This window comes from Elaeis guineensis, chromosome 14 (assembly GCF_000442705.2).
Source record: "Elaeis guineensis isolate ETL-2024a chromosome 14, EG11, whole genome shotgun sequence".
Classification (NCBI taxonomy): domain Eukaryota; kingdom Viridiplantae; phylum Streptophyta; class Magnoliopsida; order Arecales; family Arecaceae; genus Elaeis; species Elaeis guineensis.
The window spans coordinates 33,579,805-33,640,752 of NC_026006.2; the positions used below are offsets into that span (position 1 = coordinate 33,579,805).

At 37.1% G+C, this 60,948-nt stretch overlaps 1 pseudogene; it reads left to right on the top strand.

Moving 5' to 3' along the window:
- The first annotated feature begins 42,336 nt into the window (after nt 1–42,336).
- On the top strand, nt 42,337–57,997 carry LOC114912759 (uncharacterized; annotated as a pseudogene).
- Nucleotides 57,998–60,948: the final 2,951 nt, after the last annotated feature.

The following is a 60,948-nucleotide window of genomic DNA, read 5'->3' on the forward strand; positions in this document are numbered from 1 at the left end:
TTCAATTTGATCGAATGCAATTAGGGTATGGGATGACCTAATCGCTAAGGGAGCATTAGGCCTAATTTGATCAGGACTTGGATTCAATCTTTTTCTAATTAGATTAAAATTTTAGGTACCTAATTAGATTAGGTTAACTCATATTTATTTGGATCTAAACTAATTGGGTTTGGATGAAACCTAACTAAGAAGCAAATAACCAAAACCCTAAAGTCCAAATTGGTTGGACTTCCTCCCTTGTGCCACATCTCTTCTCCTTGCCACTTCTCATCGCACAAAATGAGTTTGTGCATGAGAAAAACTCTAGCAAAGCCTCTGGTTATCACCCTCCATGGATAAGAAAGAGTTGTTTTTAATTTGAATTCAAAAAGTTTTTGAATTCAAAACCCAAATCCCTATCCAATTCAAACCACATGCCGGCCACCTTGTGAAGGACTCTTTTGTGCAACAAAAGGAGAGTGCTTCAAGTGATGTTTCCATGCCTCACACCTCTTTTCTGGCCCTTCTTTGAATGGGTTTGGATGAGGATCAAATCTGATAGAGTTTGAATTCAAAATGGTTTTGAATTCTAACTCAATTTGATCCCTACCCAACCTCTTTCCTTTGTGTTCGGCAACCTTAAAATGATATGATTTTTGTGCACCACTTCTTGAGGGATTTTCAATGTGTGAGAGGCCTAAGAAAGAGAGGAGTCAAACCTCTCTTAGGGGCATGAGGATCTTGGGTGGGCACCATTCATTTTGGCAAGAGCATTGGAGGAGATCCAACTCCTCTTCGGGTGAGAGATCTAGAATTATTCTAGTATTTTTGGGTGAGAGAAAATACTAATGAGAAGAGAGTTCCCCTCTAATTTTTTTCTCTACCATCTAGTACCTCCTATGATCCATCTTCAACATCGGAAGCATCTTAGGTGATCGAAGAAGAGGATCAAATCAGATCTGTCATTAGAAGTCATCTACACGAGCTAGCATTCCTGTGGAAGGCTGATCGGGTCGAGGACTTCGTGTGAATGATCCATAGAGGCCGGACACTTTGTGCAGCTGCAAGCAACTAGAAGAGCCTTTAATCCATGAGTCTCAGTTGTGGTGTTCATCCATCCGTGCTCAAGTATAAGGTTTAGAACCCTAGTTGCTGTAGATATGATCTACTCCTTGTGCTAATTTTTTTTTTTACATGCTCGCTTATTTTAATTTTAGATTTTTTATGCATTGTATATCATGTCATAGACCCTTCAATAGGTATTTTAAAATTTGATCTTATACATATATTTTTAGGTTAAAAAATTTAATCTAATTTTATTTCACTATAAATATTTTGGAATGCATGCATGAAACCCTACACTTATCCAACAGTGGTATCAGAGCACTAGATTCTTTATGACATATATCTATGCATATAGTTTAAAATATGATTTTAAATTGAAACATGTGATGTTTATTTTGATGTTTATTATCTAATTTTGATGTGATCAAAAAGTAATAATTAGATCTGAAATAATTTAGATTGAATCTAAATTAATTTGATTAAATGATTTGAGTAGTGTAGTAGTCAGATTGGATAGATTATTGTGGCCGTCCGATTATAAGAGAAAGTAAGATTTCATGATCCTCTCTTCCCATTTGATGGAGATCTCCTATGGCATATAGGGGTGCCCTTTTACCTATGAAGATGAATGGCAAAAAGATGTGACATCTAATCTTATGATTAAAATTATTTTAATCATTGACGTGCAAAATAATTCTGAAAATTGAGCAATCTGTTGCTGTTTTGTTGAACTGAGCCAACTCAAACCTGATTGAGTCGACTCAATTTGAAATTTGTCGACCCAATCTTTGTTTGAGTCAATGCAGTGCCTTGGTGAGTTGGCTTGGTTTCTTGCTGAGCTGACCCAGTTCCTGTATTAGAAATCCTAATCACCACAATGAGCCGACTAAGTTTCAAAACTTGATCTACCCATTTTGGTGAGTTGGCTCAATCTAGGGATGAGCTGACTCAATCATTCAGAACTATTATTTTGTGTATAAATTTATTTATAAAAATATTTTATAAAATTTGAAACTATTTTCAAATACTGAACCCCAACCCATGTTAGCCCCGAACTTAATTAAGAATTAAGTTGAACCTATTAGATCTAGAATTATGAATTAAAGATCTAATATCATTCAATAAAATATGGGGATAGGTTTATGGGTTATTTTGATCAGATCCTCTTAAATGGGTTAGACCTAGGGTTAGAATCAAAGAACTACATGGACTAAAAAGAGAAATTGATTAAGTCTGACTAAAAGTTGAATTAGATTAAATCAGGATATCTCTAGAGTCAATAAAATAGTTATAGTTAGTCAAGTCCATATCTTTGATTAGATCCAAATGGACTTTGATCTCTAGCTCAGTGGTCGAATCCGAATCTATAAGTTGATCGAGTTGAAACTGATTAACCAGTTGGTGTCTAAGATAAGTTTAGTAGTCTTGATCGATGGTCATTAATTAGGAGCTACTCGCATAGATCGAGTCTATAATGAATTAATGGCATATCCCTCCCATCGATCTCACTTACCTGGCCAACATGGTGAATCATGTTTTGATCAAATCATTTAATGATTAGGATTGATCCATGCTTACTAGAAAATCAATTCGACTGATTTAGGTGCCTCTAGTTTTACTTATCTTAGTTCTCATCATGACTTGGTGAAGTCAGTGGGAGAATTGATGACTTGTCATTTGGATCAATTTTTATTCTAATTCACCTTGATCTGCCTTGGTGAAGTCAGTGAGAGAATTATGATTAGCTGATCTCTATCTTTAATTCTATTAAATTATATTAATCAATTTTTTTAAATTATTAGATCCATAAAATGAGCTGATTATGGAGATAACTAGATCATAGCCTCCCATTAAGATGAATGATAATGGATCCATTATTTCAGATTGACATTGTAGCTGCCTTACATCTGATGTTTCTCTGAATGATAGAATTTTCATTCATTATATGATAACTCTGATATACTATCTAATGAATGGTTGGGTTGGCCGAGCCATACTCGGATCTGATCATTCATTAGTTAGAATCACTGAGTAGGTTCATATTAATGGATGGACCTAACTGAGACTTTCAATGAAGGCCCATAGCTTACTGAAATGAAACCTGAGGCAAAATAAATTATTAAAAATTATTTGAAGAAATAATTAATTAAGAACCTATCCATAGATGTACATGGGTTAGTCGAGCCATACTCGAGCCCGTATGCAGTCTATGTGAATTTTAGTACCTACTAAAGAATTAAGGTAATTCCTCAAATTAGAGGCAGAGGCTATCAATTCATATAAAATAGTGAGAGAACCTTTAGACTAAAGTCTATATCTTTAGGCTTAATTAATTTATATACTAATTAGATTTGTATTTTTATTTTCTTTTCAGAAATGATCAATATCGTGTCACTCTACTCACTGTTTGACAATGATAAGCTTATTGGACCCAACTTCGATAGCCAGTATCAAAAGTTGAACATAGGTCTTGAGCCCAATCTAGCTTAGAAGTCTAAGGCTGAATCGAGTCAAGCAGACTATGACCAAAATAGGCTAAAAAGAAACGAGCAATTAGTTGCAAATCAAGATGCTTATATGATAACATCTTATAATTTTTCTATATGTGATACTACTACCTAGGTATTGGATATCGAAAGTGTAGTTCACATTTGTAATTCATTGTAAGGACTTCAAGTTAGTAGAAAATTTGAGAACGGTGAGAGATTCTTGAATGTGGGAGATGGAAGCCAAGTTTCAATACTAACTTTAGGAGTCATCGAGCTTGTTTTCAAATCCTATAGTATCATTTTGAGTGATTATCACTATTATCCATCCTTCTTGATGAATATAATCTCTGTTGGTCTTTTGACCAAAGATGGTTATAGTTTATCAATAAGAATGATTATTGTGATATCATTATGAATGATATTACAATAATGCAAAGATAATTAAGAAATGATATTTATATTTTATCATAGTCTGTGAGTGTAATGTACACTCCAAACAAACATCCAAAGTTAAATAATATCATAGATACCTATCTTTGACATTGCAGGTTCGGTCATATTAACAAAAGTAGGATAAACAGGTTAGCACAAGAGGATATCCTCAATATCAATGATTATGAATCATTGCCAACCTGTGAGTCTTGTCTTCTTAGGAAGATGATCAAGTCATCTTTTACTGAAAAAGATGAACGAGCTAGTAAAGTTCTAAATCTAATACATAGTGACGTATGTGGACCTATGCACATTAGTGCCAGAAGAGGGTATAGCTATTTCATTACATTCATAGACAACCTATCTTGGTATGGGTATGTCTACTTGATGAAACACAAGTCTGAATCATTTGAAATGTTCAAATGATTCCATAATGAAGTACAAAAGTAAACTAAAAAAAAATATTAAAATTCTTAAATCTGATCGAGGGGGTGAATATCTTTTCAATAAATTTTTGACATATCTAGAAGAGAATGAGATTCTCTCACGATAGATCCCTCTAGGGATACCACAGTATAATAATATCTCAAAAAGAAAAATCGAACCTTATTGGACATGGTTCGGTCCATGATGGGGTTTGTAAGTCTGTCAATCTTTTTTCAGGGATATGCACTTGAAACAGCCTGTTTTGTGCTCAACAATGTTCTGAGCAAATCAGTTAGTAAAATACCATAGAGATATGGTCAGGGCCCAGATAGAATGGAACCTATGAGGTCACACATTAAGAGATTTAATCTTGAATTTGTCAATTGAGCTTATGAAGTTCTAATTAGATTAAGATTTATTAAAATTTTATTAGATTTAAGAGAATCATGCTAGTACATGGTTAAACCTAATTCTTCTTGGAACTTCGATTTGATCAAGTCCATAGCCTTAAACCTAATCTAAATCTATTTAGATTTAATTGGGCTCCTAATTGTGAGTCTAAGAGGATTGGATTAAGTCAATTAGTTGTTTAAATTATCTCATCATTATCTCTTCATTATCTCCTCGTTATCTCTTAGGGTGTGTGTGGAATAGTAGGAAAGAAGGGTGGCACCTACCTCCTTTTTTGGTAGCACCAGTAGGCACCAATCTCCTGGATAATGCAAGAAGGGCCTGCCCCCTCTTGTAGTATCGCATGGAGGAGAGAGAGAGAGAGGCCATGCCCCCTCTCTTGAATAAAAACCTTAGAATGGGTGCCAACCCACCTGCCCTGTATTCCATGGGCACCCCATATTCTTGTCAAAGGAGGATGACAACATACCAATTAAGTATGATTTTATTGAAAAGAAATTAGATTAAAAAGATAGAATTTCTTATGAGATAAGGATATACTTTTTAAGTTAATTAGATTCTTCTTTTGAATCAAGGAAGGGCCTATATAAAGAGAAGGTCTCCTAGGGTTTTAGAAGTTAATTTGATTGACTAAAAGTTAGATCTCTCTCCCTTTCTCCCTTCTCCATGCCTCACCCTCTCCCTCTTCTCTTTCCCATGCCCAAAAGTTGGGTGTCCCACTTTTCACACACCAAGAGTTGAGGAGTCTCCTTCTATGGTGAGAAATGAGGAGAAAAGGCTGTAGACCAAAGAGTTGATTCCACAGTCTAGATCAAAAAGTTGATCGAGGTTCTAAAGGATGAGATCCTACATAGAGAAGAAAGATATACAATGAGAAAAAGATTCAAGGTTGATCCCAGTGGATACTCGTAGAGGCTGGACACATGTGTAGCTCGAGGAACTTCGAACCAATGATGATAGCGGTGAATTTCTACCTGTGCTAAGGTATTGAGATTTGATCTCATTCTAATTTTAATTTTCAAATTATATGTATGTTCTTTTCTCCTAGGCTTAGGTAGGATTAGATAAGATTTAATGCATATGGAGTTAAAAGGTTTAACCTGATTGTTTTTTCGCTGCGATCAAAAAGATTTTTGAAATCTACACATGCACCCTACCCGACTTTCTAACACTCTCCATGCCTTTCTAACACTCTCCACACCTCATCCTCTCTCACCTTCTCTTTTCAATGCCCAAGGGTTGGGTGTCCATCATCCCACATGTTTGAGTTGAGAGGTGTCTCTTCTATAGCAAGGAACGAGGAGAAAAATACTGCAATTCAAGGGTTGAGGTTGTAGTCAAGATCAACTGTTGATCAAAGTTCAAAGAGGCTAAGATCTTACTTGGAGAAGAAGGGCCTACTACGAGAAGAAGGATTCAAGATTGATCCCGGTGGATACCTGTAGAGGGCGGATATGTGTGCGGCTCAAGAACCTTCAGATCTAAGATCATCAGTAGTGGTGTATTTCAATCTGTGCAAAGGTATTGAGATTTGATCTCTTCTTTATTTCAATTTTTAGGTTATATGCATATCTTTATTCCTAGACTCAGATAGAATTAGATGAGATTTAATGCATGTGGGGTTAAAGAGTTTAACCTGATTCATTTTTGCTGCTCTTCAAAAAGATTTTTGAAATCTATGCATGCATCCTAACCGATTTTCTAATACTATCTACCTATATCAATAAAGAATCTACTTTGTATGGATATAAGTGCAAAATATCGATGTATGCAAAAACATCCCGATATCCAAAAAAAGAAAGAAAAAAAAAGAAAAAGTAAGACTTAAGTATATCTCATCGAGTAATCAGGCCTCTTTGTCAAAATAAGCATTGATATTTGCATCAAAAGGCAAGAATATAAAAAGACTTCTAGGTATAGTTAGTCTTGACCCATAGTCTTTTTGACTCGAGCCAGTAAGTCTAAGAGGTGTTCTATACCTAATACCATAAAACCAACTAATTTATGAGTCATTGGTCCAAAGCTCGCTACAAGGGTCAAATAGAAAGCTTAAAGGGTTAGGACATTATACTGACTACACATATTTTATTTATAAAATTAAAATAAAAAGATCCAATTGCAAGAAGATAAAATACCAATTCACAATAAAGCTAGAAAATTTAAAGAGTAAAGTAGGGAGTCAGTCAAGAAAAAGCTTTAGAATTTTATGGTTCTCCACTTAACCACTATTTGGGATAGAATTAATAATCCAAAGATGTATCTCTTAATTCTCTGACTAGGTATCAACTGACTTTAGAACAGCCTGAAGAAATTTTCACATCTAAATGAGTCAACATATACTTCTATTTTCTCTTTTACTCGAGGATGAGTAAAAATCAAATTTGGGAGTATGAAAAGTACATTATTATAACCTAAAAGCATTAAATTCTTGATTAATTAATACATATTATGTATAATTTGATACTTCTTGTTCTCTTTTGTAGTAAATCACACAAGCTACAAGCCCAAAGCCAAAAAGCCAAAAAGCCAAAAAGAAAAGAAAAAGAAAAAAAAAACAAAACAAAGCTCACCAAAAGAAAAACCCAACGGCTCACATGCGGTGCATGGGAATGTTGGATGTATGTCCTAGAAGCCAATCTTAACTGACGCATATCATACTACTAAGACATGATTTTGTACTTAATGAGTATTTATATTATCATTTATATTTTATGTATCCATGAATCATTCAAAGGATTAATAAGATGATGACACATATTCTCAAAGAGTTAAAAATTTGAGACATATGTCATTGATAGTTAATTCTTAAATTGCTTCTGATCATAGGATCATCATGAAAATGATGATTGATCTAGATAAACTAATGTATAGATTGCTTCCTTCGGACAGATGAGTCTCGAGTCTGTGGTGTAGTCACACTGGAGTGAGAGTGTAAGTGGTTGTTAGAGAACAACTAGCACTGAGCATGACCAACACGAGAAAGCATATAGATGTCTGCTCACTCGTTAGTGACTTTCTCGATGCTACAGTTGTATGACTAATCTTTTGACCTAAGATAGCACTACTACTCGCAGTGAGGCTACTGGAGTTTGATTGACACATAAATATTAGTCTCAATGAGACATTGTAGTGGATGTTGACGATAATTGGTCCATTGTAGAAACAGGGTGCGCATCAAGATGGGATCTATCAACCCTACCAGAAGAGAGTAATCCTATGAGATTTAAGATGCTAAGTCATTAAGTCTATGGCCATAGTAGTGTGATTGTTGAAAAAAAAAATTTATAAGAATCACATATGGACTCGAGCTAATTGAATCTATCATATGACCAATGATGAGGTTTGATGATTCATCCATGATCTGTCATCAAGTCGAAACTCACGATAGAGGGATTGTATCATATGTTAATTGCACCTAGAGGTTCATCACCTTTTTATTTTGTTGGGTTGTCGTTACATACTACTAGGTATCATTGATGGATTATGAGACCCATGAGCATCATCTTGATGATCGACGATCCTTGATGGGCAGAGTTGAAATAGTTCCAACCCATTAAAAGGAGTTTTGATGATATTGTGATAGAGATCATAATATATCTTACTTCTAGACAGAATAGAACCTATGGGATCACACACAAAGAGACTTTTGACTGATCAGATGGTTGAATTACGATTATGAATCGTGAAAAGATTTAATTATCAATTTGATTAATGATTAATCTAATACAAAAGTTGCAATTAAGTAACTCGCTAAAGAGTTAGTGAGTTATAAGAGGACTAATTAGCAATTAGATTGCTAATTAACTTAATTTGATAGAGCTATAAGATTTGCATCAAGTCTAATTGAATTAGATTTAATTTGACTTGATATAGGTTTGATTTGATCAAGCCTAATTAGGTTATGGGATAACCAAATTGCATGGGAGTATAATTTCTAACTGAATTAGGATTTAGATTTGACTTAATTCTTAATTAGAATAGGATCTAAATAAGAGTATTTGAGTTCTTATTTGGATTAGGAATTCTCCTCTTCATGGGTGCACTAAATCCTAATTGGATTAGAATTAAATTGAGTTTGACTCAAGCACCAAGAGAGAGTCCAAAAGGACTAGGACTCCTTCTCTAATTAGGTGACATCTAATCTAAATAGTTTAGGCTCCTAATCAGATTTAAATTTTTATCTATTTGGGTCTAATCAATTCTTAATATGATTAGAATTGGTTACAGTTTAAATTAGTTTAAATCAGCCACCTAAAGAAAAGTCTTAAGTGGATTAAACTCTCCTCTCTATGCACCACATAACAACCCCATGCCCAACCAGATTTGATGCCACACCTTCTTCTCTTTCTAGCATGTAATAAGTTCATGCCATCCCCTTATTCCCATGAGATATGAGGGTGCACAAATAAAGGAAGGTGGGCGGCATAAAAAAGCTAGAGTCCTATGATCTTTGGACTCTTATCTCCTACCCAAAACCAAACTCCTTTCTTATTTAAATGTGGGATCTATATAAGGAGTGAAACCAACCTAATGTGATCAGCTTTGGATGCCAAAAGAAAGGGAAGATGTGCGTGACAAATCGCAAGGGAGAGGTCATGGGATGATGGTCCAAGGTGTGAGGTAAGTTGGATGTTCTTATCCCTTCTTTCTTACCAACAACCAAGGATTGGTTGTTAGGACCATATCTCTCTCTCTTTTATCTTTGTTTAGACGTAGCTTTTTCTTCTCCTCTTTGTCTAAAAATTGGATAAAAATTTTTACATCTCTGTCGTAAAGTTTTGGTGTATGAATTTTAGGAAAAAAAGAGAAGAAAGGATTCTTCTCATAATCTCTAGCGTAGAGATCAACATCCTCTTGTTTTATTCTTCTTCTCTAAGAGTGTCTTGAGAGAAAAGAAGATTATTTAACCATCAAGATGTGATCTCTGTAAGGAAGCTAGCATCTTGATGAGATCAAGAAGCTTCTGATTAGATCGAAGCCTCGTGTGGATACCTATAGAGGTCGAACACTTGTGCGACTTCAAGAGACCTTCAGAAGATATCCACGATCATCAGTTCATGGTGAAGATCGACTTATGCCAAGGTATGAAGTCTATTTAGTTTTCTCTATTTAATTTCTGTATCTAAATCCTATCTCACATATGTCGATCCTATTTATAGTTTTAAGATTTGATCTTATACATGCTTAGATTAAATTAGATTTAATATAAATTTTTTAAATTTTTGCTGTATATTCATTTTGAAATATTTTGTATACATAAAATCATAAAATCTCAATAGTAGTATCAGAGCCATGTCATATGCATGAGATTAGGATTTAGATCTGAAATTTGTAGAGAAAAATTTTATATCTAAAAGTTTTTTATGTCGTTCTGACATAAAGTTACCTTGGTATAACTTGTTATGCTATATGGTTGTCCTAGAATGATGTTAAAATTTTTTATTAAATAAATTTTTAGATCTAATTTTTCAGCATATATGTGATATATGCTTTATTATTTAGATTTAAAAAGAGTTTCAAGATCTATTTTGATTCGTATATATGATATATGAAAGTATGTTTAGGACTGAAATTCATTTCTATGACCTGAACTTGTTCATATATATAATATATGAATGTATGCATGATCTGAAAATTATTTCAAGATCAAACTTACTTTTCATGTAAAGAATTTAGATTTAAGATCTAAAATTAATGTTTATGCATGGGGGATTGGTCATAGGTAGATCAAATTGTCATGTAATTGGATTACATTTAGGATTTTCGATTTGATCATATTGGGTCTACATCGATTTAGCAATTGATCAAATAGAGTCAAGTGTTAATTAAGGTGAGATCAATAAAGCTTAAGATCATACAATTATTATTGATTGAATTGATTAACACCCATATGTAGAATCGATTAACCTACGGATCTAATTCGGCTCTATGGCTCGAATCTGATTCACCTAAGCTAACCTATTTAGACCAATTAACCAATTGATGTCTAAGGTAAGTAATTAAAAGATGGTTACTTAATTAGTATTGTTCGCTTACTAGATAATTTATTGATGTCTAAGAAAAGCAATGGGGGGATCCCTACCAATCTCTACTTATCTTGCCAATTTGGAAGATTGAGTCTCAAATATGGTTACTTGACGGTTTGATTTAGCCCATGCCAATTAGATCAGTCATATGATAACTGATTAGATGAGACTCAAATCCAAATCTCTCCATAAATATTAAGTTCAATGGTCTTCCACTATTGTAGATGTGCGGACGTGCTACCGGCATTGATTACTCTCGACTGATCACAGTGATTCAGTTTCATCGAAGACACACAACCACTCTACTAGCAAAGAGTTGCTCCAAGATAAAGATGGGGTTGGACCCAATAACTGTTAGGTGAGAGACCTAATGATAGCTTTACACCTGCTTGTGAATGGTGGGTCTGACTTAACTAAGAAGTATGGGCAATAACTATTAGGTGAGCCTACATGACTTGAAGACCAAGTAGCTATAACATTTTTAGAGAAGTATCTGGGCAAAGAATTGTCCATGCATCGATGTTCGTATTATCAATAACTATTAGGTGAGGTGTACGATATCGGTAGGACCATAGCACCCACTAGAAATCCAGTTGTCGTGTTAGGATTTGTGTTTCTCCATCTAGAGAGTGTGGGAGATCTGATAACGTAGTGAGAGTCTTTTTGCATCTAAAAATTTTTAGAGCAAATTATAAATAAGTACAAACATCTAATTAGAATCTTTACTATCTGATGTTCATTGTATCATCTTCCAACCCTCTAGCTCAAATCTTAGATATCAACCGATTAATCGAAACCAATTACATAAACTGGCTCATATACCTAAGAATTATTTTTAATTTAAAAAATTAAGCAATGTTCTCTATCAAGTTATTCTAATGTTAACAGTCTGTCCAATCCAAAGTCAATGAGCTATACTTAATGAGTGGATGAACAATGACAATAAAGATAGATGCTATATATTGAAGTCCATGTTAGATGAACTCCAACATATGCATGAGCACATGTTTACTGCCAATGACACATTGATCATCTACAAGTGTTGTAAGGTAATCAGAGTCGCACAGTGTATGAGATGCATGATGGGCAGTCAGTCTATGATCATTATTTAATAATGATGAATGATATTAAGAAGCTTAAAAGGCTCGATATAACCATGCATGAGGAATTACTTATGAATTTGATCCTACAATCCTTGTTTAGTTTGTATGGGTAGTTTATGGTAAGCTACCATATGAATGACCATCTTGACATCTTATCTGAATTGGTCAAAATTATTGCTAACAAAAGAATCTTGAAAGAGTATAGAGGTACATACCTAGAGAGTCTAAAGAAACAAAGACCGCCTAGAGTAGGCATGTCAAAATTGCTCAATACTATCTTGACGATTTTTTCTTTTTCCAATTGAGTTATAGACTCTAGTGATTTTTATAGAGTCTATAGGAAGATAGAGGGCTGAGGAAGTAATCCTTAAATTGATAATAGGACAAGAGTTGCCACTGTGGCCATGGTTGTCTGTCCTTTATGATTATCATTTGGATTTAGTTCTTAGAGATGGTCTCTATCATTTGTATGGCGATACATCTGTGAACTTAATTGAGCAAACAGCGAATGCTATTGGATCTGAGAGATCTAAAGTTAAGATAAACCTAAAGTATATATGAAACCTTAGGCTAAGTCATAGAGGAGAAATAATGATTAACAAACTAAAAAAATATGAGCTTTTGAGCTTATTGACTGCTGAGTCATATCTAATTTGTGCATCATTCTTTTGATAAAATATGACCAAGCTATCCTCGGGGGACAAGAAGAAAAGGACCACTGAGATACTTATCCTAGTATACATTTGAGGTGTGTAGCTGTTGCTCCTAGATTGATTTTGATGATTACAAAGCAGATTGAAGGGATACAAATATTTTTATTTGAAAAAGTCTTTATGCTCTTCAGGGGCAAAATCATAATTTTACTAAAATCCTGATTTGATAGTATCATTTGGTAGAACAAGTGATTTGTAATCTATTGGTAAAAATTTTATTATTTTTGGACTTATATTTTTGAAGTTATGAATGTTTGAAGTGCATGAGTCGACTCATGAGTCAACTCATGGCACAATGAGCTGCTTGGCATGCTAAAATTTCCCTTGGCACGCTGGTTTTTTGGCTTGGCACGACCTGTGAGTCGACTCATGAGTCGACCCACAAGGCATGAGTCGACTCATGAGTCGACTTCTGCTGTTTTGGGCCAAAATATCCAGAAACCCAAATCTCTGGTTTTTGCAATAGAGGTCGACTCATGAGTCGACCCCTGAAGCATGAGTCGACTCATGAGTCGACCCCTGCAACGGGAATTATCCGCAACGGCTATATTTTGCCCATTTTAGTTGCCTTTAATGCTCACTTTAAATGCTCTAACGGCTCTTTTTCTGCCTAAAATGTTTTCCCTTGTTTCTTAAAGCTATAAAAAGTTTCAAAAGGTGAAAAACAAAAAGAGGGGATCTACAATATACACGAGAGATACAAGAGATCTACAATATACACAAGAGACATACAAGAGATTTTGAAAGAGAAAAGCAAGAGCATTCAAAAGGGCATTCAAGAGCATTCAAAGAGAGGGTTTTTCAAGCCAACTTTTCAACCTTGATCAAGAGCTCTTTCAAAGCCTTCAAGAAGCCTTCAATCAAAGCTCACCTATTCCTCAAGCGTTCATTCAACTCTTCATCCATCTTGAGAAAATCCAAAAGGGGATTCTTCATTTGAGTAAAGTGTATTTAATGTTATATTCGCTCATTTAAGGAGCTATGCTTGTACTTATTTATGCTCTAAACTGTCTTACTCTTTGTGAGTAATTGTTCTTATTTTTGGAGGGTTTCCAAAATAAGGGAAGGTTGATCCGAACCTGAAATCGGAGTGTTTTGGGTTGGTTTGTACCCGAAAAATAAGTGGACTAGCTTGGGATAGCTAGTGTCGGAGGTTCCGACGTTTGTATTCGGGTTGAATACAAGTATAGTGGATTGGAATTCCCAAGTAGGAGCTTGGAGAGTGGATGTAGGTGCAAGGTTGGTACCGAACCACTATAAATCCTTGTGTTTGTGGTGTGCTTTATTGTTTCTCTTTATTTCTTTATTATATCCTTACATTCTTGCTTTAGGTAATTAATCTTGAACTAAAGTCTTTCTCTTCATTCATCAAGCTTCTAACAAATACTTTTCATAAGTAATTAGTTAAGCTTAAATTTTTTAAAACCCAATTCACCCCCCCTCTTGGGTTGCATAGCTGGGCAACAAGTGGTATCAGAGCCCGGTGCTCTAGCCCTTCTTTGATCTAACAATCAGAGAGCCAAAGATCTATGGCAACCCATGTCGGTACTTCTCTAGCCGAGGGGCAATCTACCAACCGACCTCCACTTTTCAATGGGTCTAATTACACCTATTGGAAAGCTCGGATGAAGATATTTATACAAGCACTCGACTATGATATGTGGAGTATCATAGTGAACGGTCCTCACACACCCATCAAGATTATAGATGGTGAGGAGTCAACCAAATCCGAGAAAGAATGGGATGAGATTGATAAGAAATTGGCACAATTAAATGCTAAAGCTATGAATGTTCTTTATTGTGCACTTGATGCAAATGAATTTAATCGCATTTTTACTTGTGCATCTGCTAAAGAAATATGGGATAGGTTAGAAGTAACCCATGAGGGAACAAATCAAGTAAAAGAGTCTAAAATAAACATGCTTGTGCATAAATATGAATTATTTAAAATGGAGCATGATGAGTCCATAACTGCTATGTTTACTCGTTTTACTGATATAATTAATGGTTTGAAGAGTCTTGGCAAATCTTATACTAACAGTGAGCTTGTAAGGAAGATTCTCAGGTCATTGCCAAGAACTTGGGAAGCCAAGGTGACTGCCATCCAAGAAGCAAAGGACTTGAACACTCTACCTCTAGAAGAGCTTCTTGGATCCTTGATGACTCATGAACTTAGCATGAAGCAACATCAAGAGGATGAAGTCAAAAAGAAAAGAACCATTGCCCTCAAATCCACAGCTTCGCCTGATGATGAAACGGATGACACTGAAGATGAAGAACAGGATGAAGAGATGGCTCTCATCACCCGGAGATTTAAGAAGTTTCTAAGAAAAAGGAAACAGGAGATGAGAAAGAAGTCATTCACAAAAGGGGAACAAAGCAAAGAGAAAGAGAAAGATCAACCCCGTATATGCTACGAGTGCAAGAAGCCGTGACATTTCAAATCCGAATGTCCACAACTGAAGAAAGGTCCCAAAAAGTTCAAAAAGAAAGCAATGATGGCGACTTGGAGTGCGAGTGATGACTCAAGCTCCGATGAGGAAACCTCAACAGAACAAGCCAACCTGTGCCTTATGGCACATGAAAATAAGGTAACTTCTGAATCTCCTAGTGAATTTACTTTTGAAGAATTGCATGAAGCATTCTATGATTTAATTGATGAATTAAAGAAACTAGAGATGAAAAATAAAGAACTGAAATTGGAAAATCAGTCCTTAGTGAAACAAGCTGAAAACCTTTCAATTGAAAAATCCACCTTGATTCAAGAAAATCAAAGCTTAAATAATAAAATTAACAAGGTGAAACCTATAGTAGATAAGTTCACCTTAAGTTCAAACAAACTAAATATGATTCTTGATAATCAAAAAGCTGTATATGATAAGGCTGGACTTGGCTATAACCCCTTGAAGAAACAAAAATTTTTGAAGAATATTTATGTAAATTATTCAAGTAACAAGTCTACAAATATTACTTGTTTCAAATGTGGTAGAATAGGACATAAATCATACACATGCCTTATTAACAAATCTGCAAACACAACTATAAAGAAAATATGGGTTCCAAAAGGAACCATTTTGACTAACCTAAAAGGACCCAAGAAAGCTTGGGTACCTAAGACAGAAACTTGACTTTTGCTTGCAGGTGTGTCTAGCATCCCAAGGAGGAAACAGGAAATGGTATCTTGACAGTGGATGCTCGAGACACATGACTGGTGATGAATCATAATTCATCACACTTGATGCTAAGGATGGAGGGATGGTCACCTTTGGAGATAATGGCAAAGGAAAGATCATCGGGATGGGTAACATTGGTATCACTCCCTCTAAATCATTAAAAATATTTTGTTAGTTAAAGGTTTAAAGCATAACTTACTTAGCATTAGTCAATTTTGTGATAAAGGGTATAAAGTTATTTTTGAATCATCTGTTTGCATTGTGACTAGTCCTATTAACGATGGCATTAAATTTATAGAACAAAGGCATGGCAATGTTTATATGGTAGATTTGAATGATTTAGCCAAATTAGACATGCAATGCCTAGTTTCTTTGAATGCTAAAGTTAATGAGACTAGTTGGCTTTGGCATCGTAGACTTGCACATATTAGCATGCATTCTCTTTCAAAATTAATTAAGAAAGAATTAGTTCTTGATTTGCCAAAATTGAATTTTGAAAAGGATAGAATTTGTGATGCATGCCAATTAGGTAAACAAACTAGAGTTTCATTTAAATCCAAAAATATTGTTTCAACTTCTAGACCTTTAGAGCTCTTGCATATGGACTCATTTGGACCAACTAGAACCACTAGTCTAGGAGGAAAATGATATGATTTTATAATTATAGATGATTACTCTCGTTTTACTTGGATTTTCTTTTTGGCACACAAAGATAAAACTTTTCATATTTTCACTAAATTTCATCGAAAAGTCACTAATGAAAAAGGGTTTTCAATTCAAAATATTAGAAGTGATCATGGAACTGAATTTGAAAATCAAGACTTTGAAAATTTTTGTGATGAAAATGGAATTGGCCATAACTTCTCTGCTCCTAGGACACCCCAACAGAATGGGATAGTTGAAAGGAAAAACAGAACCTTAGAAGAAATGGCCCGTACCATGCTTTGTGAAAGCAACCTTCCAAGATATTTTTGGACGGAAGCAATTAACACAGCATGTTACATCGTGCTTTGATTAGACAATTTTTAAAGAAAACCCCCTATGAACTTTGGAAAGGAAGAAAACCAAATATTGCATATTTTGATATTTTTGGTTGCCGATGTTTTGTATTAAATAATGGCAAAGAAAGACTTGGTAAATTTGATGCAAAATCAGATGAAGCAATCTTTCTAGGTTACTCCTCCACTAGTAAAGCATTTAGAGTTTTCAACAAAAGAACTTTAGTAGTTGAGGAGTCCATACATGTTGTTTTTGATGAATCTAACGATCTTCCTTCAAGGAAAAATGAGGGTGTTGATGATGCAGATCCACTAATAGAAGGTATGAAGGAGATCTCTCTAAAAGATTCAGCAACTCCAGAAGACAAGGATCAAGAAGACAAACAAGATGAGAGAGGTGAAGAAATTCAAGAACAACCTCAAGGTACAAATGACCTACCCAAGGAATGGAGGTATGTTCACAACCACCCTAAGGAGTTAATTATTGGTGATCCTATTCATGGGGTAAAAATCCGTTCTTCACTTAGAGATGTAGTTAATCATTGTGCTTTTGTATCTCATCTTGAACCTAAAACTTTTGAAGAAGCTGAAAATGATCATAATTGGATTAATGCAATGCAAGAGGAACTTAATCAATTTGAAAGAAATAATATTTAGACCTTAGTATCAAGACCTAAAAATTATTCAATAATTGGCACAAAATGGGTCTTTAGAAACAAATTAGATGAGCATAAAAATGTAATTAGAAATAAAGCAAGACTGGTTGCTAAGGGATATAATCAAGAAGAAGGAATTGATTTTGATGAAACCTTTGCACCTGTTGCTAGATTAGAAGCTATTAGACTTCTACTTGCATATGCTTGCTTTATGAAATTCAAATTATTTCAAATGGATGTTAAAAGTATATTTTTAAATGGATATATTGCTGAAGAAGTATATGTAGAACAACCCCCTGGATTTGAAAATCATGCTTTTCCTAATCATGTCTTTAGATTAAATAAAACTTTATATGGATTAAAACAAGCACCTAGAGCATGGTATGATAGGCTAAGCAAATTTCTACTAAATAATGGTTTTTCAAGAGGTAATGTAGATACAACCCTCTTTATTAAAAGAAATCAAAATGATATGCTAGTTATACAAATTTATGTTGATGACATAATTTTTGGGTCTACTAATGAATCCCTTTGTCAAGACTTTGCTAAGCTTATGCAGGGGGAGTTCGAGATGAGCATGATGGGAGAACTCACCTTCTTCCTCGGACTCCAAATCAAACAATCAAAAGAGGGAATCTCCATCACCCAAAGCAAGTACACCAAGGAACTACTCAAAAGATTTGGAATGGAAAACTGCAAACCAATTGGCACACCAATGAGTCCCTCATGTAAGCTTGACAAGGATGATGAAGGTAAATGTGTAGACTTAAAATACTATAGAGGTATGTTGGCTCATTATTATATTTAACTGCAAGTAGGCCTGATATCATGTTTAGTGTTTGTTTATGTGCTAGATATCAATCTAATCCTAAAGAATCTCATTTGAATGCTGTTAAAAGAATCCTTAGATACTTAAATGGTACTCAAACTCTAGGGTTATGGTACTCTAAGGACTCACAAATTGATTTATTAGGATATTCAGATGCTGATTTTGCTGGATGTAAATTAGATAGAAAAAGCACAAGTGAAACTTGCCAATTTCTTGGAGTTAACCTAATCTCATGGTTTAGCAAGAAACAAAATTTGGTGGCACTGTCTACGGCTGAGGCCGAATACATTGCAGCCGGAAGTTGTTGTGCTCAAATCTTGTGGATTAAGCAACAACTCGAAGACTTTGGAATCAAACTTAATGAAACACCAATAAGATGTGACAACACAAGTGCCATAAATCTATCTAAAAATCCAATTCAACACTCAAGATCCAAACATATTGAAATAAGACATCATTTTATAAGAGAACATGTTCAAAACAAAAATATAATTCTTGAATATGTTTGCACTGAAAATCAATTAGCTGATATCTTTACAAAGACCCTTAGTGAGGATAGATTCTGTGAAATTAGGAGAAATCTAGGAATTCTAGATCCATATGCCTAAATTTTTCTCAATTTCCAAGAATTGATGTCAAAAATTCTTAGAGCTCAATTTCCAACATCTATCCTGGTTCCAAAAGCTCAAGTTTATCATTCTAAAAACTTATCTTTGAGCAAAACTCCTTCTCCCAAAATTTTAATTTTTTTGGAATTTATTCATATTTTTTTCTGAATTTCTGAACTTCATGAGTCGACCTCCATGAGTCGACTCAATGGCAAACTTGTTATTTCCTCAAACTTCCCACGGGCTCATTGTTTTTATATGGGATCCTGTTCGTGAGCCGACTCATCCTTTCATCTTCCTCCTTCCAAAAGCCGACTTCCCCATTTCCTTTTGCTCCAAATCCAAGGATCTAGCTCGAGGCACTTCTCCCTCCTCCTCTCCACCAAAAATCGCCACCTTGGAAAGGGATTTTTGTGCTTTCTCCCATTGTTTGGCACGGTTGGAGCATGCCCTAGCACTCCACCGTTCTTCCCAAATCCACCTCTTTTCTCCACCAAAATCCCTCTTCACTCTCTTGTGATCCCTCCTCCACTCATTCACCTGTTCCTCCAAGTCTCCTTGCTTGCTACTGTAGTGAATATGGCTCCGAAGATGAAGCTTCCCCAAAGAAAAAGTCAGTCCGTGAGCTTGAAGAAAATGTCCGAAAGAAAAGGCAAGCTGCTCAGTCTTCCACTGCTCCCACTCCAGCTTCAGTATCTGCTCAAGGTCTCCCTCAATCCTCCCTAAGCCTCAGTAAGAATCCTCTATCTGATAGAAAAGTTGAAACCGGGAAGAATATAGATTTTCGGTTCTTTGAAAAAGAGGGTTTTACATTTGCAACCAAGATTAAAAACCAAGGATGGGGTTTCTACTGCTCCCTTAAGGAAGTCACCTATGTTGACCTAGTTAGAGAATTCTACCAGAATCTACATTATGAAAATGGGTCAGTGACTTCAACAGTCAAGGGTATTGATATTTGCTTGGATTCTAGTATATTGGGAGAAATACTTCATTTGCCTAGTGAGAGTTACTCTTATATGGAACTCCCAGTAAAAGAAGAGGGGATCAGTGTTATACTAGGGGGAACTTATTCAGGGAGTTTAAAGAAATTGGAAGCAAAGATTTTGTCCATTGAGATGAGGATCCTGCATCAGATGGTAACGAAGCTCTTCTTTCCTAGGAGTAGTAGGCATGATTTACTTTCCAGCAAAGATGTTTGTATCATGTTTATGTCATCACTCAGACCCCCCTGAACCTCCCTGCACTTATGATAGAGGCCATGAGAGAGACTTTGAACAGATCCAAGGCACACTTGCCTTTTGGTATGGCCCTTACTCGAGTATTTAGGAGGTTTGGAGTTAGCTGTGAGGGGGAGGCTTCTACTAAGCTCTCTCATGTGGACACCTTCAACCAACACACCCTGCACCAAATGGGATTTACAAAGACTGATGGTGGTTGGATCAAGGGATCTGAGGAGAGAGCTGAGGAGAGACTGGGGAGAGAACTGAAGATAGAGCTGAAGACAGAGTTGAAGACAGAGCTGAAGAAGAAGGTCCATCATCTCCTATTCATGACTTCAGGGCAGCATCACCAGATATCCAGTTCATTCCTGATACAGAGGCTGGCCCTTCAGAGTTTACTAGGATGCCCACATCAGTGTATCAGCCAGAGAGCAGAGCACCTCAATCAGAGTTCAGACTGGCTGACGATCAGATCGAGCAGATATCACAGCGTGTGGCCTCTTTGCTATCTAGTCAGTGGAGCAGTACTACTTTTGCACCAGGAGCCACTTCTTCTGATCAGACCATGACTCCCCACATATCCACTGTGTTTCAGATGATATCAGATCAGTCCATCCGGATTCAGCAGCTTGAGGACACCGTCTGGAGACTGACTGGCAGAGTTCTTGACTTGCAGGGGCAAGTCCTTACTTTGGCCCATCCTCAGCCACAGGAGTCCACTATTGAGGTCACAGACCTCACTGCAGAGGCTGGCAGGCTCAAAGGAGCACTGGAGGGTGGATATGAGTTACTGAGGAAAGAGATCCGAGGATCGAGTGAGCATGCATCCACTCAGTTCACTGCTCTACTTCAGTCTGTTTCCAGAGCACTGAACGTACTTGATTCCATCAGACTCACCCTTTCTGTTCAGTCCTTAGCCTCTCAGCGTTCTCAGCCACCCAGTTCATCTCGCTCTCCTGCTCATGCCAGAGGCAGACGGGGTAGAGGACGCACTTCTGATCGAGATCCATCAGCTTCTCATCCCATATCTGATGACTCTGATCCATGACTTGTCATGATCATTACTAAATCCTAGGTGTTAGTGTCTTGTTCTAGGATCTGTATTTTGGGGCCATGTATTGACAATTAGCTGGTTGACTTTTATATTATGAACTATGTATTGAAACAATTATGGTTTTATAGTATCATCTTTTACTTATATTTCTACCTTTTGTAATGATGTCGATCATATTTTGGTTATATATATTCTCCTTGTTGAAATATTGTCTTCTCTTTGTTGTTGTTTGCTGTTAATAATTGCTGTATTAAGGGGGAGCAAACATCTGTGATAAACTCTAAAGGGGGAAAAATTAAAGAATGTTTCAGAAAAAGGAGGAGTTAACCATGTTTGATGATGTCAAAAAGGGGGAGAAATTAAAAAAAAAAAAAAATCCATCAAAAGCAAAACCATAAATTATGAGCAATTAAAGAAAAAGCAATCCATCAAAAGCAAAACCATAAATTATGAGCAATTAAAGAAAAAGCAACCCATCAAAAGCAAAACTACAAATTATGAGAAATTAATGAATGAATTGGAGAATTTAAAGAACAATATCAAAAGTACAATGCTAAGTACAATGCAAATAAGTAACTTTTAAATTACTTCTTTACATATGCTCTGATTTGCTTTAAAAATTTAAATATGCTCTGATATACTTCAAAATTCCAACTTGCTCTGATACATCTTTTGAAATTTTATTTACCTTGATACATCTTAAGAAATTTAACTTACTCTGATACATCTTAAAATTTTTAACTTGCTCTGATACATTGTAAAAATTTTTTTCTGATAACATTATAAAATTATTTTTCTTGCTCCGATACATTACAAAATTTATTTTTCTCTTGCTCTGATACATCTTAAACTCAAAATGATCTAATACACTTTCCAAATCAACTCTTAAACATGCTTTGGCACACATAATTATTTTTTGTATCAAAAGCAATTAAAGCACATAATTATTTTTTGCTCTGATGCTAAAACTAAAATCAAATGAGAATGAGCAAATTTTCAAAATACAGCTTGATCTGATAACAAAAATAAGTTTTCTGTTCTAACACCAAAATCACATAATCCAATGAGCATATCTTCAAATCTTTAAGCAAATGGGCAAACTATTCTTGCATATGACCATTTATATCACATGCCAAAAGAATCATACTCTTTTCAAGCATATAAATCTATAATGCATTCACATAAATGCTTTTGTTCAAGTGTTTTGTCATCATCAAAAAGGGGGAGATTGTTGCTCCTAGATTGATTTTGATGATTACAAAGCAGATTGAAGGGATACAAATATTTTTATTTGAAAAAGTCTTTATGCTCTTCAGAGGCAAAATCATAATTTTACTAAAATCCTGATTTGATAGTATCATTTGGTAGAACAAGTGATTTATAATCTATTGGTGAAAATTTCATTATTTTTGGACTTATATTTTTGAAGTTATGAATGTTTGAAGTGCATGAGTCGACTCATGAGTCAACTCATGGCACAATGAGCTACTTGGCACGCTAAAATTTCCCTTGGCACGCTGGTTTTTTGGCTTGGCACGACCTGTGAGTCGACTCATGAGTCGACCCACAAGGCATGAGTCGACTCATGAGTCGACTTCTGCTGTTTTGGGCCAAAATATCCAGAAACCCAAATCTCTGGTTTTTGCAACAGAGGTCGACTCATGAGTCGACCCCTGAAGCATGAGTCGACTCATGAGTCGACCCCTGCGACGGGAATTATCTGCAATAGCTATTTTTTGCCCGTTTTAGTTGCCTTTAATGCTCACTTTAAATGCTCTAACGGCTCTTTTTCTGCCTAAAATATTTTTCCTTATTTCTTAAAGCTATAAAAGGTTTCAAAAGGTGAAAAACAAAAAGAGAGGATCTACAATATACACGAGAGATACAAGAGATCTACAATATACACAAGAGACATACAAGAGATTTTGAAAGAGAAAAGCAAGAGCGTTCAAAAGGGCATTCAAGAGCATTCAAAGAGAGGGTTTTTCAAGCCAACTTTTCAACCTTGATCAAGAGCTCTTTCAAAGCCTTCAAGAAGCCTTCAATCAAAGCTCACCTATTCCTCAAGCGTTCATTCAACTCTTTATCCATCTTGAGGAAATCCAAAAGGGGATTCTTCATTTGAGTAAAGTGTATTTAATGTTATATTCGCTCATTTAAGGAGCTATTCTTGTACTTATTTATGCTCTAAACTGTCTTACTCTTTGTGAGTAATTGTTCTTATTTTTGGAGGATTTTCAAAACAAGGGAAGGTTGATCCGAACCTGAAATCGGAGTGTTTTGGGTTGGCTTGTACCCGGAAAACAAGTGGACTAGCTTGGGATAGCTAGTGTCGGAGGTTCCGACGTTTGTATTCGGGTTGAATACAAGTATAGTGGATTGGAATTCCCAAGTAGGAGCTTGGGGAGTGGATGTAGGTGCAAGGTTGGCACCAAACCACTATAAATCCTTGTGTTTGTGGTGTGCTTTATTGTTTCTCTTTATTTTTTTATTATATCCTTGCATTCTTGCTTTAGGTAATTAATCTTGAACTAAAGTCTTTCTCCTCATTCATCAAGCTTCTAACAAATACTTTTCATAAGTAATTAGTTAAGCTTAAATTTTTTAAAACCCAATTCACCCCTCCCCTCTTGGGTTGCATAGCTGGGCAACAGTAGCCCATTTGATGTGCTAACAAAAAGAGTTATTTCTACTTCGTTACCTTTATCAATGATCGATCTATTGGATTTTAGGGTTTGATGTATGCATATGTATTTTCAAAACTTAATTTTTTAAACACCGCAGTAGAGAATAAGATTAAAATAATTTTAATTTAAATTTTATATGTATAAAAATATAAAATCACATGGATCTATTTCATATGCTGAAATTGATATATGCAGAAATTTAGATTATGATCAAATCATATACCTGTTTCGCAATTTCTTTCTTCAAAATTAGATCTGAAAGAGAAGAGGCTCTCTCTTAGCCATACAAGTATTTGACCTCTACGAGTATCTACTCAAAATCAGCCTGGAATAGTCCTCTTTAAAATAAATTTTGATTCTCCAAAATTTACCCTGCTGAATCTGAACGAAGCCTGGATCGCGATCAACACTTGATCTTTCTCCTTGATCTTCTTCTTCTCCTCTTCTCTAGAGTTTTTTCTTACTATGTGCTGCTACCAGATACTAAAAACCAACAAGAAAGAGGCACCAAAACTTCTTTGGGCATGGAACACCTTGGGACACGCATCCGAAGGGAAGGGCATGTAGAATGCCCAGGAGAAGAGAAAAGGAGAGGAAGAGAGGGCATGGGGAGAGCCTTTGGATGTGAGGAGTTGCTGGTTTTGATGCTCTAGAAACTTTAGGAGAGGTCTCTTTAAATAGACATAAGGATTGAATCCTATTCAATCTCATAATACAAGTCCTACTAGCATTAGGATTCCGATTAACTTAAGTTATCCAACTTACATTAGGAAGCCCATTAGGTGCCAACAATTGGAGCCCTTACACCCATAATTAGACATCCCAAAATACACCCAAAAGATGCCCTATATGAAAATAAAAGGCCCTCTAATCAATGGATATGTCCAAATTGATCAAATCAAGGTGGCACCCCCATAATAACTATTAAGGAGATTCATAAGGGACTTGCATCCTTAATTTATATGATCCATAACTTTAGGCACCCAATAATTGAAGTCTCATGAATCTTATTCATGTAAATTATTAGTAGGTAAATAAGTTAAAATAAACTTATCAAATAAGTAATCCCAACGGAAAGGAGAATTGGATCCATGTGCTAGCAAGGTTACCATGAACCCAATGGATTTTTCTAAATCCAATTGACACTTCATAAGCTCAATTACTAATTCCAGGCCTAATCCCTTTGTTGTGTGATCTCATAGATTCAATTCTATCTGATAGTGAGATATACAATGATCTCTATCATCATATCATTGAAACTCTTTTCAATGGGTTGGAATAATTCTACTCTAACTCAATAAAGATTGTCAATCCAAAATAACCCTAGTGAGCTCTCACAATCCACTACTAACACCTAGCAGTATGTAGTGGTAATCTAGTAGAACTGAAATAAATCTCTAGGTATAGTTAACGTGTGATTCAGTCTCTCTATCATGACTCCTGACTAGATGACAGATCATGGATAAATCGTCAAACCTCAACATCGGTCATATGATAGATTCAATCAGCTTAAGTCCATATATGATTCTATGGAAACTCTTTTCCATCAATCATACTGCTATGGCTATAGACTTAAGGATTCGATCTCTTAAAACTCATAGGACTACTTCCTTCTACTAGAATCGATAGATCTCATCTTGATGCACACTCCACTCCTACAGTGGATCAACTGTCGCCAACATCCACTACAAGGGCTCCTTGAGATCCATATTGATGTGTCAGTCAAACTCTAGCAGCCTCACTACAAGTAGTAGTGTCATCTTAGGTCAAAAGATCAGTCATACAACTGCAGCATCGAGAAAATCACTAACGAGTGAGCAGATATCCATGTGACTTCTCGTGTTGGTCACGCTCAATGCTAGTTGTTCTTTAACAACCACCTGTACTCTCGCTCTAGTATCTCTACACTGCAGACTCGAGATCCATCTATTCGAAGGAAGTAATCTGTGCACTGGTCTATCTAGATCAATCACCATCCCCATGATGATCCTATGATCAGAAATAATTTAGGAATCAACCATCAATGACATATGCCTCAAATTCTCAACTCTTTGAGATATGTATCATCATCTTGTTAATCTCTTGGATGATTCATGGACACATAGACATGAATGGTAATATAACTGCTCAATAAGTACAAAATCATATCCTAGAGATATGAAATATGTCAGCCAAAATTGGCTTCTAGGGCATACATTCAACAATCTTCCATTTACACTAAAGCCAATTTGCCATGTACCAAGCCCTATCTTCATAAGACAAGCTATAGTCTTAGGCTAGCCAAGTGACTTGCCAGTGGGTCATCCATATCACATGTGGAGTTTTATCTCTGCACCTCTATATATTTCTACTCGAGATAGTCGCATGTTCTGTTGTTCTATGTGCTTGGATATCTGGTGAGACCTAGACTCCTTAGCAAGAGCTATGGTGCCATTGTCTTTGCAGTATAGTGTCATGGCATCTGATGGTATGACAACTAATTCTGCAACTAACATTACAACCAGAATGCATCCTACACATCTACAGTGTACTCAGCTTTCATTAATCAATTATTTAGAATCCTTCTAAGATATCAACATAGGAATCCATCCATGATGTGGACATTCTACCATCAACATCAGACATAAAGTCTGAATTGGTGTATCCTCCCACTCCTAGCCTTTATCCTTCTCCGAACATATCCTCAGTTCTTCTTAAGAGCTTAAGGATATTTTCACAGCAATCCAGCACTCACAGCTTAGATACAACTGATATCTACTTGTGATAATCACAGTATAATCAGTTCAAATACTTTATGGCATATGACTATGCCCGAGAGAGTAGCAGATCCCTCTCCGAGATTTATATGCTGAATGCTTTCAGCATTCGATCTCTGTACTTTATCTATGAAAACACAAGCATCTAATTGCATCTATCTCTATAGATCTTTAGGATGCTCACTTTATGTCTTTCATGAAAAAATATATATTCAACTATATTTTAACCGAAGTCAGTATTGGACACTCCCACTGACCCTTTTGAAATCCATAATTTCTCATATCTAATCAAATAATTTGATCATATCATTGAAATGAATATTCCAACTCCAAGGATATTATGGTCTTTATGATCACCTATCACAAGAAGTGAAATCCATAGGCTATTCCATATAGAAATCTTCAAAAGATCTCTACTCAGGAAAGCTATTTCATATCTTTTCTTAGAGTCGATGTCTCACATCGCCTCATTGTAGGTTCTGGGATCATCTCTATATTTTCTATCTCCCATGAAAAATGATTTTCTTTACATCCTTTGTTAAGCATACTCAAGTACCTTTTGAGAGGATTGGAGATCCTACTATGTGTACGAGGTGGAGGAAGAATACACGTCTACTGGCTCGTGATTAATATATTTTTAAGGTCTCAAGGCTCCCTGCTCTTCAGAGATACTCTATTAGAGCTTAACTTTTCTCCCACCGCTTTATTTTGGTTAAACAATTTTTCAAGAAGATAGCATTGAGTCACAGTCACATTGTAATCTCATCGAAAAGTAATATCCCAAACTCTTTTAGAAAGAGCTTTATAGACCTATCCTCTAATATATCCACCTGCTATCCTAGATATAGGCTGGACATCCTTGAATCTCAAAATAATCAAGATTTAGTTCTCACCATATCATATCTTATATAGTATGGTAAGACCAGGTTTAGAGAGAACCCAATTTCTTTCAATGGTATTGCATCCTCGATCCGATCGAAGTACCTTCAAAAATTTTTTGATTTGTTTCTCAACTTACATCTGAATTCTTTGAACCTTTCAAAAATTTCAGATTTATATCTCACATACAAAGTAGAGATAGCTCTTTGGTTAGCACATTACATGGGCTACACACATCAAGTGTGTACCAGGATAAGTATCTCAGTGGTCCTTTTCTTTTTATCCCACAAGAGTAGCTTGATCATATTTTCTCAAAGTGATGATGCACAAACTAGATTTGACTCAACAGTCAATGAGCTCAAGCCCATATTTTTTCAGTTTGTTAATCATTTCTTCTCCAATATAACTTAGCTATAAGTTCCACATATACTTTAAATTTTATCTTAATTTTGGATCTCTTAGATCCAATGGCATTCATTGATTGCTCAATTAAGTTTACATATGCATCAATATACAAATAATAAAGACTGTCTCTAAGAACTAAATCCAAACGATGATAGTAAAGGATAGATACCCATGGCTGTAGCAGTAACTGTTGCCCTATAGCTAATTCAAGGGTTACTTCCTATAGCCTTCTACCTTTCCATCGACTCTACACTAGAGTCTGTAGCTCAACTAGGAGAAGAAAAAATCGTAAGGACAGTATTGAGCAATTTCGACATACCTACTCTAGGTGTGTCTTTATTTTTTTAGGCTCTCCAGGTATTTATCTCTGAACTCTTTCAAGGTTCCTTTATTATCAACACTTTGACCAATTTAGATAAAGTACCATAATGGTCTTTCATATGGTAGTTTATCATAGACTATCTATATAAACTAATCAGGGATCACAGGATCAAATCCATAAGCAATTCCTTATGCATGGTCATGTCGAGCCTTTTAAGCTCTTTAATATCCTCGATCATTATCAAATAACGATCATAGACTGATTACCCATCATGCATCACATGCACTGTGCGACTCTGATCACCTCACAATACTTGTGGATGAATCAACATGTCATTGGCAGTATATATGTACTCATGCATAGCACCATTCTTTATTGTCATTGTCCATCCACTCGTCAAGTATAACTCGTTGACTATGGATTGGACAGGTTGTTAACATTAGAATAACTTGATAGAGAATATTACTTAATTTTTTAAAATTAAGAATAATTCTTAAGTTTATAAGCCAGTCTATGTACTCGATTTGGGTTAATCGATTGATATCTAGGATTCAAGCTAAAGGGTTGGAAGCTAACACAATGAACAGCAGAGAGCAAAGATTCTAATTGGATGTTTATATTTATTTTATAATTTTATTCTAAAAATTTTTAAATGCAAAAAGAGACTCTCACTATTTTATCAGAACTCCCCCACTCTTTGGGTGGAGAAATAAAAATCCTAACATGATAATTGGACTTTTAGTGGGTGCTACGGTCCCACTGATGCCGTACACCTCACCTAACAGTTATTAGTAACACGAATAAACACTGATACATGGATAACTCTTTGTCCAGATACTTCTTTAAGCATATTACAGTCACTTGGTCTCTAAGTCATGTGGGCTCACCTAACAGTTATAGCCCATACTTCTTAGTTAAGTTAGACCCACCATTCACAAGCAGATATAAAGCCATCATTGGGTCCTACACCTAACAGTTATTGGACCCAACCACATCTTTACCCCGCAATAACTCTTTGCTAATAAAGTGGTTGCGTGTTCCTGATGCAACTAAACCACTGTAATCAGTCGAGAACAATCAACACCGATAGCACGTCCGCACATCTACAATGGTGGAAAACCTTGGACTTAACATTTTGTAGAGAAATTTAGGTTTAGATCTCATCTAATCAGTCATCACATAATTAATGTAATTGGCATGGGCTAAATCAAACCATCAAGCAACCATATTTGTGACTCAATCTTTCAAATTGGCCAAGTAAGTGGAGATTAGTGGGGGGTCCTCCCGTTGCTTTCTTTAGACACTAATAAATTTATCAAATAAGTGAATGAAATTAATTCAATAATCATCTTTCAACTACTTGCCTTAGATACCAATTGGATAATTGATCAGAATTGGTTAGCTCAAGTGAATCAGGCTCAAATCAACAAGCCAAATTAGATCCTTAGGTTAATCAATTCTCATATGGGACTCAATCGATTTGATCAACAATAATTGTATAATCATTAACTTAATTGATCTAACTCAATTCAATACTGGACTCGATTTAATCAATTACTTAATCAAATTAGACCCATATGTCCCAAATCAAAAATTTTAGATATAATCCTATTACATGATCAAATTATTGATTTTTTCATAACCAAAATCCTAATACACAAACATAAATTTTAGATTCTAAAATTATATTTTAGATCTAAATATTTTGTATAAAAATAAATATTAAAATATGAAAATAATTTTTAAGTTCTAACATACAAACATATATCACATATATGCATGTAAAATCAGACCTTAAACAAAATTTCAGATCTAAACATGATATCATATATCTCATATATAAATCATAGATCAGATTAAAATCAAATTTATGATCTAAATATATAATCATATATCATACATATGAATCAAAATTCAGATCATAAAAAAATTTAGGTTTCATGTATGTATCTATTTCACATGAATTAGAACTCTTTCTGGATCAATTTTTAGATATATGCATGCATCAACATATCAACTATATATTCTAGAATTAAATCTAAAATTAAATTTTAAATTTAAAAATCCATCCATACATCTCATGTATCAAAAAAAAATTAATTTTGAAACCTTTTCAAAAATGTGTATATTAAAATTCAACATATGAAAAAATCTGTGGCTCTGATACCACTATTGGATTTTGGAGTTTGATGCATACATCTGTGTTTTCAAAATTTAATTTTTTAAACACCGCAGTAGAGAATAAGATTAAAATAATTTTAATCTAAATTTTACATGCATAAAAATATAAAATCATATGGATCTATTTCATATGCTGAAATTGATATATGCTGAAATTTAGATTGTGATCAAATCACATACCAGTTTCGTAATCTCTTTCTTCAAAACTAGATCTGAAAGAGAAGAGGCTCTTTTTTAGACATACAAGTATTCAGCCTCTATGAATATCCACTCAGGATCAGTCTGAAACAGTCCTCTTTAATCTAAATTTTGATTCTTCAAAATTCAGCCTACTAAATCTGAACGAAGCTTGGATCGCGATCAACACTTGATCTTTCTCCTTGATCTTCTTCTTCTCCTCTTCTCTAGAGTTTTTTCTTACTATGTGCTGCTACCAGATGCTAGAAACAGCAAGAAAGAGGCACCCAAACTCCTTTGGGCATGGAACACTTTGGGACGCGCGTCCCAAGGGAAGGGCATATAGAATGCCCAAGAGAAGAGAAAAGGAAAGGAAGAGAGGGCATAGGGAGAGCCTTTAGGTGTGAGGGGCTGCTGGTTTTGATGCTCTAGGGAGCTTAGGGGAGGTCTCTTTAAATAGACAAAAGGATTGAATCCTATTCAATCTCATAATACAAGTCCTACTTGCATTAAGATTCCTATTGTTGGGTATAAAATACCCACAGCCGAAGTCCTCAGCGGAATCGACTACATGACAACTCCACCCGGACTCCTACGGGAGCCGGGCTCCGCCGACAACTCCGACCTCAAGACAACTCCGCCCGGACTCCTACGGGAGCCGGGCTCTGCCGACAACTCCGACCTCAAGACAACTCCGCCCGGACTCCTACAGGAGCCGGGCTCCGCCGACAACTCCGACCTCAAGTGGACTCCGCCCGGACTCCTACGGGAGCCAGGATCCACCGCCAACATCGACTACAGGTAGACTCCGCCCGAACTCCTACGGGAGCCAGGCTCCGTCCTCAACTTCAACCGCTGGTAAGTCTTGTCCGGACTCCTACGGGAGCCGGACTCCGCCTTTAACATTAAATTGCAGGAAGACTCCGCCCGGACTCCTACGGGAGCCGGGCTTCATCCTCGACTCCAACGGCTGCAGACAGACTTTGTCCGAGCTCTTACGGGAGCCGGATTCCGCCAACGACATCGACTACAGGTAGACTCCGCCCGGACTCCTACGGGAGCCGGACTCTGCCTTTAACTTTAAATTGTAGGAAGACTCCGCTCGGACTCCTACGAGAGCCGGGCTTCATCCTCGACCCCTACGGCTGCAAGACAGACTTCGTCCGGACTCCTACGGGAGCCGAACTCCGTCACCAGCCCCGGCCACTGCCGAGCTTCGGCCGATGGATCTACAATCCCAGGCTGTATCAACGGCCATGATTCTGCTCCACTCATTGCGGCAGACCCTACGCGACTCCATTATTCTCTGACAGGCTGTATCAACGGCCATGATTCTGCACCACTCATTGCGGCAAACCCTACGTGACTCCATTATTCTCTGACAGGCTGTATCAACGGCCATGATTCTGCTCCACTCCCTGCGGCGGGCACCGCGTGACTCCACTGCCTGTAACAGATTCCACATGGCGAGCTACGGTGATAGCCACGACTCCGCTCCACTACTCTTCGCAGTAAATTCCTCTTGACTGTGGGCGGTCCATTACCTGGCAGTTACAAACGTCGCCATCGATCCATTACCTCCCCCACCTATAAAAAGGGGGACCCAGATACGTTATTCTATAAGCTCATTTCTTATCTCAAAACTCTGCTAAATTCTCTGTTCGAGCACTCCATTCTTGTTGAGGCAGAGAACTGACTTGAGTGTCGGAGGGTCTTGCCGGAGCAACCCCACCTCCGGTTTAGACTTCCTTTGCAGGTCCCGACGGCGACCGCGGCTTCCCCAACTCCAGCTTCTCCGGCGCAAGCAGATTTTTGCAGTTTAGACTTCCTTTGCAGGTCCCGACGGCGACCGCGGCTTCCCCAACTCCAGCTTCTCCGGCGCAAGCAGATTTTTGCACCAACAGGATTGGCGCTAGAGGAAGGGCTGAACCCTCGCAGTACCCTTGTTCTTAAAGGAGTGTTCAATGGAGCCGCCTCCGATCGTCTCTCCGACACCCACTCCTAATTTTCCCCCGCGAGATCCACGCTCGATGCCTCCACGCAAGGCATCCACACGACGGTCCACGACCTCTGCGGTCAGATCTCAGGCTCCGGCCTCCCCTCCTGTTTCCCAGCCTCCTCCTCCTCCTCCGGCGGCGGCGGTCGGCGCGGAGCAATTTGACTTGCTGGCACAGCATGTCAGAGGCCTCATCGAAGCTGTGCAAGCAATGCAGCAGCAGCAACCGCAGGCATCGGCGCACCCGGAAAGGGCATCTCCGGAATGTCAGAACCCGACGGCGGGGCGGGCCACCTGGGCCAGCCGCCCCATCCTTCTCGGGAAAATAAATCCGAGAGTAAAGAGCCCTCAATCGGACCACGACTCCACCCCTGGAAGATCCCTGCCCCCGCTCTGCCAGAGGACCCTCGAGACTCGAAGTCGAGAGGATTTCCTGGATCGGAGGCTCCAGAAGATGAACCGACGGACTGAAGAACTCCGCCACGCGCCCCCCGCTCATGGTGAGGATATTTGTACTGACCCTCCCTTCTCTCAAATGATCATGCAGGAACCGATCCCGCCAAACTTCAAGCTTCCCCAGTTCGAAAGCTACGACGGGACTTCAGACCCGGTTGATCATCTGGAGGCCTTCCGGATGATGATGCTGCTTCACGGCGCTCCTGACGCCATCTTATGCCGGGCTTTCCCGTCTACTTTGAAGGGAGCAGCGAGGAACTGGTACTCGGCTTTGAAGCCGGATACCATCTTTTCCTTCGATCAAATGAGCCACCAATTTGTGGCCCATTTTGTCAGCAGCCGGCGCCCCCGGAAGGGTTCGAAGTCCCTCATCAACATCAAGCAGAGGGAAGGGGAGTCCATACGGGCCTACGTCAACCGCTTTAACATCACGGCATTGGAGGTCTGGAACTTGGACCAATCAGTTGCCATGGCCGCCCTGAAAGGTGGCCTTCAGAAGAATGATCTTTTGTTCTCTCTGGAGAAGAAGTACCCCAGGGATTTTGCCGATTTACTGGCTCGGGCTGAAGGATACGCCCGAGCGGAAGAAGCCTTCAAAATGAAGGACGAAGAGACAGCAAGGGAGTGGCAAGCGGGAGATTCGAGTAAGCCCGCAGTTGAGAAAAGGCCAAAGGAAGTCCGGCCGCATTCCCGATCCCCTCCTGGACATAAGCGCGCCCATACTCCACCCCGGGCACGCAGGCAGAGAAGCCCGGACCGCGAGGTTCGGCGGGGCTCCCCACTAGGGAGATTTCGCAACTACGCCTCCCTCAACGCCTCGAAGGCCCAGGTATTAATGGAGGTCAGGGAGCAGCTCCCTAGGCCGGAGAGGATGCGCACATACCCCGGGAAGCGCAACCCCAACAAGTTCTGCCTCTACCACCGCGACCACGGCCACGACACAGAGGAATGCATCCAGCTCCAGGATGAGATTGAGGAGCTCATTCGGCGAGGTCGACTCGACAGATTCATCCGCCGCAGGCCTGAGGGTAGAGAAGACCGGTCAAGAGCCCTCCCACAGCCCTGTTAGGGACAGGAGGAGAACCTCGCCCTAACTTGAGCAAAGTCGAAGGCCCGGTTCTTTTAGACTGGATGGGGGGAGAAGCCTTACAACGCCCATATGTGCCCCCACAGCCCTGTTAGGGACAGGAGGAGAACCTCGCCCTAACTTGAGCAAAGTCGAAGGCCCGATTCTTTTAGACCGGATGGGGGGAGAGGCCTTACAACGTCCATATGTGCCCCCACAGCCCTGTTAGGGACAGGAGGAGAACCTCGCCCTAACTTGAGCAAAGTCGAAGGCCCGATTCTTTTAGACCGGATGGGGGGAGAGGCCTTACAACGCCCATATGTGCCCCCACAGCCCTGTTAGGGACAGGAGGAGAACCTCGCCCTAACTTGAGCAAAGTCGAAGGCCCGGTTCTTTTAGACCGGATGGGGGGAGAGGCCTTACAACGCCCACATGCGCCCCCACAGCCCTGTTAGGGACAAGAGGAGAACCTCGCCCTAACTTGAGCAAAGTCAAAGGCCCGGTTCCATTTAGACCGGATGGGGGCAGAGGCCTTACAATGCCCATATGCGCCCCCACAGCCATGTCAAGAACAGGAGGAGAACCTCGTCCTGACATGAGCAAAGTCAAAAGCCCGGTTCTTTTAGATCGGATGGGGGAAGAGGCCTTACAGCGCCCTAACGCGCCCTCGCAGTCCAGCCAGGAACAGAAGGAGAACCTCGCCCTGGCTCAAATAAAGGGGAAGGCCCGGACTCCTACGGGAGCCGGGTTCCGTCCACGACGCCAAAAAAAAAAAAAAAAAAAAACTTCGCCCGAGCTCCTACGGGAGCCGGGTTCCGTCCACGACGCCAAAAAAAAAACTTCGCCTGGGCTCCTACGGGAGCCGGGTTCCATCCACGATGCCCAGGAAAACTTCACCCGGACTCCTACGGGAGCCAGGCTCCATCGCCGACATCAGCTACAGGACAACCCCGCCCGAACTCCTACGGGAGCCGGGCTCCGTCGACAACTCCGACCTCAAGACAACTCCGCCCGGACTCCTACGGGAGCCGGGCTCCGCCGACAACTCCGACCTCAAGACAACTCCGCCCGGACTCCTACGGGAGCCGGGCTCCACCGACAACTCCGACCTCAAGACAACTCCGCCCGGACTCCTACGGGAGCCGGGCTCCACCGACAACTCCGACCTCAAGTGGACTCCACCCGAACTCCTATGGGAGCCGGGCTCCGCCGCCGACATCGACTACAGGTAGACTCTGCCCGAACTCCTACAGGAGTCGGGCTCCGTCCTCAACTTCAACCGCTGGTAAGCCTTGTCCGGACTCCTACGGGAGCCGGACTCCGTCTTTAACTTTAAATTGCAGGAAGACTCCGCCCGGACTCCTACGGGAGCCGGGCTTCATCCTCGACTCCAACGGCTGCAGACAGACTTTGTCCGGACTCCTATGGGAGCCGGATTCTGCCAACGACATCGACTACAGGTAGACTCTGCCCGGACTCCTACGGGAGTCGGACTCCACCTTTAACTTTAAATTGCAGGAAGACTCCGCCCGGACTCCTACGAGAGCCGGGCTTCATCCTCGACCCCTACGGCTGCAAGACAGACTTCATCCGGACTCCTATGGGAGCCGAACTCCATCACCAGCCCCGGCCACTGCCGAGCTTCGGCCGATGGATCTACATTCCCAGGCTGTATCAACGGCCATGATTCTGCTCCACTCATTGCGGCAGACCCTACGCGACTCCATTATTCTCTGACAGGCTGTATCAACGGCCATGATTCTGCTCCACTCATTGCGGCAGACCCTACGCGACTTCATTATTCTCTGACAGGCTGTATCAACGGCCATGATTCTGCTCCACTCCCTGCGGCGGGCGTCGCGTGACTCCACTGCCTGTAACAGATTCCACGTGGCAAGCTACGGCGATAGCCATGACTCCGCTCCACTACTCTTCGTAGTAAATTCCTCTTGACTGTGGGCGGCCCACTACCTGGCGGTTACAAACATCGCCATCGATCCATTACCTCCCCCATCTATAAAAAGGGAGACCCAGATACGTTATTCTATAAGCTCATTTCTTATCTCAAAACTCTGCTAAATTCTCCGTTCGAGCACTCCATTCTTGTTGAGGCAGAGAACTGACTTGAGCGTCGGAGGGTCTTGTCGGAGCAACCCCACCTCTGGTTTAGACTTCCTTTGCAGGTCCCGACGACGACCGCGGCTTCCCCAACTCCAGCTTCTCCGGCGCAAGCAGATTTTTGCGGTTTAGACTTCCTTTGCAGGTCCCGACGGCGACCGCGGCTTCCCCAACTCCAGCTTCTCCGACGCAAGCAGATTTTTGCACCAACACCTATTAACTTAAGTTATCCAACTTACATTAGGAAGCCCATTAGGCACCAACAATTGGAGTCTTTGTACCCATAATTAGACATCCTAAAATACACCCAAGAGATGCCCCATATAAAAACAAAAGGCCCTCTAATCAATGGACACGCCCAAATTGATCAAATCAAGGTGGCGCCCCATAATAACTATCAAGGAGATTCATAAGGGACTTGCACCCTTAATTTATGTAATCCATAACCTTAAGTACCCAATAATTGAAGTCTCATGAATCTTATTCATGTAGATTATTAGCAGATAATTAAGTTAGAATAAACTTATCAAATAAGTAATCCCAACAGAAAGAGGAATTAGATCCAACCATATGCTAGCAAGGTTACCATGAGCCCAATGGATTTCTCTAAACCCAATTGATACTTCATAAGCTCAATTACTAATTTTAGGCCTAATCCCTTTATTGTGTGAGCTCATAGGTTCAATTCTATCTGGTAGTGAGACATACAATGATCTCTATCATTGTATCATTGAAACTCTTTTCAATGGATCAAAATAGTTTCACTCTAACTCAACAAGGATTGTCGATCCAGAACAACCCTAGTGAGCTCTCACAATCCACTAATGATATTTAGCAGTATTTAGTGGCAATCCAGTAGAATTGAAATGAACCTCTAGGTGTAGTTAACATGTAATTTAGTCTCTCTATTGTGAGTTCTGACTAGATGGTAGGTCATAGATAAATCATCAAATCTCAACATCGATCATATGATAGATTCAATCAGCTTAAGTCCATATGTGATTCTATGAAAATTTCTTTCCATCAATCATACTGCTATGACCATAGACTTAAGGACTCAGCCTTTTAAATTTTATAGGACTACTCCTTTCTGCTAGAGTCGATAGATCCCATCTTGATGCACACTTCACTCCTACAGTGGACCAACTATCGTCAACATCCACTACAAGGGCTCTTTGAGACCCATGTTGATGTGTCAGTCAAACTCCAGCAACCCACTGCGAGTAGTAGTGTCATCTCAAGTCAAAAGATTAGTCATACAACTGCAGCATCAAGAAAGTCACTAACGAGTGAGCAGACATCCATGTGACTTCTTGTATTGGTCACACTCAGTACTAATTGTTCTCTAACAACCACCTGCACTCTCACTCCAGTATCTCTACACTGTAGATTTGAGATCTATCTGTTTGAAGGAAGTGATCCATGTACTGGTCTATCCAGATCAATCACCATCCCCATGATGATCCTATGATCAGGAGCAATTTAGGAATCAACCATCAATGATATATGCCTTAAATTCTTAACTCTTTGAGAATATGTGTCATCATCTTATTAATTTTTTGGATGATTCATGGACACATAGACATGAATGGTAATATAATTGTCCAATAACTATAAAATCATGTCTTAGAGATATGAAATATGTCAGCCAAGATTGGTTTTTAGGACATACATCCAACACGATCATGGTATGGGTAAGTATATGAGATACAAATCTAAAATTTTTAAAAGATTCAAAGAATTTAGATGTAAAGTAGAGAAACAAATCAAAAAATTTTTAAAGATACTTTGATCGGATTGAGGATGCAATACTAAAGAAAAAAAAAATTTGATTATCTTATAAAGTGACATAGTTTCATATTGGACCCCTCTTAGTACATCTCAGCTCAACGAGATAATTAAGAAGAGTTATGGGACTGTATGAGATATGATCCGATCCATGATGAGTTTTACTGATTTATTTTATTTTTCTAAGGACATGCTTTATTTCTATGAAATTGGATTCTCTCTGAATCTATTCCTACCACATCATATAAGATATGGCATGGTGAGAACTAATCTTGATTATTTTAAGATCCAAAGATATCCAGTTTGTGTCAAAGACAGCAGGTGGATATATTGGAGGATAGGTCTATAAAGCTCATCTTAAAAGAGTTTGGGATACTACTTTTCTTCTGAAATGAATATAATATGATTGTGACCCCACATACTATCTTCTTGGAAAATTATTTAATCAGGATGAAGTAGTGGGAGGAATGTTAGGCTCGAAAAGAGTCTCTAAAGAATAATGAGCCATAGGACCTAAAGAATCTATTCATGATGAGCCAATATACATAAATTTCTCCTCCATCTCGTACATATAGTAGGATCTCTCATCCTCTCAAAAGATACTTGAGTATGCTTAACAGAGAATGTAGAGAAAATCATTTCTCATGGGGGATTGAGAATATAAAGATGATCCCAAAATCTACAACAAGGCGATGTTAGACATTGACTCCAAGAAAGGGATGTGAATTAGCTTTTCTGATTGAATATCTTTCGAAAATTTTTGTATGGAATAGCTTATGGATTTCACTTCTCATAATATGAGATCACAAAGTCTGTAATAATTTTAGAGTTAGAACATTCATCTTGATGATATGATCAAATTATTTGATCAGAAATGAGGAGTTATATATTTCCTAAAGGGTCAGTGGGAGCATCCAATACTGACATCGAGATAGAATGCTCCATAAAAGACATAAAGCAAGTATCCTATATTCTGTAAATCTATAGAGATAGATGCAATTGGATGCTTGATTTTCATAGATAAAGTATAGAGAGTAGATGTTGAAAGGGTTCGGTATAGAAATCTCAAAGAGGGATCTGCTACCCTCTGAGACATAGATGTATGCCATGTAATGTACTTGAACTGATATAGTTGATACTATGAATGTCACGAGTAGATATCAGTAGTATCCAAGCTGAGAGCACTAGATTGCTGTGAAAACATCCTTAAGTACTTGAGAAGAACTAAGAATTTGTTCTTAATTTTTGAAGAAGAATCAAATCTAGAAGTGGGAGGATACATCAATCTAGATTTTATGTCTATCGTTGATCATAAAATATCTATATCGTAGGTGTAATCATGTCAATATCTTGGAAGGGTTCCAAGCAATCAATCAATGGAAGCTGAGTACACTGTAGATGTGTAGGATGCATTCTGGTTCTAATGTTAGTTGCAGAATTGAATGTTATGCCATCAAATACCATGACACTATACTGTAAAGATAATAGTACCATAGCCCTTGCTAAGGAGCCTTGGTCTCACCAGATATCCAAGCACATAGAGCAACAGAATACGTGACTACCTCAAGTAGAAATACAGAGAGTAAACTTTACATGAGATGTGGATAGCTCACTGGTAAGTCACTTAGCTAGCCAAAGACTAAAGCTTGTCTTATGAAGATGGAGCTTGATATATAGCAGATTGATTTTAGTGCAAGTGAGAGATTATTGAATGTATTGCTTAAAAGCCAATCTTGGCTGACGCATATCATACTACTAGGATATGATTTTATACTTAATGGGTATTTATGTTACCATTCATATTTTATGTATCCATGAATCATCATCCAAAGGATTAATAAGATGATGACATATATTCTCAAAGAGCTAAGAATTTGAGACATATGTCATTGATAGTTAATTCTTAAATTGCTCCTGATCATAAGATCATCATGGAGATGGTGATTGATCTAGATAGATTAGTACATGAATCACTTCCTTCGGACAGATGAGTCTTGAGTCTGTGGTGTAGTGACACTGGAGCGAGAGTGTAGGTGGTTGTTAGAGAATAACTAGCACTTAACGTGACCAACACGAGAAGGCACATAGATGTCTGCTCACTCATTAGTGACTTTCTTGATGCTATAGTTGTATGACTGATCTTTTAATCTAAGATGGCACTACTACTCACAGTGAGGCTACTGGAGTTTGATTGACACATAAATATTGGTCTCAATGAGCCATTGTAGTGGATATTGATGATAGTTGGTCCACTGTAGGAACAGGATGCGCATCAAGATGGGAAATATTGACCCTACCAGAAGAGAGTAGTCCTATAAAATTTAAGAAGCTGAGTCTTTAAGTCTATGGTCATAGTAGTGTGCTTGTTAGAAAAGAGTTTTCATGAGAATCATATATGGACTCGAGCTAATTGAATCTATCATATAACCGACGATGAGGTTTGACGATTCATCCATGACCTGCTATCAGGTTAGGACTCATGATAGAGGAATTATATTATACGTTAACTGCACCTAGAGGTTCATCACTTTTTATTCTACTGAGTTGCTACTATATATTGCTAGGTATCACTGGTGGATTGTGAGACCCATGAGCATCATCTCGATGATCAATGATCCTTGATGGACATAGTTGGAATGGTTCCAACCTATTGAAAAAAGTTTTAATGATATTATGATAGAGATCACAATATATCTCACTACCAGATAGAATAAAACCTATGGGGTCACACACAAAGAGGCTTTTGACTGATCAAATAGTTGAATTACGATTATGAATCATGATATAATTTAATTATCAATTTGATTGATGATTAATCCAATGCAAAAGTTACAATTAAGTAACTTGCTAAAGAGTTAGTGAGTTATAAGAAGATTAATTAGCAATTGGATTGCTAATTGGCTCAATTTGATTGAGCTATGGGGCTTGCATCAAGTCTAATTAAATTAGATTCAAATTGACTTGATATGGGTTTGATTTGATCAAGCTTAATTGGATTATGAGATAACCAAATTGCATGGGAGTATAATTCCTAATTGAATTAAGATGTGGGTTTGACCTAATTCTTAATTTGATTAGGATCTAAACAAGAGTGTTTTAGTTTTTATTTGGATTAGAATTCTTCTCTTTATGGGTGCACTAAATCCTAATTGGATTAAGATTAAATTGAGTTTGACTCAAGCACCAAGAGAGAGTCCAAAAGGACTAGGACTCCTCTAATTAGGTGATATCTAATCTAAATAGTTTAGACTCCTAATCAAATTTAGATTTTCATCTATTTGGATCTAATCAATTTCTAATATGATTAGAATTGGTTAGAGTTTAAATTGGTTTGAATCAGCCATCTAAAGAAGAGTCCTAAGTGGATTAAACTCTCCTCTCCATGCGCCACATAACAACCCCATGCCCAACCAGATTTGATGCCACACCTTCTTCTCTTTTTAGCATGTAATAAGTTCATGCCATCCCCTTATTCCCATGAGATATGAGGGTGCACAAATAAAGGAAGGTGGGCGGCATAACAAAGCTAGAGTTCTATGATCTTTGGACTCTTATCTCCTACCCAAAACCAAACTCCTTTCTTATTTAAACGTGGGATCTATATGAGGCGTGAAACCAACCTAATGTGATCAGCTTTGGATGTCAAAAGAATGAAAAGATGTGTGTGAAAAATTGCAAAGGAGAGGTCGTGGGATGATGGTCCAAGGCGTGAGGTAAGTTGGATGTTCTTATCCCTTCTTTCTTACCAACAACCAAGGGTTGATTGTTAGGATCATATCTCTCTTTCTTTTATCTTTGTTTGGATATGATTTTTTCTTCTCTTTTTTGTCCAAAAGTTGGATAAAACTTCTTACATCTCTATCGTAGAGATTTGGTGCATGAATTTTAAGAAGAAAAGAGAAGAAAGGGTTCTTCTTATAATCTCTAGTGTAGAGATCAACATCCTCCTATTTTTTTCTTCTTCTCTAAGAGTGTCTTGAGAGAAAAAAAGATTATTCAAGGGACCTTCAGAAAATATCCATGATCATCAATTCATGGTAAAGATCGACTCTTACTATGTTATGAAGTCTATTTAGTTTTTTCTATTTAATTTCTGTACCTGAACCTTGTCTCACATATGTCGATCTTATTTATGGTTTTAAGATTTGATCTTATACATGCTTAGATTCAACTAGATTTAATCTAAATTTTTTAAATTTTTACTATGTATTCATTTTGAAATATTTTGCATGTATGAAACCATAAAATCCCAATAGAAAATAGTAAAAATCAGCCTTTATAGCAACTCACAGCATGCTAGCATGTTCACGGGTGCGTTCGAGCATGGGTTCGGGCAAGCAGGTGTGTTCATGCATGAGGTTTTCAAGCAGGCATGCAGGTAGGTCTTTGAGTGGTTTGATGCGAGTGCGATCGGGTTCACAGGACTGGGTTCAGGCGCAGCATAATGTGGTCACGCGAATGCATAAACAAGCAGGTGCGGGCTTAAGGTGAGACCTAGGAAGCGAACAAGACATAAAAGAGCATAGGTTTTAGAATTCTAATGAGACAAGGAGTTCTAAAGGCGTGCAAAACTCTAAAATCTTGTGATGGCTCGGACTCTTAGGCTATAAAAAGGGATATGGGGGTGGCCAAGAAAAAGAGGGAGAAAAGGAGAGCAAAAATTGAGAAAAAAAAAAGATGTATACAAATAAAGAGAGAGAGGAAGAGAGGGGATAGAGCTCTATGGTGGCATAAGGTGGTTTTGTTGTTTCTTCTTCTAGTTTTTCTCCAACGAGAAGGGAGCGATGGTGAGTGGGATCAATACCATGTGCAGCTAAAACTCCTGCGTCTCAGAGAGAAGATGACTTTTTTTGTAAATCAGATTTATTTTTTTTTATTTTTAATATATTTGTCTTCATGCAAAGAATAAAAGATTATTTTTTTTTCAATATATGCTTGTGTTTTTATTTAAATGATTAGATCATTAATCTAAACAATCTATTTTTTTTGGAGACGCACTGTGATTTGAAGGATATGATGCATGCTCAAGAAAAAAATAGGTTGTCTTAGGGTTTGATCTATTACCTTTTCCTTATAAAGCCTCTTGAGATAATCTATACTCATAAAAGAACGAGTCTTGATCCAAAAGATATAGTCCGTACTCAAATAGAGATAGATTATACTTAAAGATCATTAATAATAAGCCACCCTTGCATGATCTTGAGTATTAAAATTTATTTTGTAAAAGAATGATTCATAATCCCTGAGATCTTCCTTTCTTAATCACCTCTATCATTAATTTAAAATTTATTTTTCCTATTTTCTTAGTTTCTAAAGGTTTTTAAAAAATGATTTCAATACATATAAAATTCTAAATTTTCTCTTGTTTTATGTTCCAAACACGGCCGCCTAAGATCTTTGAAGATCGATCCGACTCACCCTATTCTATGGAACTAGGAGTTCGGTAAAGATAGTATCTTTGATCGCTCTAGTAATAAGAGTGCATCAATAACTCTACATACATCTCTAGAAGGCTCACCTATATGAGAGCTTCCATATACAACTATGACTAAGAGATATGGACAAATGCTAGATGCTCTCACGAACAATAAGATACTTGCACATAGCCAATAATGCGCAACCCCATGATAGATTTGCCTATACTATGTATGTAGTAGTTGAAGTCCAAATCAAAGAAACGTAGCTTAGGATGTAGTTCACTCCAATTCCTTCAAATGAAAAACATCTACACTAAGTGAGGTTAAGATACTTCACTTATTCCATAGTATAAATACTCAATAGCATAGCCTCAATTACTTTGATATTAAATAATTATTATTATTTATTTTAAAATTTTGAATTCTAAGTGGGACTATGAGAGTTTCTTGGAGGGAAAATTCAAGATTTTCCTTCCCTCCTAAGTTTTCAAAAATCTTTGCCATGAGTTTTTCGCATTGAAAAGGGATAATTATTTCTTGATGTTTATATATCATTTTGCCTTACCCACCTTTACTTCAAGGCCTTAGGAGAACTGGATTTTATATTTCACATGCGCATGCTGGCCCGACCCAATGCAGCTCATATAAGCAAATGCGGTATGGTCTGTGCGGGATAATATTCCATTTATTTCATTTTTTTCTTTTCTTTTACTATATTTTATTTTATTTTTATTTTTATCATATTTTAAATGGTCGATTCCATATGATGTCCAATGGTCAATTTACTATTTTCCTAGCTAGACATATTCCATTAGACCAGCCGCTAATTCCTTTCATGGTCAACCGGTTAAATGACCATTTATTAGCTTCTTCTTGCAGTCTATAAAAGGCCACAAGTTCTGAAATCTATATTATTTGATAATTAGTTACTTCTCCTTTTTTAAGAGTTCAATCTTCTACAAACTCTCTTTCTTCTCTAGTATTTTCATCGCTCTTACCTTCTACTTTACTTGCTAAGTATTAAAGAAGGACTATCTGTTAGAAAATAGATCGGGTTGCATATATAGATTTCAAAATAATTTTTTGAAATAGTGAAAGTAGATCTAGGTTAAACCTTTTAACCCCACATGCAATAGATCTAATCTATATCTATCCGAGCCCTGGATCTAAGATATATATATAATCTAAAAATAAAATAAAAAAATTGAGATCAGATCTCAATACCTTGCATGGGTTGAAATATACCACAATCGATGATCTTAGATTTGAAGCTTCTTGAACTACATATGTGTCCAACCTCTACAGGTTTCCACCGAGATCAATCTTAAACCTTTCTTCTTGTTATAGATCCATCTTCTCCAAGATAAATCTCAGCCTTTTAGACCTTTGATCAACTCTTGATCTTTGACCACAATCTCAATGCTTGAACTGCAGCCTTTCTTCTTGTTCCTTACTATAGAAGAGATCACCCTCAATTTGGACGTGTGGGAAGATGGGATGCCCAACCCTTGGGCATTGAAAAGAGAGGAGGAAGAGAGGTTGCATGGTGATGAGAGAGGTTTAGATCTGAATTCTTAATTCAATCACATGAAATCCTAGGAGACCATCTCTTAAATAGATCTTTTCTTGATTCCAAATCAATCTTCAATTAATCTAAAAAGGCTAGTCCTAATCTCATATGGTTTCTTATCTTTTAATCTATTTTTTTTCTCAAAAAAATTAGACCCAATTGGAAAGGTCCTCACCTCATATGGCAAGTAGATGGGGCACCCCACATCAAATGAGGTAAGTAGATGGGGCGCCAACCCTTAGCACCCCTTAGCATTTAGTGTGCACAAGGGAGGGGGCATAGCCCCTCTCTCTCCTTCCATTCCAAAGCAAAAGAGGGGGCGGGCCCCTCTCTCTTCTATCCGCCCACTCTAAGGGATGTGCGCCCCTTAGACTTTCCAAAAAGGGAGGCATGCGCCTCCTCTCCTCTTTCCAATTATTTCATGCCATAGAAGAAAATAACAAGGGAGAAAATAAGAAGATTTATTGGCCAACTAATTGGCTTGATCCAATCCTTTTAGACTCTCAAATAGGTGCCCCTCTAAACCCAAATCAAAATAGATCTAGATAAGGTTCAAGGCTATAGACTTGATCCAATCCTTATCTAATAAAGAATCTAAGTCCAGAGAAGAGTTGGGTTTAATCACATGCTAGTATAGTTCTCCTAAACCCAATAGGATTTTATTAAATCCTAACCCAATTAGAACTTCATAAGTTCAACTGGTTAATTCAAGATTAAATCCTTTAATATGTACTCCATAGGTTTCATTTTATCTGATAATGAGATATATTATGATTTTCATCTCAATATCATTGAAACTCCTTTCGATGGATTGGAACAATTCTAACTCTACCCTCAGAGGGTCATCGATCATCAAGATGATGCCCGATAAATCTCATAATCCATCAGTGACACCTAGCAATATGTAATGACAATCCAGTAGAATAAAAGTATGAATCTCTAGGTACAATTATCGTATGATTCAGTCCTTCTATCATGAGTCCCGACTTGACGGAGGTCATGAATAACTCATCAGGCCCTATCGTCAGTCATATGCTAGATTTACTTGACTCGAATTCACTTCTGAATCCTGTAGAAATTTTTTTTCAGTATTCACATTTACTTTGGCCAAAAACTTTCTGAACTCAATCTCATAAATTGCATAGGACTTCTCCTTTTCTATCAAGATCAATAGATTTCATCTAGATGCATTCTACTCCTAACAGCAAACCTGAATCTACTATAGCCAACGTACACATAAGGATCCGAATTGACTAGGGACCAAGAGAACATACAGTCAAACTCGATAGCCTTGTTGCAAACAGTCGATGACACCACAGGTCAAAGGATCACTCACATTAGTGCAGTATGGAGACAACCACTGACGAGTGAGTAAACATCCAAATAGTTTCTCATATTGGTTACGCTCCATGCAAGTTATTTTTTAACAACTATCTGCACTCTCACCCCAGCGTCCCTACACTACAGACCTGAGACTCATCTGCCCAGAAGGGAGGTGATCCATGCATCGATCTTTAAATGGATTGATCACTATCTTTTGTGATGATCTTTTGATTGGAAGTATTTAGGAACTAACCACTAATTAATGTATGCCTCAAATTCTCAACACCTTGAGAATATATAAAATCATCTTTGTTAATTTTTAGGATAAATCATGGACATATAAATATGATTAAAATAAAAATATCCTTTATTAATAATAAAAATATTATAAGTATAAAGTTAAGCTCTGAAATTATAAAATGTCAACCAATTGGCTTCTAGGGCACTCATCTAACAAACTCCCACTTGACCTAAAGTCAATTGGCCATATACCTAAGACCCATCTTCTCAAGGTGAGCTTCATTCTTCTACTGGCTGAGAGGCTTGGTCAACAAGTCCGACATATTTTGTATGGAGTCGACCCTCTGTACCTCGATGAACTTTTTTTTGAGGTATTCGTGTATGATATGGAACTGTCACTCTATATGCTTGGACTTCTAGTGAGATCTGGGCTCCTTAGTGAGGGCTATGACGTCGTTGTTGTCGCAGTGCAGTATAATGGCATCTGATGGCATCACACCCAACTCCGCAATGAACTTCTTGAACCAGAAAGCCTCCTTAGCAGCTTCAGAGGTAGCGATGTACTTGGCTTCCATGATCGAATCTACAATGACTGGCTGCTTGAAACTCTTCCAACAAATCGATCCTCTATTACACAAGAAAATACACTCTGATGTAAATTTTTTATTATTGACATCAATCATAAAATTTTAATCGATGTATCTCTCCACTTTCAACTCTGATCCTCCATCAAAGATCAAGAACAAATCCTTAGTCCATCTTAAGTACTTAAGAATATTCTTCACAGTAATCTAGTGCTCTTCATCTAGATTCGCTTGATATCTGCTCGTGACACTTACGGTAAGTACTATATTAGATCGTATACATAACATGGCATACATGAGGCTCCCTATTGTCAAAGCATAAGGGATCTTGCTCATGTGCTGGATCTTCTCAGGTGTGTTAGGGCATATCTTCTTGGAGAGATGAATGCCATGTCTAAGGGGCAAGAGACACTTCTTGGAGTTTTTCATGTTGAATCTCTTTAACACCTCCTCTATATACATTCAGTGTGAGAGTCCTATTATTCTCTTAGATCTATCCCTATAGATCTTTATATCAAGAATATAGGAAGCTTCTCCTAGATCTCTCATAGTGAATTCTTTTGACAACCATATTTTGATCGATATCAGCATGAAAATATCATTCCCAATCAAAAGGATATCATCCACATACAATATGAGGAATATGACAGTGCTCTTACTGACTTTTGTATACACACACGGCTCTTCCTTATTTTTTATAAAATCAAACATTTTGATCACATTATTAAAGTGAGTGTTCAAACTTTAAGATGCTTGCTTGAGTCCATATATGGACCTTTACAGCTTGCAGACCTTGTGATCACTATCACTGGATGTGAAATCTAAAGGCTGCTCCATATAGATATCTTTCTCCAGATATTCATTTAGAAAAATAGTTTTCACATCCATCTGTCAAATTTCATAATCATGAAAAGCTACAATCACAAGCAGAGTCTGGATAGATTTCAATATGGTCACGGGCGAAAAAATTTCTTGATAGTCAATAACTTTGCATTGACTATAACCTTTCACAATCAGTCTTTCTTTATAGGTCTCTATCTGACTATCCGATCTAATTTTTCTTCATAGATCTATTTACACCCAATAGATACAATACCTTCAGGTGGATCTACTAAGATCCAAATCTAGTTAGAATGTATGGAGTCAATTTCTGACTTCATTACTTCCATCCATCTCTCGGAGTCAACATCTAATATTGCCTCATCATAGGTCTTGGGATCATTCCTAATGTTCCTATCTCCTATAAGGAATGCTTCCTCTAGATCTTCTGTAAAAATATCTAAGTACCTTTCAAGAGAACAAAAAATCTTAATCTATGAGGTGGAAGAGGTACCACATCTACTGGCTCACTACTGGATTCAGGTTCTTGGACTCGATGTTCTTTAGAGACCTTCTCTTCGAGCTCAATCTTCCTCCCCCTGCCTCCATCGTGGATAAACTCTTTTTTCAAGAAGATGTTATGATGGCTTATAATCACATTGTGATCCTTAAGAAGATAAAAGTAATATCCCATGAATTTCTTAAGATACCCTATAAAATGAGTCCTAAAAGATCTAGCCTCTAACTTGTCTGCCTACTGTCGCTTGACATGGGCCGAACATCCTCAAATCTTAAGATACCCAAAAGCTAGCATCTTACATGCCATAACTTATATGGTGTGGTAGGAATAGGTTTAGAGAAAATTCAATTTAAAAGATGAGTTATAGAAAGTAATGCATGTTCTTAGAGAAAGATAGGAAGATCTGTGAAGCTTATCATAGATCAGACCATATCTAATAGGGTCCGATTCTTTCTTTCCAATACTTCATTGAACTGAGACATCCCTGGAGATATCCACTGTGAGACTATGCTGCTATCCTTAAGATAGATTCAAAATTTTTTGTTAAGGTATTCTCCTCCTCGATCTGATCAAAGAACCTTTATGGATTTTTCGATCTATTTTTCTACTTCACGTCTGAACTCAATAAACTTTTCAAAGACTTCAGCCTTTCGATACATCAAATATACAAAACCATATCATGAATAATCATCGATAAAAGTTATGAAATAGACATAGCCACCTCTAGCTTATACATCAAATGAACCACATATCAGTGTGTACTAGGGCTAATATCTCAGTGACCTTTTTTTCTTATCCCACAAAGGGTAGCTTAATCATTTTTTCTTAAAGATAGAATTCACAAATTGGATAAGACTCGAAAGTCAATAGTCCAAGAAGGCCATCTTTTTTCAATTTGTTGAGTTTGTCCTCTCGTATATGGCCTAGCCTAAGGTGCCATAGATATTTTTGGCTAACTTATCTCTAAGTCTCTGAGATCCTATGGCATTCGCAGTTTGCTTGTTAATATTAACACTTGCATCCATATGCAAATGATAAAAATCATCAATCAAGAAAGTACGTGTCATAACTTTATTTTTAAAATAAATTATACACATATCTTTATTGAAATAAAAATTATAGTTATTCTGTGCCCGCACAGATATAAAAATTAAATTCGTACTGACTATAGGTACACAATAGCAGTCTTTTAATAACAATCTATATCCTAACGGTAGCCGCAGAGGGTAGGTTCTGATGGCTACAGTATCAACTCTTGCTCCATTGTCGATCCAGAGAGTAATCTCGCCTACCCTCAACCCTCTAACTTCTTCAAGACCCTGTATAGAAGTGCACAAATGAGCACTTGAACCAGAATATAGAACCTAACTAGAAGAAGAAAAAATTGTTAAATTAGATTCTATTATGAGCAAATCAGATGTACCTTCAGAATGCCCATTCTTCTTCCTGTTCTTCACAGTCATCAGGTAGGCCAGACAGTTCCTTCTCCAATGGCCTTCGACATTGCAATGAAAATATTTTTTTTATCATCGACCTTCTTCGAAACCTACTTCTTGGGTTTGGTCTCATTCTTTTGCTTTTTTGTAAGCTTTTTTTTTTTGAAAGTAGACTTTCTCTTAAAGGAAGCCCGCTCCACAGTCAGAATCATATCCCTTGAACTTTTCAAGGTATCCTCAGCTGTCACCAACATGTTCAGCAATTTGGATAAAGTGCTATTAATTTTATTCATATGGTAGTTCATAATGAACTGTCCATATAAATCAGAAAGAGACTGGAGGATCAAATCCACCTGTAATTCGTTATCCATGTTCATCCTAAGCTTTTGAAGCTCTTCAATATCCTTGATCATTGTCAAACAATGATCATTGATGGACTGTCCATCATATATTTTTACTTTGAATAGTCTTCGAGAGGTCTCAAAATGAACTGTGCGACTCTGCTTACCATACAACTCTTGCAGGTGAGTCAGCATCTTCTTGACAGTCCTCATGTCTTCATGTTGTTGCTAAAGATCATTGGACATAGATGCTAGAATGTAGCACTTTGTCTTATTGTCTTCATCCATCTACTTCTCAAGTGCGTCTCATTGATCAGGGGATGGACTAACTGGTAACACAGGTGTATCCTGATCTGGGACATGAGTTAGCTTTTCAAAATTGAGAACGATTCTCAAATTTTGAAGCCAGTCTTTGTAGTTTATCCCGATCAACCTATTTATGTCAAGGATACAGGCTAAAAGGTTTGAACTCGACATGATTTTCTGCAGAGAGAACAGTTTTTAGTTAGATATTTATACTTATTAAATATTTATTGTAGAGATTTTTAAAATTAAATAAGGCTCTCACTATTTTTTTAAATCTCCCACACTTCTCGGATGGAGAAATAAAAATCTATACGTAATCAATTTTTAGTGGGTATTATGGTCCTATTAATCTATATATACCTCACCTAATAGTTATTAGTAAGCACAGACCAATGAGTGGACAATACCTTGTCCATTGCTTTCCTAAGCAAGATGCCGTAGGTTCGATCTCTAAGTCCTGTAGCCTCACCTAACAATTATTGACACATTTTTTAGTTAAGTCAGACCCACCACCTTTCACCAGTGGATGCAAAACCGTCATTGGATCCCTGACCTAACAGTTATTAGGCTCAACTCCATCTCTACCCTGGGACATCTAATGCAAATAGAGTGATTGTACCTTTTTGAGCAACTGAACTACTGTAACCAGTCAAGAACGATCAACGTCAAGAAGGCATCTTCACTCTACAATGGTGGAAGATCACTAGACTTAATATTTAGTGAGAAGATTTAGGTTTAGATCTCTTCTAAGTCATCAGATTTGATATCTGACTAATCAAGTTTAGATCAGCACATTCACATGTTTGATTTATCTAGTCGGCTTGGGTGAACTCGAGTCAGCAAGTAACCTAATTCAAAACTTAATCTCCCAACATGGTCAGATAAGTTAAGATGAGTAGGGATCCCCCCATTGCTTTTCTTAGACACCAATGAATTGGTCAGGTTAGACAACAGAATCAATTAAATAACTACCATCTAGGGATTTGTCTTAGACACTAAATTGGTTGATTAGAATCAATCAGGTTAACCTATTGATCCGGGCCTGAACCACTGAGCCAAATTAGATCTTAAGTTAATCAATTCACATCAAAATATGAATCAATACAACCAACTATAACTAAAATCAACTTTGAGCTCCTTTGACCTAATCCTAACCAACAATTAATTAGGATCAATCAACTGCTCAAAATCGATAATGAATTCTAACCTGATCTAATCAATTGATCTTAATTGTAGTTTTATCACTGATCTAATTTGTTCAACCCATATCCACATACAATAACATAATTTTTAGATTGTAAAAATATTTTAAATTATATTTCATTGCATGCATTAGTGACTTATGATCTTGAAATAGTTTCAGATCTAAACGTAATATCATATATCACATATATAAAGTTTTAGATCTAAACAACAAACATATATTACATATATATTAAATTTTAGATCTAAAATAAAAGTTACACATATCAAATATATGTATAATCATATCTAAAATAATGATTAAAATATTTTAAAAATAATTTTTAAAAAAATTATTCATAATAAACTAGGATAATCTTTTTAATATAGGGAGTAAACTCTATATCAGAATAATGTTATACCAGTTCGATATAAACTTTTAATCATTCTAATTTCAGATCTAACATAAATAAAAATATATCATATATATTTATTTTTAGATCTAAAATTTTGATTTAAAAGTTTTAAAAATAGATCTCAAAATCGATCAATCTTGTGCTAGGACAATCTTTTCAATATAAAAGATTAATCCAATATCAGGACAATCTTATACCAGCATAAGATCAATATTAAATCATTCAAACTTTCAAATCTAACATAAAAATTAGATTATACATGTCTTTAAAAAAATCAGTGACTCTAATATCACTGTTAGAAAATGGGTAGGGTTGCATGTATAGATTTCAAAATAATTTTTTGAAATAGTAAAAGCAGATCTAGATTAAATCTTTTAACCCCACATGCAATAGATCTAATCTCTATCTATCCGAACTTTGGATCTAAGGCATACATATAATCTGAAAATAAAATAGAAAAATTGAGATTGGATCTCAATACCTTGCATGGGTTGAAATATACCACAAGTGATGATCCTAGATTTGAATATTCATGAGCTGCACATATGTCCAACCTCTACAGGTATCCATCAGGATTAATCTTGAATTTTTTTTCTCATTATAGATTCATCTTCTCCAAGATAAATCTCAGCCTTTTGGACCTTTGATCAACTATTGATCTTTGACCGCAATCTCAATGCTTGAACTACAGCTTTTCTCCCTGTTCCTTACTGTAGAAGAGATCACCCTAAACTTGGACATGTAGAAAGATGGGATGCCCAACCCTTGGGTGTTGGAAAGAAAGGAGGAAGAGAGGTTGGCATGGTGATGGGAGAGGTTTACATCTAAATTCTTAATTCAATCACATGAAACCCTAAGAGACCATCTCTTAAATAGACCTTTTCTTAATTCCAAATCAATCTTCAATCAATCTAAAAAGGCTAATCCTTATCTTATAAGGTTCTGTATTTTTTAATCTGATTTCATCTTAAGAAAATCAGATCCAATTCACCTCATATGGCAAGTAGATAGGGCATCCCACATCAAATGAGGCAAGTAAATGGATTGGCGCCCCTTGGGGTTTAGTGTGCACAAGAGAGGGGGTGTAGCCCCTCTCTCTCTCTCCCCTTCCATGCTAAAGCAAAAGAGGGGGCGGGTGCCTCTCTCTTCTATCCACCCACTCCAAGGGGTGTGCACCCCTTGGACTTTTCAAAAAGGGAGGCATGCACCTCCTCTCCTCTTTCCAATTATTCTATGCCACAGAAGGAAATAACAAGAAAAAAAATAAGGAGATTTATTTATCAACTAATTGGCTTGATCCAATTTTTTTAGGTCCTCAAATAGATGCCCCTCTAAATCTAAATTAAAATGGATCTAGATAAGGTTCAAGGCTATAGACTTGATCCAATCCTTATCTAATAACGAATCCAAGTTCAGAGAAGAGTTAGATTTAACCATATGCTAGCATGGTTCTCCTAAACTTAATAAGATTTTATTAAATTCTAATCCAATTGAAATCTCATAAGTCTAATTAGTTAATTCAAGATTAAATTCCTTAATGTATGACCCCATAGGTTCCATTCTATCTGGTGGTGAGATATATTGTAATTTCCATCACAATATCATCGAAACTTCTTTCGATGGATTGAAATAATTTCAACTCTGTCCTTCGAGGGTCATTGATCATCAAGACAACACCCGATGAGTCCCACAATCTATCAATGACACCTAACAATATATAGTGGCAACCCAGTAGAATAAAAGTATGAACCCCTAAATGCAGTTATCATGTGATTTAATTTTTTTATCATGAGTTTCGACTTGACAGAGGTCATGGAGAACTCATTAGACCCCATTAGTAGTCATATGTTAGATTTGCTCGACTCGAATTTACTTGTGAATCTCGTAGAAACTCTTTTTTAGTATTCACATTTGCTTTGGCCAAAGACTTTTTGAACTCAATCTCGCAAATCGCATCGGATTTTTTCTTTTCTATCAAGATCGATAGATTCCATCTAAGTGTATCCTACTCTTAATAGTGAACCTAAACTTACTATAGCCAACATACACAGTATGGATCCAAATGGCTAGGGACCAAGAAAATATACAGTCAAACTCAATAGCCTCACTGTGAATAGTCGATGACACCGTAGGTCAAAGAACCACTCACACCACTGCAGCATCGAGACAACCATTGATGAGTAAGTAGACATCCAAGTAATTTTTCGTGTTGGTCATGTTCAGTGTAAGTTGTTCTCTAATAACCACCTGCACACTCATCCCAGTGTCCTTACACTGCAGAACCAAAACCATCTGTCCAGAAGGGAGGTGATCCATGTATCAATCTTTAAATGGATTGATCACTATCCTCCATGACGATCCTTTAATCGAGAGCATTTAGAAACTAACAACTAATTAATATATGTCTCAAATTCTCAATTCTGTAAGAATATATAAAATCATCTTTATTAATTTCTAAGATAAATTATGGATACATAAACATGACTAAAAATAAAAATATCCTTTATTAATAATAAAAGTGTTACAAGTATAAAATTAAGTCCTGTAATTACAAAATATATCAGCCAATAATTAACTTCTAAGGCACTCATCTAACACTGTCAATCCTCCCTATGATCGTTCTCCAAAAGGGTATCTGATCATATCATGGGATAGAATTCCTATTGATACCAACATGAGGGTCTAGAATTTGTTTTAAGATAGTGTCCTGGCCAAAAAGGTGATCCAACGAAAGATAGTGCCAAGGATCATATTCTAGTCAAAGGTGGTGCCACCTTTAAGATTCACTTAAAAAGTCCTAATTCAAGTTCTAGCCTTTGTGTGTAATAGAGGAACAATCATATATCCATGCTATGTCAAGAAAGATCAGTGGCTTAAATTTTGAAGATACAATTTTTTTTAATGACTCACTGTGATTCATGCCTATTACTGCAAGAAATTGGTTGGTAGCACAGAAGGTGTATAGGAATCATCTATAATATGTTAGTCTGAGTATGGAGCCATCATTTCTGTTCATTTTCATTTACCCAAGGTAGATGAAAAATTGTTTTAGATTTAGACTAACATGCTAAGACATGCTAAGATTTGTTGTCATCATCCATTTCTAAATAGAGAATGAAGGAGAGAATGGCTGCGATGTTCATTTCTTCATTGCTAACGAGGTGAAGCAACATAAATTATTTAATATTATTTTTTTAAATTTCATTTTAAAGTTTTTTTTTCCAGGTTTTCAATCTTATCTATTTATTTATTTTCTTCAAGTATTACGAGGAGTCATTTATTGGTATAAAACTTATAGAACTCTATCTTCACGGCTTAGGATGGTCTGGTTAGGAGTTTGATCAACAATGTTGCCTCTTTATTATGTATGGCACTGAATAAATATTTCTTTGACAGGATGTGGTGCAAATGTCAAGTTATCATGAATTGGCAAATACAAAAAATTGTAACTAGAATGATGGATTTAGGCAATATGGTTTTTCTTCTGTATCTAATTTGAATTCTATCCTTCACATCCAAGAATGCAAGTGAGCATACGCAAAAGGTTTAAAACACTGCAACTACTAGCCTCCACTCCTTATTTTCTGATGTTTGGGCTTGTAAAACAAGTTTTCTATGCAGGTAATAAACAGGGCACCTGAATATTATTATTGCAAGTACGTACATCTCTTGCAAAGTATTTCTTTCTTCTTTGTCCCCCTCCCTCGGTACACAACAACCATATCAATTATTTTAGGCATTTTTCATGATCTACTGTGAAACACTAAAATTTCAATTGTCCTTGAAAGTTATTCTTTAAAAAACGTATATTGCTTGTACCAAAAAAAGAAACATAAATTGCAACTTCTGGTATGTATTTTTGTTTCAAGAGGATCAACGATATGTAGGGAAGAAAATGGATTTGGTATTTGTACATCCACATCCATATTTATATTTTTTAGTAGATAGGAATACAGATATGTCTATTAAATAGATATTAAGATTAGTGACCATATTTTTCTAATGGATATGGATACAAAATAGATAAACATCATATCTATATTTGTTCTAGCCAGATATAGGTACAAATCGATTATTATTTGGATATAAGTCAAATTTAGAAATGATTTTAACAATGAAAACCAACAAAAATGACATTTGTAAAGAATGGGTAGGCATCCAATATCAAGATCCATATGATGCACAATGAACTGATTTGATTGGATATAAAAAGTATATTAAAATTAATTTTTAAAATAAAATTATATAATACAAAAATATTTAAAAAAATATCTATTTTAGAAAGAACTTGTAAAAAAAAGTTATATATGGATGTACGAATATGTTATATGATTGATATTTTTTAATATTTTAAACAATAAAGTTTGGAAAATATCACGAAAACAAATTGAAATATTTTTTTTCTTTATTATAGTGTAAAGGATTTGCTTTTATAAAAATAATTAATAAAAATAGATAACTTATATTATTTTTCATATGTGAATAAGTTTTAAAGAACCACAATAAAACATCATTACGCAACAATGGTTAAAGTTTTATTAATGGTTGAGTTATTAGTAGTAAAGTGACAGAAATGGATTCCATCCTTAGTATTTCAGAAAATATTTTTGAAAATTTTGAAAATCTAAATTTCAAAGTAATTCGGTCAATTCAAAACTCATACCACTAAAAAAATATCCTTCATATTCTTCCTACACCCTTTACTCCAACTCTTCCTTTTTCTATTTCTCCAAAAAATTGGACTATCCTAGCCCCCAAACTTCTCCCCACCTCCCCTTCCACTCCCTCATCCCACCCTCCTTGCCCCATATCAATACTGTTCCTTCCGAATCTACCACCTTCTAGTAAACCATCTATTGAGCTCAGGCCACCATCTACTCCCTCCCTCATCCTCAAGCCCCTCCCTAACCCCTTACCTTCATCAAAATCTCCACTACATCTCTCCTCTATAGTGCAAACATCTCTCACAACATCTCCAGCCGCCTCCGCCATCCCTATTCTGATTCTGGCAACTAGCTATATGATACCTTTCTGACTACTAGCATGAGCCTATAGCCTATTGTCTTCAACTTCCTCCCAGCATCATCGATGTCTACCTTTCTCGTGCTGTCTCTTAGAAGTCCCCTCGCTGGCTTTGAAGTTGTCCTGTTGGCTTTTTATGCCCATGAGACTATGATTCGGGAGGGCGAGCCTTAAAATATAAACCTTCCCAACCTCACCAATCCAAGTATCTATCATGAGGTCAAGGCTCCCTCCAAGAGTAAAGCTATGGATCCTAACATAGCAGTATTCTTCCTTACTTTGAAACCATACGGCATGGTGTTTTTCCACCAAATGAGCTTGAATTATTGGAGCAGCATTGCAACTATACTACAACAAGATACATAACATGCCCTTCTCTTCTAAGCTGGAGTTTTGTAAGTTGTATGGATTGGGTTGGCCAAAACAGGCCACTGGAGGAAGAGAAAGAAAGCAACCCAGATGCCTCTTGTGGTGACCAATGAGGAGAAATGGTTCAAGGGGGTGAAGAAGAGCATGGGAAGAAGGGGAGAAGGATTCCTCTACCATGGGAGCTCTCCAACCCATATTGAGGATTGTGGCTCATTATGTTCTCAGTAATTTAAACTCAGAAGAGCTAAAGGAAGCAACACTAGTCACAACGCAATGCCTTTATTTGAGGTCGATGTATGATATGAATTCTTAGACAATTTTTGCATCTAAGAGCCTCCTCAAGTTGGCAAAGATGCCTGGTGATACAATTTTTGAGCCACCCATAATGAGTGATTTCGGTGATCCCACTGTATCGGAGATAGCAAAGATTAGCACATGATGCTTTATATGTAATTGTTATATATCTTTTGAAATTTTATTTATTGGATGCCACTTATATAGTATTTTCTTTTTCTAATTATCAACAAATCTTTTCTTCTCTCTCATTGGGAAGGGAAAGATTGAGCATGTCCTAGCCAATGAGATGTTTTAAATGAATTACTCTTTTTTAGTTTGAAAATAGAAATATTTGTCAAACCCTGGGGAAGAGGAGTGCCAACCAATCGAGACAGGTTTGATTAATAATGTTATAATAATCTTATAATTTTTCACCAACTCATATTATTTATATAAATATATTTAAAATTTATGTCAACTATCATATTTATCAAAGTTGCAGAATTTTCTCTTACACTCCTTTTTTTTGAATAATTTATTTATAATAATCTTCTAATTTTCTCATGCACTCATACTCATGTATTATGTATCAAGTCATGAGATAGATACGAATTTGTGCAACTACATGAATCTCATTTGTTATGATGGCAAATATATTATGTTGGCCTTTTGTCTTGAACCACATTTTTAGCATGCAAAAATTTCTCATACACTAATGGGATGCTATATTTGTGTGTTAAATCATAAGATTGATGGGAATTTACCTATTTATAGCACTATATTTTCCATTTAGCTTGATCTTCTCAAAACAACAATATCCAATTTTATATTATATACGTATTTGTAAATACAATTACCTAAGAATTTGGGAAGAAACTTTTCTGAAGGATTAATATAGTAAAATAAGAAATGTAGTTTGTACATTAGGATGAATCATGTTATATACCTTTTAATTCCTTAATTAGCATTTCTCTATTTTCTTTAATATTTTGGACAAAGAAATTTGTACAGTGGAATGTTGGAGGATTGAGATAATTAACCAACTTTATTTAAGCTTCTTATTTTTTTTTATTTGAAAAAAATATTGTCTGAAAATTGAAAAGACAATTGTCAGAATCAATTTTTAAGTATGTCATACTGCAATTTAATTATACCATTACACCGTTGTTGAAGGGATCTAAAGGAAGGGAAGTCATGGATGAAGACTATCAATGAAAACTAGCAGCCAGCCTATCAATTGAAGCTATCTACGTCACAGAGAAGGGATGTAGTCGGGTTTTTGGAGGAGGTGAGGAGGTCAGTGTTGGAGATAAAGATGAGGGAGAGGGAGTTGATGGTGACTAGGGTGTGGTAAATGGATTGCTAGAAGGTATCAAGTTTAGATGGGATGGTGTCAGAGTACATGGCATAGAGAGGGAGGGATAGGGGAAGGGAAGGAGGAAAAAGCGATAGTTTGGTTTTGTGAAGGAGAGATGGCAAAAGGGAGAAGTGGCAGAAATGGTGCAAGAACAATAAAAAGGCTTTTTTGAGATTCGAATTTACATAGTAATATTGTGGCTCTGTAATTTGGATTGCTTGTTTTGCTATATATTAATGTTGCAGACCGCGCTATGTGCCTACCAGGCCAAAAAATATATATTAACCAAAGGGCAATATGTGGCAAGGAAAGTAAGGCCTATTAATTTGGAGTTGGACTGGGCTTGGGATACAAGGCTCTTTAGTTTATAAGCACAAGAGCTTTACGGATGAGACAAGCCATGGCTTTGGCAAAACTTGCTTAACGTGCATCTTCAGCTCTACAGAGCCCAAACATTATGTACCCGAAATAATAAATAGTGAAGTTTAATATGTTGATAAGGTAACATGCAACACATGATACAAGTGGTAGTACTCCCTTTGTTTCACAAGTTTTGAATCATTACATCGTATGTTATAGAGGCTGGAAGAGTTGACATAGATTGCACACTGTTAAGTCTCATCACTAGGGTAAGTTTTTCAGCCTTACCACAATAGGATAAATTAGAGAGTGTCGGTATGGGTTATGGAAAGGATATATCAAGGTGCCATTAGATGACATCACTTTTATTTCCACAAAAGGTAGATATGGTGTCTTATTTAGGAAAATGCATTAATGATGTTGAGAAAGTATTGTAGTTAGCAAATCAAACCTCCACAACATCCACATAAGATTTTCAACGTGATTGTGTCTCACTTAAATCTGCATGGAAAAAAATTGCGTCTTTCTATAAAATCTGATTTGCAATAAAAGTGCTTGTTTCGTTTGGCTTGCCTTCTCCTTTTATTGCCTCGTCAAATTTGGAGTTTTGTTCCTCCTTTTCTCAGAGAGAGAGATAGAGAGATTCTATCCTCTGGCTTCAGTGAAATTTGAATTTAGCAAATCTGGCAGTACAATTCATCCAAGTTACACTAAAGTTTTACTTGTTAAATGAAACACAAGCACAAACACGAAATATCTTTCTTTAATTCTCGTGACTGTAGCATTATTAACCCTATAGTGGGACCATTGGTGAAGAATGCAAGGACAAAGTCCTTGATCCAGCCGTAGAAAATTACTGAAAATAAAAGTCAGCTCCTTGATAGCGGATGCGTGGCACATCTTGGTTCTGTTCTTATGCTAACTTCAGTTGGATCTGCATGTAATGGTTATTGTCAGATCATTCCATTTTGCTCCCTGAACCAGTGTTCACCTGCCATTATATTCTTGAGGCTAATAGTGGTGAGAGGCCACAAACTATTTGATTAAGATTTCAAAATGATAAAAAGACCTGATGTAAGAAAGGAATTACTCTTGCTTGAGAACAAAGACAATTCCACCAATGATTCACAAATAGCTTGAAGGCTAAACTAGTAAAACAAAACATTTCCGTTCAATTATATGCATGAGAGAGACACAAAGTTCATCTCAAAAGCTGCTTACATGCCAAATTATTATAGACTTTGCTAGTTTATGTCACATGTTTTGGAAGTTCTCATGAAAGGAAGAGAGGGTAGTTGACTGGAAACAAGCCAAAAACTCCTTCAGCATAGGGCTTTCTTTGTTAGACTTTCTACTTAGATGACAACATCAATACTCTGATGATTTATATATAACTG